This window comes from Myotis daubentonii, chromosome 8, assembly GCF_963259705.1.
Source record: "Myotis daubentonii chromosome 8, mMyoDau2.1, whole genome shotgun sequence".
Taxonomy (NCBI): Eukaryota; Metazoa; Chordata; class Mammalia; order Chiroptera; family Vespertilionidae; genus Myotis; species Myotis daubentonii.
Window position 1 is genome coordinate 25320955 of NC_081847.1, and position 70355 is coordinate 25391309.

A 70355-nucleotide genomic window follows, 5' to 3' on the forward strand; every position below is an offset into this window, starting at 1 on the left:
ACCCTCCTATCTCCGCAAGCAATCACTGCTTCAATTTTTAATTACCTAGATTAGTTTTGACTGTTCTAGAACTCAAAACAAATGGATTTATGTAGTATGCAGTCCTTTGCGTTTAGCTTCTGTCACTCAACATATTTTTGAGATCGTTCGTGTTGCTTAATATAATGTAGTTCTCAATAAATAATGATTTGCTTATTTTTGACAGTGTTGATTAACCTGAGCTTTAAGTTGACTAAAAGTATAGGCATTCTTTCTAATTTTATAATTTAAATACAATTATAACAGCTTGAACATCTCTCAAGCCGTTGGTTGGTTTAGCGCTGCGGTTTGTTGGTGACTCAATAAAGGAAGGGCAAGTTTTGTGGGAAAAGAAAAACAAGGCATTATCTTTTTAAAATTAAAGAAATTACCCATGGATGGTGGTTGGAGCACCTGAGACAGGACAGACAGTAAGAGGCTATAGCCTCTCCTCTTCTCACAGGTACAGGTGTGATGGTTAAATGTGGCATTTTTCACAGGAACAGTTTTCTGGAATCTTCACTTACGATAGGCTACAGCCAAAGGTAGGATGTGACCTGGCCAAATCTGCATGTTTGAGTTCTTTCCACAGTGGTTCCCCACTCAGCAGGGAGGGGCTGAGAACTGCTGTGGGGAAGTATAGGATGAGCTTCCACTTGTTGCAGTACACGTGACTGGCTTTTTGGGGGAGTACCAATGAGTTGGAAGAGTCCCAACTGAAAATTTTCAAAAGAATCCCCTCAAACCCACAACTGTCTTCTCTACAAGTGTGTTCCCAAGCTCAGGGAGGGTGAGGGACAGTGTACTATTAAGCAGGATAAGTTTATTGGTGCGATTTGATATTTCTATTAGGGTGGATCGGGTAGTTTCAACCCCAGGAAAATCAATGTTCTTTCTCCTGTTAGTCAAGGGGGCTAACCTCACCTGTGGCTTGGAGCCGACCCCCAAACCCCCCCCCGCCCCCCCCCTCCGTTTACATACAGCCCAGATTACTAACAGGAGGCACCTGCATCTCAGGTAGCCTTCTTGGGTTAAGCCAGGTGGCTGGATTTAAACTGTTCAAGGAAAGGCCTGGCTCCATAACTCCTTTTTGAGACCTGTGTGTGTTTGTGTGTGGGGAGGGGGGGGCGGGGGGGGGAGGCGAGGGGAAGGACAGGGGTACAGGATATAGAATTTGAACAGGTTTGGGTAATGGGAACTACAAGAAATGTGTATTTTAGTACCTCATCAGCCTTCATAAATTGTGCTTTTTCCAGCACCAGCATTTTGCTTTTGGGGAGTAGAGGTGAGGAGGGGGCAGATAGGAGGTGGGGGAGATTAGTTTATGGAAACTGGTAAGAAAAGTCTGTATAGCCCTAGCCGGTTTGGCTCAGTGCGCAGAGCGTTGGCCTGCGGACTGAAGGGTCCCAGGTTCAATTCCAGTCAAGGGCACATGCCCAGGTTGTGGGCTCGATCCCCAGTAGGGGGCGTGCAGGAGGCAGCCAATCAATGATTCCCTGTCATCATCGATACTTCTCTCTCTCTCTTCCTCTCCCTTCCTCTCTGAAATCAATAAAAATATTAAAGAAAAGAGAAAAGTCTATATAGGAACACAGTTGGCAACTGGAGGCCTTGCATTTAGGATAAATGGGGAAAATGAGGCCTGGGGAACATGAAGACAAAATGCCCAGTTTGCCACTGCCTATGCCAACGACAAGCTTGTTCTGCTCTCACAGACACCTCTTTGAAAGTATGGATTAATTCTCTCACCAATGAGCATTAGATGGGATACATTACCATTAAGACGGTGCCTTTCTTCGGTGCTCTTGAGCTGCTGAAATGCTAATATTCTAAACCATCCTTGCTGGCTTTGAATCAGCGTAAAAAGGTCAGTTACCATATTTTATTCCCCTGTGTGAATATTACTGTCCATATTGAGACACCCATTAAATAATAACCACAAATTACCCACCCTTTTATACTCTCATAACTCAGCATACTGGAAACTATTTTCCCTTGACCCACTGCAGCCCATTACGCCACAGAGCTCCGAAGGGCTGGAGCCAGGATCCGGTCCCCAAATAGTCACGCCTCTTCTGTAATACATGGGCCAAGACTTTGTCCATCCTTCAGTGGAAACCATTCTCTTCCTTAAAGAGGTCCCCTCAAACACAGCAGCGGGTCCTCTGGAAGAGGGGTGAGAGAGGCTTCCGCCAGCCCGCAGGTTTCCTTTGACCTTGGCAATGACCGGAGGCTCGCCTCGGAGTGGAAAATAGCCTGAGTGTCCACTGCCACCCCAGAGAAGCCAAGTGGTGCTGCCGGGCGACGGCGGTGAGATAGATGGTCCTTTCCAGGCTCATCTCTTGCCACCCAGAAAGCAGCTCGGAGGCCGCCTACAGGTGCAATCCCGGCACTGCGGCCAGGGCAGCGGGGCTGGGGAAAGGGTGAGCCCGAGCCCCCCAGCACCTCTGCCTGCCCTCCCCAAAGCCCGAGCAGGGCCCCAGCGCGCCCGCGGCCCTCTCCCTCCAGTTTCCCCTCGCCGCAGCCCAGGCGCGGTTTGGGAAGGAAACTGAGAGCCCTCCGAGGCTCCGCAGACTCGGATTTGGGAGGGGGTGGGGCGCGGCCGAGGCTTTCCCTCGAAACTGCGGCGAGCCTGGCTCCGGGAAAGTTTTTCAAAGTTCCCAGCAGCGCCTGCCCCGGTCGCCTCCGCTGGGCGAGCAGACGGCGGCCAGCGCGCCAGCCCCGCCGCCGCCTCTGCCGCTACCGCCGCCAGCAGCGCGCTCTGGACGGCTCGCTCCCTCGCGGGAAGCGGGCCGGGCTCCCGGCGGGCAGGCCCTCCTCCGGGGGCGAAAGCCGCAGCTGACGCAGGCGGCTTGGAAGGCGGAAGCCGCCCCGCTCCGACCGCTCGGGCAGCGCCGCGGCGCCTACACCTGGGGTCCCGGCGAGCGGGCCGAGGCGCCCAGCCCAAGGCGCCCGAGGGGGCGGTCCGCGCCAAGGGCCCCGGGCGTCCCCGAGCAACTGACACTTCCAAGTTTTTTCCTGCGCCCTCCCCCCATCCTCGCCAGACCCAGGGCTCCCCGGGGGCAGGGGTGGTCTGTGCTGGGTTCCCCAACGTCCACGCCGTCCAGCGTATCCCTGGACCCCCATCCCCCTGGCAAGTTCCTCCCCGTACTCCCCCTACCCAGCAACCCGAAGGGGAAGGGGCGTGACTCCGACGGACACGCCCCTCATGAATATTAATAGGGCGCATGCGCCTGCCGGGCGCGCTGGGTAAAGGTGGCCAGCCAGGGCTGCGGCTCCCAGACGGGCTCTCCGAGTCCCTCTCCGAGAGCCGAGAGGGCACGCGTCATTGTGTTACCTGCGGCCGGCCCGCGAGCTGGGCTTGGGTTGTTTTTTTTTTCCTCCCCTCCCTCCCTCTTTCTGTGCAGCTGATCTGAAAGGGAATAAAAGGCTGCACATAATCATAATAATAAAAGAAGGGGAGCGCGAGAGAAGGAAAGAAAGCCGGGAGGTGGAAGAGGAGGGGGAGCGCCTCAAAGAAGCGATCAGAATAATAAAAGGAGGCCGGGCTCTTTGCCTTCTGGAACCGGCCGCTCTTGAAAGGGCTTTTGAAAAGTGGTGTTGTTTTCCAGTCGTGCATGCTCCAATCGGCGGAGTATATTAGAGCCGGGGCGCGGCGGCCGCAGGGGCAGCGGCGACGGCAGCACCGGCGGCAGCACCGGCAGGAGCACCAGCGCGAACAGCGGCGGCGGCGGCGGCGGCGTCCCGAGTGCCCGCGGCGCGCGGCGCAGCGATGCGGTCCCCACGGACTCGCGGCCGGCCCGGGCGCCCCCTGAGCCTCCTGCTCGCCCTGCTCTGCGCCCTGCGAGCCAAGGTAGGAGCCCGCGGGGCCTCACTGGTACAGGCCGCCCTCTCCTTTCCCTCGCGAAGCCCAGGACGCCTGCGGTTGAGCGCCGCGAGCGGGGCCAGGAGTCCTCGGTCACCCAGCTCCCCAGCGGGGCCCCTGCGCCCGAGAGGCTGCACCTGGGCTGGGGGAGCCCCCCGTCCTTCTAAGTGTATCCTCCAGGCTGGGCAGGGGGGCATGTTCGCTCCTCTCTTGCTACTCCAGGGCAGTCGTCGGATTTCTCCCGCACTCGTGCATTTTTTTATTTTTTTTATTTTTTGCCCGGGAATCACGTTGAGTCTTGGCGCTCAGTTTTGCAAAATTATTTTCACTTGGCGCCGAGGGCTCATCGGGGCGGGAGGGAGGGAGCCGCCACTTCCACCCTCGAAGAAAACAACTTTTCCCCGTGCTGACCTCCCTTCCTCGCCGGCAGGTGTGCGGGGCCTCCGGCCAGTTCGAGTTGGAGATCCTGTCCATGCAGAACGTGAACGGGGAGCTGCAGAACGGGAACTGCTGTGGCGGTGCCCGGAGCCCGGGGGACCGCAAGTGCGCCCGCGACGAGTGTGACACGTACTTCAAAGTGTGCCTCAAGGAGTACCAGTCCCGCGTCACGGCCGAGGGGCCCTGCAGCTTCGGCTCGGGGTCCACTCCTGTCATCGGGGGCAACACCTTCAACCTCAAGACCAGCCGCGGCAATGAACGTAACCGTATCGTTCTGCCTTTCAGTTTCGCCTGGCCGGTGAGTGACGGGCGCGGGCTGGGAGGCCGCGCCGAGCTTCGCACCCGCGTCTGCCGAGCCCTGCTTTCTCCTGCGAGAGGGATATGAGAGTCTTGGCTTCTCGCAGCGCTCGCTCATAGGGGAAGATTTTTGGGGGTTGGGGGGTTAGGGAGCAAGACTCGGCAGGCCCATCCCCGCTGCTTTTTGCTAAGAGCACAGGAAAATGGGTACCCCAGAGATTTGGGAGCAAAGCTCCCAGGAAAGCGGGTTTAACTTGCAACTTGAAGGCCCCAGAGTAAACCCCCCCGCCCCCCTCCCAAACCAGGAGGTCATTATCGATGACCCTTGCTTAACCAATTAAACGCGGTGGAAGGCGACTCGGCTCCGTTTTGGCCTTCGAACGACGTCCAAATTGGCACCCTCCCCTTTCCCGTGGACGGCCGGGAGGGCGGGTGTGTCCTTCCTGGAGGGTGTGGAGGGAACCCGTTTCCCGCTGCTCCCCAGGAGATTTTGGTGCGTGCGGGGACGCTCTCCCGGCTGGGTGCAAGGGCTCGGGGGCGGCCGCCGGAGGGGGGAGGGTCTCCGGGCCTTCGCCCGAGCTGCCTCCGCCCCCTGCCGGTCCCTTCCTGCCCTCGCCCCCGTGCGGTGTCGCCTTGTGGCCTCGCTTCCAGTGGTTCCCGGGCCCTGGAACAGCTGTGTTTGCAAACTTCCCCGGGAAGGGCGGGGGTATGCCCTTGTCCGGAGAGCGCATGGTCCCCGCAAGTCTTCAGGGGCGTGCCAGAGCCTGGAAGTGGCAGGGCACTAGAGGCAGTTGCCGCGGGTGCAAGCCCATGGACCCCCGTCTGAGAGCCTTTGGAGGCTCCGGGCGCCGCTGGCAGACCCCCACAGCGAGGCCCTTGCAAAATCCCGAAATGGGTGGAAGGAAGATGAATGCGATTGCAGAAGAGGAGGAAAGGGGAAAATGTTGGTGCCCTCTGCCCCTTTCCTGCTGTCCAGGAGGCGTGACTCATTGCCAGGACTGTGGCTTGGCCCAGCCTGTGCTGGGAGGGTGGGTGGTGAGAGGGGGAGCTCTGTGCCCAGGGGAATACTCTCCACCACGTGCTCTGATGGGGTGCACTCTGCTGCCTCCTATCCGTGGGCTGGGGCTGTGATTCCCAGCTGGGGGTGGGGAGGACAGGGCAGAATTAGAATGTCTGCTTTGGTATATGTGAAGCTGGGGGCGGCTCTCACGTTTGCAGGACCTGGCTTTTTAAAGTGCCCTCTCTGCCTCGGAGGAGATAAGACAGTTATCAAAAACATGCCATTAAGAGGGGTTTAGAAAAACCTGTGCTATGTGGCGCTCTCAGAAAGAAGGGCTGCTTCTGTTACGGGATTTCATTTTTGTAAAGCACGTTTATCTTGTTAATCCCCTATTAGGGAGAACTTTAAGCTAAAGAGGTTAGCCACATTTTAAATCCGGCTGGGCCTACATTGACTGTGAATACTGACTGCCCTTCAACGTGTGTTTGGAGTTTCAGGAAGGGGCCTGCAGGTGGTTCCACCCTCCCAGGCTCAGTCCCTAGCCCCTCGCTTTTCACAAGACCATAAAAGGAATCTTATTAGTGATGTGGGAAAGCTGCCGGCCTGGCTGAGGTTCATTTTGGAGAGTAGGGTCAGAGGATGGGTGGAAACAGGGAGGGAGCCTTGCTCCCCAGGCTGGGTGCAGAAAGTGACCTGGAAGGTGTGTCTGTCCCTTTTGACACTTGGCAGAGAGTCCTGGATGGGGAAGGAGCGGAAGTGGCATGTGAGGGCAGAGAGATGATTGATTTGCTGGTGCTCCTCTGTGGTTTCAGGCCCACGGGTCACCAACCATGAAATAGACTTTCTAGAATGGGGGGACCGCTTGGTCTACACTGAGTGTGTGGTTCCTTTGAAGTTAGGCCAAATGCATGTATCACTCATAAACAAGTCCCCACCCTACTGCCCCAAAAAGGCCTGCTGTGAAATATAAGCTTTACTTCCCAAGAGAAACCAGAGTTCAGGTGTATTGTTTTAGTTTATTTTTCTGAGTGCGGTTGGAGAAACAACCACAGCCTGTAACTTTCAAGAATGATTCCAGGGTGAGTGTTAACTGAAATGAAAGCACTCAGGTAGCCGAGTAAACATGGAAATAAATAAGCACAGCTTCATTTACTTTGGCAATTAAATATTAATAAGCCTGTCTATTTAAAACAGATTTTCTTGAATAGGGAGTGACTGAACTTGGTACAGAATTCAAGCTTTACAGCATATGTGGCTTAAAAACAAATCAAACCTTGAACTGCCTGCCACCTGATTTCCCAGCCCCCCAAGGCAGCCTCAATTTCTGTTACCGTGGGTCCTCCCAAATTTGCTGACAATGGAAGAGCTGTGGTTCAGGGGCACAGTCAAAGGTCATTTTAGAAGGTCGTGTGATTCACATCTTTTGTCGAGAATTATGACCCCTATCAAACAACTGTTCGTGTTCTGGGGAGGAAGAGGAGGAAGTGATTTGGTCAGATACAGAATATAATCCACATCCCAGTGTCCACGTGGGAAGCTCTGTAGAGGTGGGACTGTCTGCCAGACAGTATCAAGTTATGTCCCACTTGGATCTGCTGCCCCATCCCCAGCTTTGTGGTAGTTTTCATTGATGGTTTATAATAGCAATACTGATGCTGCTCCTAGGGGCTTGTCTTGAAGCAACCAGCCTGATTTATGATCCTCCAATCGGGGTCTTGGTGATAACACACATAGTGAGAGGTAATTGGGCTTAATGAGAAATAATTTGGGAGTAACCATTTATAAATCACTGAAATGGGTAAGTTGCTCCTCCCACTAAATCTCAGTAGTGCCTGTTTATTAAAAATACATTACCAGTGTAATTACCACTACTCAGCCCCTAAAGCTTTTCAGGAACTCAAAACCCCCGTTAGTTTTATGATGTCCCGCTGGCCCTAGGGTGAAATGAATCTAGAGATACTTTGGGGGAAGCAACTGAGATATAGTATATGGTCTCTCAGCCTCATATTTAAATGCCATTGGCACTGATAACAGGCTTGCTGAGATCAGCTTAATTTTTAAAGAAAATACAATGAAATATGATTCTTGTGTACCAGAGGGTGCCAGCGTTGGCACCTTTCACTCTTAAAGGTCTGAATGAGCAACTGCTAGGGGTTTGGGTAATTTGGATGCCACAGGTTAGTCAGAATATGATTCGCAGTCCTTGGTTTTATGCCTTCCGTGTTTCTAGTCCCTAAGCCTTCACAGATGTGGTGTGGACATGTGGAGGGCAGAGGGAAGGGGTCTTCATTTGAGCCAGCTCATTTCTGCAGCCAGTATGTGCAACCCATGGGGTTCGCATGCATACAAACAGTGCACATGTGTGTACATGCTCAGAGCAAGGGACTTTGTGCACTTGGAGAAACACCCTTTGCCCTAAGACACTTACCTGAGGAGAGTGACGAAATGACTGCATTGCAAAACTGGGCTTAGGAATGTAGGAGAGTTGTGCTCACTTTGTACCAAGTGTCTGCAGCATGGCTGCTCCCAAATGGAATCCTTATATTCAAGGCACTTGGCCTCTAACATCTCTTCTCTTCCAGGTGTAACCTCCTCTGTGTTTGCTTCCTCCTTGTTGTCTTGTTTCTTAGCAACTTATTCAAACCTCCAGTACTTACATGAGTTTACAACCCACCAACTCCCCACCCATAATTCTACAGGGACTTCAAACATTTTTAGAGATCGATGAAGCTTTTGGCAAAAGGACTTTGGGGGAGTAGTATGGGTAAGGAGGAGAAGCAGCAACTACTTAAGAGGTGGTGTGTAGCCTCCTAGAAAACCAGCGAACTGAATACTGCCTAGAATCTTTGCAGCTAAGAGTGGTAAAGGAGACCCTTTGGATAGAAGGCACGTGGAAGGTGTAACGTGGAGGAAAGGTGTTATGCACACAGGAAATGAAGCCAAGGCAACAAAGAGCCTTCAGAGCCCTGATCTGGGAATGGGAATGCAAACAGAGGCCTTGATTGGATTCACAGCAGCCACAGGCCCATTGTAGAAGGGCGGAACTTGGTTCCAATGTCAGGCTTTCCAGATTGGCTGCAGAGTAAGAATGCATGCTCTTTGGATGTGCCTACAATTAGCATGGTAATCCACAACGGCAAATATTTCTGAGAATTCCCCCTTGGTGAATTTCAGAGGCATGTTCCTACCCCTGCTCCCCTCCACCCCCAACCCCTAGGTTAGGTTCTGAGCTGCTGAGAAAAGGGACAGCTTTTAACTACATTTTAAACTTAAGCTTTTTTCAACTTTAGGGAGATGTATTAGGATGCATGGGAAGTGATGGTTCTTGTGTTTCCTAGAATGGTAGTGGAGGTGGGGTAGGGTTCTGGGTTCGGAAATGTACCGCGTTTATCTTGGCTTTTGGGGCCAAGTGGCCCTGTTGTGACTTCCTTGCTGGTTTCTGACCACTGCGTGGACTGCCCTGAGGCCCTTGTTTTTATGGTGTCAGTGACATTTGTCACCAGTGCCGTGCATGTGCCGGGAAGAAATTCTGCAACATGGTTCCCAGTGGTTAAAAGTGATATGTAAATAGTCAGACATTCAGAGCCCTCTACCAGCTCAGCCCAGTTTTTATGCACTTTTGGTAAATAAGTAGAAAGGCTTCTTGTTCAGGCTTGCTCGGTGTGAACCAGCGGCTGTGCTTGGCTGGCTTCTCGGCATTCTATCTATTAACCTCGCCACCCTTTTGTAACTGGTGCATTTAATTATCAGTGGGATGCTTTTCAAACAGGTAAGGGTAATGATGGGAAGGGGGTGGGGGCATCTCATTGAGTCTCAAGTCTGGATTGAGCTCTGGGGCCGCTTGGTGGGTCTTTGAGGTGGGCTTTCATGAGAAAATCACCCTTTGTAACCAGATCGGACTCTATTGAAATGTCAAGCCCTGCAGGCTGAATGGCTCTCTATGACTACAGTCTTCTTAGATTGGATGCTCTGGGGTAGTTGTCCTTTCTCCATGCCTCACCTGGCCCAAACCCTGCGATACGTGAATTGTTTGTGTGAGTGTGCGTGTGCCCACACATGGAATCTCTGGCACCTTTACTTGATGTTTGTGACTGGAATATTTTATACTCTGGCCACCCAGACACAGGCAGGACAATAGTGTGGCCGAAGGGACTGAAATCAGGATTATAGAGAATAATGTGGCGTCTCCAAAAATAATGCTAATACAGGGCCGGCAACAGGAAGCGACAGTTGAGTCAGCAGAGAGTACACGGCCCCAGACAATCCCGGGGCGAGTGCCTCTGTGCAATGGCCCCGTGGGCACTTGGGGCATTCCCAGGGTGTGAGTTCCTCGGGCCGCCTGTCGCGGTGGCCTGGGGTTTTGGACGCTGCACGCGTGCCGTTTGGATGGCGGTTTGTTTGTGTCCGTCAGCTTGGCAGGAGTGGAGGCAGCCGCTTCTCAGGGCTTGGTTTGGCTGCCACTGTTGCCAGGAAAAGGAAGCTCCCAGCTGCCAACACAATTACCTTTGTTTCTTACATCCCCCTTCTTAATGTGGCAATTAAGTGCTTACCACTCTGCCTGGTGCCAAGGTAACCACCGAGGAGTGTGATGGGCACAGCACACAGCCCTCCCACAGCCTCAGTGCCGAGGGCAGGGAGGTGCTTGGAGGGCACTGGGTGGCCCTGGAATGCCTTGGGGCTTGGCTGTCAGGAACCTCCTAGGTAAAATTCCATAGAAGTCCTCCCCAGAGGTCACTCTGAAAGCCGACCATGCCTCCTTCCTGCTGCCTGAGAATGAGAACCTGAGAACCAGCTGCTGTGTTGCCAGTTTCCATGGGCCTGGAGTTGGGAAGGGGCGGAAGTGATTCACTCTGCCAACCCAGACTGAAGGTCTGTTAGCAACCCATCCTTCCTGAGGCTTTGCCCTCAGGCCATTTTTTTCTGGTCAAACTTAATGGGTGGGGAGAGGGGGGAGATGAAAGCCAGGTGACTCTCCATAATAAGAGTCTTAGTTTTATAGCATGAAACCAACTAAAATTCAGGTATTTGCTGTTTCTTTTTTCTTGTGTGGGTTTTGTGGTATGAACTTGGTTATCTTGCTTGGGACTCCGTTGCAAGCCCTTGGGAAGGCCTGGCGCCTCTGCTTGGGGTCAGATTCGCAGTGGCTAATTGGGTGTGACAGGATCCCAATGGATTGTTGATTTCAGCCTGGTACCCTACCTTGATGGCACGAGGTGCCTGTGGTCTGGATCTCGGAGTCCACATATATTCTGGGATATACAGAGGTCAAGCGTGGGCCTGGGAAAAATTAAAGTTCCCTCGCAACTAATAATCATTGTCAAATTATCTTGATTGTCGATCTACAGTGTGGGGATGGAGTGGGTGGTAAGAGTGCCTCCTAATAGGGGCCTGGAAAGGGAGCCCTTTTCTCTGAAGGCTGGGCAGGAGGGATCCTCCTGGCTCAGGAGGTGAATTCTAGAACCACAATCCCTTCTCCGAAACAAGGGAAGAGAAGGTCCAAGGCTTTTTAGTTTGTTTTTCTGGCAAGGCTTTGTGGCCAGCACCACAGTCTCCAGCCCTCGCCCCATATCCACCTCCGAGCCAGAGGCAGTGATGGAAAATCATGACACGCAGCGTCTAGAGCTCTGCCACGCTCTTCCCTCCCAGTGGGACAGTGCTGGTCAGCAGCTTCTGAAGTCTTTCCAGTTCTGGCAAGGATGAGCCGGGTAGACAGCTTGGTCTTCCAAGTTCTTGTGCAAGACCAAAGGATGCCTTCTCCCTTGAGCATGAAGCCGAGTTAATGCAGTCACACCAGCTCAGTCCCGGGACGCCCTCCCTTTCCATGGGGTTTGCGGGTATTATGTGTTTAGTGCTCTGCAAGTCTGTCAGAACTCTGGGTATCGATGCATCTAATCAGGGGATTAATTACAACAATATGTGGAAGCGAAGAACGTGGGTCTCAACGTGACCAGCAAATGAAGGGCTTAATTATACGGAATCGGGCCCACGTCTGGCCTCCTTCTGACTTGGCTCGCCTCGAATCAGTAGAGAAATAAAATTTCTTGCTGTGCTCAGGGGAGAGTCCTGTAATTTGTAGGAAGTGCTAGGGAACTGAGAGGCTGTAGATAAGGTGTAACTTTCACTAATAAAATATTAACAAGGACAATGAGTTTGGACCTATGGCCACTCACAGGAGAGGGCTGGGCATGTGCCCTGGCTTGCCCAGTTTTGCTTGCTCTTCTGAGCATTTTCCCACAGTTATCAGTGAACGAAATGGAATCCTACTCTGCTTTGAGTATGAAACATATTTCGGCTGAATTCCAAGGCAGGATCTATCACAAGATGTTTTTATTCTCGGAGGCGGCCTGCTGGGTTGCTATGTGAGCAGGAAGCTTTGCTTGAGTTATGAATGAAGCTCCCTTTTCCACACCGTGTTTGCCTTCGCCTCGTAGGTGTCATTTCTTGGTGCGTGTGTTTCTGGCGGCATGGCATTGTTTGATTAATATGCTCTACTGTTCCTGATGTGGCGGTATCCAACCACCAGTGACGGTGCAGGGGGCACATAAAAGGGTTCCTGCGCCTTTTGTCCCTACCCCCTGTGGCTATATTTCTCCAGCGCCAAGATAGCTGAAAGTTTGTTTAAACCCTGGTGTTTCGTGAGACTGACCTCATCCAAAATTACAAACGAAGATTGGAGTAAAAGTGAAGATTGGAATAAACGGGGGAGAATTTACTGATGGCTTGGATCTGGGGGCAGGTGGGATTCTGAGATAAGCCTGGAAGAGAAAAGGTGCCTTCCGTATAATAGCTGGCACCACGCCAAGGGCCAGGGAACTCATTTGGCTAGGGAACTCGGATTATTCCTGGAATGTTAGATCTTATTGGCAGATAAGTTTATCAATAAATATAACCCTCAAATGAGTGCTTATTTCTCCCTTTTGTACTTTCTTCCCCAGGGCCTGCCCCGCCCCCCTGCCCCCACCAGGCACCCCAAGTTAGGTTGCCGCCTTTGTCTTGGGAGTCTCTGCACCTACCCCCTCCTGCTTCCTAGAGTCACCTGATACTTGTGGGAGCCGAGATGGTCTCACACAGACAGGGCTTTCAAAGGGGTTCTGAAAAGGAAAAGGGGGCCTCCCTGGGGACCGCCCCACCAGGGCCCAAAATGTAACCTTAGCAATACCCGGCCCTCCTGGATGGGCCCCCTCCCCCGGCACAAAGACCCGGTTAGGTTTGCTGAGAATAAATTCTTTGTGTGTGTTTCTCATGCACTAGAATTAGGGTCTGGAAAGTTGTGGAAAACTGTATGCTAAGTGCTCACCAATAGGTAGGTGGCATCTTCTGATGAAGGCTTGGAGCTGCCTGCAGGATGACCACTGTGGGTCCCCCCTCCGACCCCCACATCCCCCGCCAGATGAAAGGAGTCAGGCTGGGGTGGGTGCTGGAGTGGGGGGGGGGGGGAGTTGGGTAACCTCAGTTCAATAGCAAAAGAATTTTCATTTCAGCTTTATGGTTTTGTTTGGTGGGGTATGTGGGGAGGCCAGGATAGTAGGTCACTGAGAGCTGACCCCTCTTTCTGAATACTAAGTGTCATTTATCTCTTTGCAGAGGTCCTACACTTTACTCGTGGAGGCATGGGATTCCAGTAACGACACTCTCCGTAAGTATCACAGCGGAGAACTTGTCCAAGTGCACGTTTCTGGAAGAGCGGTGCTTGCCGTGCAGTCCCTGTCTGAGCTGGGCCTGTCTCCTGGGTGTCAGGGAACTTCAACCACCCCCCACATTTGCCCCCACTCCTAGGTCGAGCCTCACAGTGGCGTCTTTTCCATGACTTCCCCTGGGCGTCTTGCTTAGACTCTTAAGTGGCCAGGCCTGATTCCCAGTTAACTAGGTCCCTGAATATGGGACCTCGATTATCTTTGGGATAGAGATCTTAATGGTTTTACAACTTTAAAACCTTGTAGACGGCTAAAGGATCAAAGTAGTGACTTTTTAAAAGTCCATTTAAACTTTAAGTGAGCGTCTAATCTCTCATCGGAAAGATAAAGCCGGCAAAGGTGGCGCTGGTCTCTAAAGACCGACCTTGAATTTCACTCGGTGGGCAGGTGAGCTTCCAGCCGGTCCGGGTTTCCCACACTGCGCACCACAAACCTTTCATTGAAGCGGAATTCCAGAGCCTCCCAGCCATTGCACTTGCCTTGTCCCCTTGAGAAAGATGACTCTTGAGTGCAGGCTGCTTTTCAGAGGAGCGAGGGGTGGGTTTCGGTGGGGAAGCTGTGGAGGGCACCTATGGAAATCACAGCAGCCTGGCTTCTAAGGTAGTCTTTGCTCTTTAGGGGAACTTACAAATGGTTTCCCTCCCTCGCCGAAACTGCGAGTTCCCTTTTTGTCAGCAGGATCAGGGTGGCTGTCATCGGAAAACCTGATTCACGCAGAAATCTCAGTCTGCGCAGGAGGAGAGGTTGAGCCAACATTTGTCTTTGCCGTCGGTTCTCTGAATGCCTCATCCCTTTTGTTGCTCTGCCTCACTGACCCTTTCTTTGTGTTGTTGCTTCTAATGACATTTCCCCCACCCCCCTTTTCTCACCTGGCCTTTTTTTTTTTTTTTTTTTTTTACTGATTCTGAGAATGGTGGATGCCCAGAGAGGGCCTGGTGAGGGCTTGGTATAGGTCAGATGGGCTGCTTCTGGGCTATCTGGCTCTTTGGTTCGCCTGAGGCCACCCAGTCCTTGCTGAGCCTAAGAGTGCCAGAGGCTCCAGGCTGTTTGGCTCACTCCTCGCCTTGGCCCTGTGGACTTCCTCCCTGAGGGACACCCCTGGCCCACTGCGGGGTCGGGGTGTGTGACCAGCCTTGGTTGTGGCTGATGCCAGTCAGGATGCTGGACACCTGTTTGTTCTCTCCTCCCTCCCTTGCCACTGACGTTGGGATTGTGTGAACGTTATGTCACTGTGACCTGCTTACACTGGTAACTAAGCATTGGGGAGAAGAGGGTGGGGAAGGGAGAAATGGCTTCTTCAGAAACTGGTGGGCCGGCTAGGGACTTCCTGGGCCTTCCCTGGCCCCGCAGGTCAGGTAGCTATTTCCTGGGAAGCCGGTGCACATACAGAGCTGTCCATGGTTATGTGCATTTTGGGGTCGCCCCATTTTGGAGCTCGGGGGCATGTCATGTTTCATCTGTTGCTGGGGGTAGAGCCAAATCTCTGGAAGGGCACCAGGAGGACCTGGGGTAGGGATCGAGGGCTTGTGACCTGTACCCTTGAAGAGGGGAAGCCACAAAGCCCCCCTGACTGCAGGTCATTGAGGCTCACTTTGTGAACCCCGATGAGGAAGGTGGGGTTTGCTGGGAGTGCGTTGTCTGCTTACTTCTTCAGCCCTCTTGATGTTTTCAAGTTAATTCACATTCAGAGCCAAATTTGATATCTTCCCTCTCCAAAAGCAGATCCTGCCTCGAGCCCTTTATGGGTGACTGGTCAGCATTTGAACACCCAGTACTGTGAGCCAGAAGTCTGGAGGGGCGAACTGTATATATCCCTCTCTCAGCATCTATATCTAGTCCACCTCCACGTTCTGGAAATCTTGTGTCCAAGACCTCCCCAGAATCTTGCCGCCTCCCACCATCTCCCCTGCTACTGCCCTGGTCCAAGTCGCCATCTGCTCACACCTGAACTCTTAACAGTAGCGGCTGAATTAGTCCACCCACATCTACTCTGGTCGGCCTCCCATGCTTTTTCCGTTCTGCTATCTTGGTATTTTCAGAGCTTTGTCACCTTTACTGAGAGCTTCTTACTGTTCTTAAGACAGATCTCTGTGGGCCCACAGGCCTTACAGCCCAGCCTTGTCTCCCTGCCACGTGGTCATCCATTGCATTCTTATTCCAGTCATACCCCACCAGTCACCTTTGTCTTCACATTCTCGTGCCCGGTGCCTTTGCATATGCTTGTTGCTCTGCCTGGAATGTTTTGCTTTTCATTCTCTTCATCCTCTGTCCCTCCCAAGGGACTGTCCTCCATGAGGGAAGATGCTGAGCGTGTGTAGCAACCTAAACAGAGGTGGCTCCTTTGCGGGGGGGGGGGGGGGGGGGGGCAATCAAGATGCAGACCTCCAGGCTACAGATTAGAGACAGAACCCTGAGTGGGGGAACAAAATCCCTTCGCACAGCAGCTCTGCGATGAGCCCTCACGAGCAGGGCATGGCCCAAACGAAGCCCAGGTGTGCTCATGTGTTGGAATGCGTTGTCTAAGGCTGGCTCTCCTGCCATCAGTCCTCCAGGGTCATTTCTGTTGCCTTTCGGGACTGCAATGTACAAGGGTAACATTTACCTTTCTGTCCCAGAGCAAATGGCTTCAGCTTATTGTGCTGTTCACTAGATATGTAACTACAAGCAGGCATACTCAAGACCAGGGCTTGCTGCCCCGTCTGGGTTGGTAGGTTGGCGAGGTCTTAGGGTTATGCTCAGACTCGCCTCCCATTACCTCCTCCTTGGCCTGCAAGGCTGTTGTGGGTGCTTCGCGCTCCCCCTCCACGCAGTTGAAGATTGCAGGAAGGCTTGTTAATACCCTTTACAGTCACGAAGCTGGACTACCCCGTGATCTACCCCAGATACATGTTTAATGTGCCAAGCTGATAGGAAGTGTGATTCAGGCAGCTTAGAAGAAGCCGGCAGCAAACTTGCTCTCTGTAACCCAGATACCAGAAAGCATGTCACACACTCTCTGCCTCTTCGCTGTTAGGAAAAATGTGTCACGCAGGTGTGTAGTTATGCAGATCTGGTAGACCCACTGAGGATTCGGAAATAACACCTTCACCGTATTTCTTCCTGGAAATCTGTGGAAAGCACGCTAAGCTGTTGAGAATGACATGTCAGCCTGTGCCTTTAGGATTGGCTTGGACTCTTGTCGGGATTGTTTGTTGTTGATACCTGCCTGAGAGAACCTGGAGGCCTCTGAGCCATGGCGAGCGTGTTTAAATAATTCATTTAGTAAGAGCTCATAATCACATGGTAATAGCTCACTACACTTTTTAATTGAACCAGCAGAACAAACACACAGTTAATGGAGGACATTTTTGTCATTCTTCGGCCTGTGTTTATTTGCAAAACTGAAGTTAGTAAAGTGTTTTCTGCAAGTGGTTCCGTGCACGCTGGGGTGGAAGTCTGCAGGTATGTGGGCTTGTTCAAGGCTTGTCTTGCCCACACAACAGTTAAAGAAACCCAGAGGGTGCATAGGGCGATGTTGGAAGTGGAGTGTGGATGGAGCCACTCAGGCGTTCCTTCACTCCTGGTCACCTGCAGGGCTTGCATAGCCTCCTCAGTGCGCACAGGCCCTGGGCCTAGGAAAACAGGGGTGTGGGTGGGTAAGAATCACAAAGACATTGCAAGTAGGTCCTAACACAGTCTCTCCAAGGTGGCCTTGAATTTGACAAGGTGGTGAAGGGTTGGTGCTGGCAGGTTTAAGAAAACAAACACAAGACCAGGCTGCGGTGCTGACTTAGCGCCTTGCTTCCTCCTCACATCCCTCCCCTGAACTCCTGGCACCTGGTGCATACGGAGCTGCTTCAGTACCTGTCTCTCTCAAACTAGATTATCAGTGGCCTTGAGGCAAGAGCCACTTCTGTTCCTCCTGAGAGCTGCTTCAGCTCCAGTGTTTTTCCTCAATGGGCACAGCATTTTTCCTCAATGGGCACTCTTCAGCGAGCATGACTTGGCTCCAAAACCCTGTCAATCTGCCTCTTAACCGGGGTGAATTCCTTTTTCATCTGTCTTCTGGGCAATGGTGCAAGGTGCAGTACATCAAGTTCGTAGTCTTGCTGTTTAAATGCCAGCTGAAAAGGTGGTAATGGTCATCATTTTTAAAAAACATAACTCTACTCGTTGACTTCCAATGAAGAGTTTGGAAGTAGATTCTCTCTAAAGCAAGACACAAACCTCTAAAACCAGAAGAGAGATCGCTAACCTTGACCTGGAATAATGAAATTTCTTTAAGAGCAGCATTCCATAGTGGGCTACTTCCTATAATGTGTAAAGAGCTTGTGCAAATCAGTGTGACTAGCCATGCCCTAGAAGACTTGGTAAAGAAGAGAAACAGGTGACAGCTCACAGGAAGAGATGCAAATGGTTTTGTAAACCTGTGAAAGGGCGCTCACCTTCACTTAATTAAATGCTAATTACAACAAGATGCTTCTTTACCTATCAGGCAGCGATCAGAAAGTTTGATAATAATGTTGGGAAACAGTTTCCTGTGCGGGTGGGAGGACAGACTGACAGGACTTCATTGGCGGGAGTTTGTGGTTGTCTGGGATTGTGCACGTCCTCTGAGTCAGCACTTCCGTTTCTAGGTTCTTTTCTTACTGATTGAACCACACACGTGGCAGATATGTTCGAGAGTGTTCAATGTGGCTTTGATTAATAGCCAAAGGCCAAAACAACCTTATTGCATATATGTTAGAACTAAATAATTTATTTGTATTTCCAGACAGTGAAATACTATACACTCATTAAAAAGGTCAATAAATGGCATCAGCAGCTGCCACTGGGGATGGGGGTTTTCATTTTCTGCCCTCTTTGTACTGCTTGGATTTTGCACCCTGTGCACTTATTGTTACAAATGGCCAAAATGGTCAGGGAAGAAGGCTGATGTGAACGTTAACGCAATTGACCTTTTCCTTTGCCCGTAGAACCGGACAGCATCATTGAAAAGGCTTCTCACTCGGGCATGATCAACCCCAGCCGGCAGTGGCAGACCCTAAAGCAGAACACGGGGGTGGCCCACTTTGAGTATCAGATCCGCGTCACCTGCGATGACTATTACTATGGCTTCGGCTGCAATAAGTTCTGCCGACCCCGAGATGACTTCTTTGGGCATTATGCTTGTGACCAGAATGGCAACAAAACTTGCATGGAAGGCTGGATGGGCCCCGAATGTAACAGAGGTAGGTGGGGTATGCCAGCTGGGTTAACCAGCTCTGGGTGGCTGTCGCTTTTGGTGGCAAGTTCTCGCCCCACCTGTGGTCAGGTGGCTATCTTAGGTGGGGTGAGATTTTGGTTTTTTTTCTGTGCCCTACCCACCAGCTGCTTTTAGGATTGGCTGCTCACAGCTTTTCCTCCTCTGAGCATTGTCGTGGCCAAGCAGGGGCCACTCCATGTCCCATCCCTGCAGCTCCGTCTAAATCAGTGACATGTCCCCTCTGTCTAAATCTGCTACAATTCATGCTCCAGAGCGTCTCCTGGGATCAGGCTGAAGCCAGACTCCAGCTGAGACCATGTCCTTGCTCAGCTCCTACCACTGCCCCATCTGTTGCCCTCCCCGCTCTCCCCTGTACCCAAGACCCCTTCTCAGGCTCTGCTTTCAAGGAACCTGACCCGAAACAGATACCAAGGTGGGACTGGGTTAACCCAGTCAATGTCTGAGCAGATGATCCTGTAGGAAATGACAGCCCCTGAGCTCGGGGTGGCCTTATAGCAAACTTTCACTGGGCATCTCTTAGGGCTGTGGCATTGAGGGAGGAGCGAGTAGTGAGCCGGAGTTTTCATACTTGGGTATAACTGAAGCCATCCTCGATAGCACAGGCACATCTCGGAGATACCACGGTTCGGTCCTGGAACACCACAATAAAATGAGTGTTGCAATAATCCCGGTCTTAATCTTTTTGCTGGTGGAGGATCTTGCCTTCAATTTTGTAAAAAAATAAAATAAAAAAGAAACCCCACATCTGTGAAGCACAGTAAAGAGAAGCACGTAAAACGAGGTCTGCCTGCATAAGCTTTGCAGCTGTGCTACCTACTGTCCCAGCCCCTCCTAGAACCAGTGAGTTATCACATGCACAGACATCCACAGAATTCTGTGGTCCTTATACCATTAAAAATCCTAAGGCATAGCAAACTGGTGGGTAATTCCAGTTAACCACAATAGGCCCTCACGGACATTAATGTGCTCGCTCATTCCGTATAAATTTGATAAATCTTTTTAAGATATACTCAAATTAAAAACAAATATTTGAGCTGTGGTTGAGGGGCAGGGCAGAGAGAGGCATTTGCAGGTCTCTGTGGCCATATTGTTTTCTTCAATAACAGGACAAGAGTTTTAAAAGGATGGCATTTCTGGGACTCAAATGAAAGAGAGAATTGATAAATATGTTTTAAGTAGTTGGTGTTCTAAAAAACCAATAACAGGTTTATCTGTTTGGTATTTTTTATGTCAATTTTTTTTTTTTTTTTAAATAAAGGCAGCAGAATTGCTTTGTTGAGGATACTTTACAAAAGTACCAACCGATCTGGTGCTGAATGGGCCAAATGAAGGCAGCCTGGTTCGCTTTGTTAATCCCACAGGATTTTTGAGACACCGGGCATTTGCGGGGAGCATTAAGGAGGCTGGGTCTCATCTGAACTCTGCCCTGATGGGACAGAGTGGGTGAGACGAGGAAGGATTACACCTCCCTTTTTTCTTTTGTCAAGGGTGGGAATTGACAAGGGAGCAGGATAGCTATTGTTCAGAGAGACTGGATAAAGGTCCCCTTCCCCCATCAGCTTGCCTGCATTTTTGTCCCCAAACAGTATCATGTTTTGAGGATCTGCTAGCGTGGCCTTGAAGTTTAAAGCTGGATTTGTTATTTGGGCACCTCCCATCTTCCTCTCTTTACAATGGACTTGATATGAGTTCTCTTAAAGTCGTGGATTTTGTAGGCTTAAAGGCCATTCTCATGGCTGTGGCGGTCCAGAAGCGGGCAGGGTACTGATGCAGCCTTCTGTGTTTCTTACAGCGATTTGCCGACAGGGCTGTAGTCCCAAGCACGGGTCTTGCAAACTCCCAGGTGACTGCAGGTAAACAACTACACTGTTTTTCTGTTGTTGATTTTTTTGTTACTCTAATAATTATTTTTGTGATGCAAGCAGGGGGACTGACTTGACTGTGAATATGTTTCTTTGGAGAACAGGAAAGCTTACAATTCAAATAGGCACATCCGAAGCTTATTAAATTATACCAGCTGTCCGGTGGAATGCACACACTCCTCATAGGAAAAAAAAAAAAAAAAGGAAACACTTAGGAGCATACTCAGTGACTTCATGGACTAACTCTTCTGTAAATTGATAACATGTTTTTTGTAATCTTCCCTCAACGTGCTAATGGACTAGATGGAGGGATGTGGGTACGTTCCTTTGCCTGTGTATCCGTCCCCCCCGCACCCCCCCCGCCCGGTTTTCCATCTCCCAACCCTCCCCCACTTTTCCCATCAATAGGGAACGTGGAGCATTCTTTAGAATGGGATTAGTACAATCTCCTGGCCCCTCTGCAGGCGGGAGACAGGCCGGTGCTGAGAGGTTAATGGCTGTGCTGGAATCTTGTCAGTTGAGCCTGATGAATGTAGACTTTGCTGCTGGCCTTTGAAGTCTGTTCTTTTATGGTCCCAGACAATGCAGAAGCCAAAGCGAGACCTACCCCGACTGCCTCACTGCTTCGTGATTACAGTTTTGGGAACTTTTTGAAATGCACATTATGCCAATTTGGGAAAGGCTTCCTTCAGGAAATATTGTTGCTGCTGTGGCATTTTGACACAATCTCACAATTTACTCTGCCTCTTCCCAAGGATTAGCAGATTTAATGTGACACTACCTGGGTCCTTTGGGCCTGTCCCTTTTGCCCCCAGAGCTACCCTGGTTTGAGCCAAGGGAAGCTTACAACACGTGTAAGCCAATGTTACGTGGGGCCCTGTCCCAAGGCAGACCCTGAGTCCATAGGTTGGGGGTGGGCCCAAGTCTCTGCATGTTTGACAAGCTCCTGCACGCTGCTGTGGCTGGTGGGACCCTACTTTGGGAATCACTATCCCCAAACTCCAGGACTCCTGAGTGGAATCCCCTAGATTAATCAGGGAACCGTCAAAATGCAGATTCCTGGGCACCGCCCCACAGACACGAATCTCAGCCTCTGAGTTCGGCCCAGGAATCTGCATTTTGAGAAGCCGGCCCCATGATTTTGCTGCTCAGATTTTGAGAACTGCTGCTTGATAGTTATCTGTGGCCTTTGGGAACCCCACCCCTGCATCTGTTACCCATACAGGCAGCAGGGAGCACTGGGCTCTGAGGCTGGCAGCTGAGGTGGGAATGAAGGCAGCTGGAAGTAAAAGAAAAACAAACCTGAACAGTGTCTCTCCCTGCACTTCAGAAGGATACGATTATTTTCTGGAAAGCTGAGGGGTTTGCAGACTAACCCCCAGAGGTGGCGGCTGACTGTAGGTCTGACAGCAATGCTGTCAAATGTTGAGCTGGCGTCCACCTCCTTCAGCTCTCTAATTAAGGGTGTTCTGGAGAAAGTCAGCTCAGCAGTGCCATTAGCCACTCTGGGCCTGCTCTGCGCTCAGATGGGTATCAGGGAGGCCAGCCGCGATTTCTGCTACTGTCATCAGAATGAACGCGCGGCGCAGGGGAGGGCCCTCCCAGCCAGAACAACAGGCTTTGTCTCCAGAATTTAGCCCTTTCTCTTTCGGAGTCTCACCTCCCACTCCCTGCCCAGACACGCACCAGTGCCCTTATTTACTTAAGGTGCGACTTTCCCACACGTCATTTGCATAGTCTCTCAACCCATCTCCTTCTCCCTGCCTTGAAGGAAAATCAAAACAGAACCTTCTAGCTGAGGAAGTTCAGGTTGTGCCCTGCACCAGAAATAGTGGAATGGCAAGTTACCTGTAAGTTGTCTTTTGGATTATGTATTACAGAGGTGGTTGTGTTTTGTTTTTTTTTCTCTTCCACATGAGAAAACTTGATGGGTCCTGTAGTTCCCAGGTCGACTTAGAGTCCTTTTCCTGGGCGCATATGCGTGCTTTATTGCAAGCCTGCCAATAATATCAAACTTAATTATGAATCATCATGTGAGGGAAGTCACTTCAATTTCTCATGAGAACCTTAATCATATACTATTAAACTGGGATAACTTTGTGATGCCTCTTTTAGGGTCAGTATTTTTATTTGTTTTCTTTTGAAGTCATCCGTGGCCTCTTGTGGTCCCTTTTTTTTTTTTTTTTTTTTTTTTTAATGCTTGGGGATCCAGCTCTCATTAATTAGGAGGTGAGGTTGGGTCCTCAGCTGCCTCTTCTTGCTTTTATTAGACAAACTGAAGAGGTATAACCTTAATTTGAAAGGGAAGACGAGAAGGTGATTAGAATATTGCTACTTTCATGTCAGTTTCCTCTTAATATCTTTCAAGCTAAGAATATCACTTTTTAATCAAATGGGTCCCCTCCACCTCCCACTGACTTGGATGTTCAGTTTTTAAAAATGTCTATCGGATGATTTATCTCGCTTCTTTAATGGTCACTTGTTACCTAGACTGATGTTTAATGTTACATAAACCAGAATCCTGTGTCAGATTAATATTGAACCACGAATTCCAGTGGCTCTCTGGATGGGGTGTGGCCCACTTGTTGGTGGAGGTTGGGAAGCAGGCAGTCTTCTCGGCCGTGGTGATTAGCTGTTAGCCGGGTCCCTAGAATTTTCCCATGACAAGCATTTGCTAGCCTGCCTCCCGCTTTCTGGAAACCAAAGCCTTTCCTCTGGGGGTGCCTGTTCTCCACAGTTACAGCTGAGCAGCTCAGCACGGGGGTGGGGGGGTGGGGGGGGGGGTGGGGGGGGTGGGGGGGGTGGTTCCGACCATGCCGTTTCCCAGGTCCTGGTATGGAAACACTTGCCTCACCCTACCTTCCTTCCACCCTCAGGCCTGCCCAGCCCCCCTCCTGCTTGAAAGCTTGATTTTTGAGAAGGCAGTTAAAGTTTCAGAAGGCTTGAAACTTGAGGGGGGAGTGGTTGAGACCCTGCCCTTTCTCCCATCCCAGGTGAAGGTTTATGTTTGTGTTTTTGTTTGGGGATCAAAGGCACCATTTGGCCTCGAAAGAGTCCGATTAATGAGGCGCTTAGAAAGGTAACTCAACTCCCTTCCCCAATAGTAGATAAACTGAATTGACCTTTTTTTTTCTTTTTTTTTTTTTTTGGCAAAGTGAGAAATAACTATAACATAAATTAGCATAAGCAGCCATAGTCGTGGGTCATAAATTATCTATGGAATTGGTTCGGAGAGCTGTTGCTTCCCTCATCCTCCCTGCAGGAGCGGGTTTGGGGATCCTACCCTCCTCTTTGCCAAAAGAGGCGCCCCTTTCCCTCCTTGTTTGATTCCATAAAGCCTCATCGTGAGGCTGTTTCCTGCCGCACTTGGTGTCCTGTTGCATTTTTGTGTGCTGGGGTCGTGACTCACTGTTTAGACAAAGGGCTGAGCCAAGCTGCTGTGTAAAATTGCCCAAAGTGCTGTGTTTGCGGAGACTTTCACATGGCTATTGTTGTCACCAGAGAGTCCTTCCTTTCCCTCTATAGTCAGCCCTGGGCTTGATTTATTCCACCCTCGGCTCATTCCTGGGAGCCTGAGAAGAGTGGCTTTGTGCATGCAGGGCAGCCCCACACTGGCCTCTCTCCCCGAACAGCCCTCCCTTTGTCATGCGTCGCCTGGGAGGGGACCTTGGCCCAACTATGAAAATGTTTGTTTAGAGGGAGCCCCAGACAAACCTTGAGAGTCTAAAATCCTGTCCCCAAAAACAAAACAGAAAAAACCCTGCGCTCTGCAGCCTGGTCTGGTAATGGCACCGATCTCCCTGAATGTTGTAGAGGCTAAAGGAGGGTGTGCTGTCTGTCCCCAGGTGCCAGTATGGCTGGCAGGGCCTGTACTGTGACAAATGCATCCCGCACCCGGGGTGCGTCCACGGCACCTGCAACGAGCCCTGGCAGTGCCTCTGTGAGACCAACTGGGGAGGACAGCTCTGCGACAAAGGTATGCCTCGGGGAGGGGCCCCTGAGGATGGGATGTTGGGGAAGGAGCATGAGGTCTTAGGGGTGGGATGGCAGTCATTTGGCTTTATTATTTCCTTATGTTTATTTGTAGGGTGTCTTTTAAATTATGAATCAGGAATCTGCTTAAATTTGCCTTTAGGCTCCAGTTTTGGTGTTTTTTTTTTTCCTTTTTTTATTAAGGGATAATTGACATGCAATAGTAGGTGTACAGCACAGTGATTTGCAGCCATTGTGAAATGGTCCCCACAATAAGTCTGGTGACCATCTGCCCCCTTACAACGTTAATACAATGTTATCGACTCTTCGGCGTTACATCCCCGTGACTTATTCATGACTTCCGGCATTTAAAAGAAGGGGACTGGAAGCGCAGCGGGTTGGCAGTCTTTACATCGCTGAGCCACTGACTTCTTTGGGATCTTCTTGGCAGATCTCAATTACTGCGGGACTCACCAGCCGTGTCTCAATCGGGGAACGTGTAGCAACACGGGTCCTGACAAGTACCAGTGTTCCTGCCCTGAGGGCTATTCAGGACCCAACTGTGAGATTGGTAAGTGGTCCAGGCGGAATGAGATCCCTTTTCTTAATGATTTTGTAACTCGGCTTTAAAAAATACACTTAAGGACTCATAAAAAGATGAGCATATCCTCCAAAGTGAAGACTTGCCATCTCAGCAGTCCTGTGGGTCTTTGAAACTTCCTTCAGGTCGCACTAGTGTTTTGGGTGATGCACATGGGCCGTGGGAGGCAGTTTGTTTGTGATGCCACGACCCCGACTCTAAGATGCCTAGGGATGTGGCTGGAAATAGCGAGAGAGATGACTTCCTTTCTTCCCCAGACACAGCAGGCTTATATCACACACTTGCTTTTAGTTTTTGAAACGACCTTGAGTTGTTGGCCCGGGTGTGGGGTCTGCGTGTGGGGAGAGGGTGTAGGTAACGTCCCTTGCTGATTGCCATCCTGGTCTTTGCAGCGGAGCACGCCTGCCTCTCTGATCCCTGCCACAACAGGGGCAGCTGCAAGGAGACCTCCCTGGGGTTTGAGTGTGAGTGTTCTCCGGGCTGGACCGGCCCCACGTGCTCCACAAGTAAGTCGAGTTTCGGCCTGTGTCCTTTCTAGAGGGTCATTGTGTGGAGGTTCGGGGTTGGGTAGATACCTGGGCTCGTGGTCCAGTGTGAGGTCTTGGTGAAGGGGTGTCCTGGTGGGAGGGGATGCATGCAGCCTGCAGTCTGGTGGGGAGTATGGCTTGAGCTCCCGGCCTTTGTCCTTGGAAGTCCCCCCATCCTCCCTGCTAAGTGAGCACACGTGTCTGCTACTGAAAGAAATGGGCTCCCGGCATAGCTCCTAACTTTGCATGTGCTCCCTGAAGCTCTGCTTCTCCAGATAGAATCAGGGAGCATCTCTCTGCAGGAGAGGTCATCACTCCTGAATTTTGTCATGAGAGCAGGTGGCCCTGAAAGAGGGACTCGGGCTATAGAGCCAGCATGGCTGCCATATTGGGCTGCCCATCAGAGCCACTGGGTGCTTGACAGTACAGTGCTCCGTGTCCCCCAGTTTCCCTTCAGAATTAGGGAGTCATATCCTTTAACAAGCCACGGATTTCTGAGATGCAGCCAGGCCAGAGAAAACCACTGTCATCAGCACCCCGAGGGCAGCAGGCAGCACGGTTGAGGATGTGGGTTCTGGGGTCGGATGGCCTCGCTGACACCGTGGCCTCCACCCATCACTTGTGGGACTCTGACCACAGAACTTCCCCGTGCCCTGTTTAAACGGGCTAGCGGCAGTGCCCATCTCCTGGGGCTATGAAGACACGGTGAGCGAATTCACGGAGAGAGCCTCATAAGTGGGCAGTGGATGAGTGGTTAAGAGGCCTCCACAGTGCAGTGCAGAAGTGGGGCGTGGGGGCCCCAGGCATGTTGTTTTGGGACAACTCTGAGCAAATACGAAGACTAAGCTTTTCCACCATGAAAGAAGAGTTCTTTTTCCTTAGTTGTTCTTAGCTTCCTCTGAGCCATGATGAAACTTTTCTTTAAAAATAGCCCAGGGGTTGATGCTCTGGGGATCCCTGCCTGCTTAGGTTGGGGATTAAATGATCTGGGGCAGTGGGGGATTTAAAGCTAAAATCAGTCCCTTACAGCAGGTGTCTGGCTGTTCAGTGAAGGCCCCTCGTGTGGTATTAAATTGTCTTAATTGTCAAACGGATTGAGATTAAATTGCCAACCCTCTTCCATTTTTCTCAGACATTGATGACTGTTCTCCAAATAACTGTTCCCATGGGGGCACCTGCCTGGACTTGGTTAATGGATTTAAGTGTGTGTGCCCACCCCAGTGGACTGGCAAAACGTGCCAGTTAGGTAAGCAAGTGCCTGCCCCAAGGTTGGCTTTGATCATCAGAGCCGTTGAGGCAGATGAGCATGTGGCCCACGGTGTGTGTCTGCACACATCATACTTGAAAAGTAATTTATTATCGAGAGTCCAGCCGGCCGGCCGGCCTGGGAGAAGGCGTTCGAATGCAAATGGCCGAGCTCTTTCAGGCCCTGTGGGAAAGTGGTGGGACTCCTTGAACCATGTCAATCGTCTGTCCGAGGAGTGTTCAGCTGGGCTCCAAACGGGGATGATCTCATGAGGAATGAGCTGTCTGCATTCTTTTTGCCACATTTAAATCCCAGCAACTAGGCGGTGCCAGGTTTTGCACAGAAATGCCTGGTGGCTTTCTGCTGTTCTGCTGGGGCCCCTTGTTCACCAGCAGCCAGAGTTACCCATTAGCATTCCTTATTGGATAATGACTAGGGAGAGGGATCTGAGGCTCAAAAGAGAGGGCACCTAGGATCTGTTACTTAGCTTATTAAACTGTCTCCTATTTTAGACAAATGATTGGGGCAGTGTTTGGGGGAGGGAAGGGACCTGGGGGAGTAAAACTCCCTTCCTCGCTGCTCATCCTCATTTTCTTTCAGATGCAAATGAGTGCGAGGCCAAACCCTGTGTCAATGCCAAATCCTGTAAGAATCTGATTGCCAGCTACTACTGTGACTGCCTCCCAGGGTGGATGGGCCAGAACTGTGAGATCAGTGAGTGACTTTGTTTTGATTGTGACTTTCATGAAACATGGGTGTTGAAGGCGTTTGCCAGTCCATGGAAGACTAGAGTGGTAAAAGGAACACCTGGTGGAGGAAATGTTTTAGAAGAGGGAGTGATCAGTGCAGAAATGGAAACATGGCGTTTATCAGGGCCATTAGCCGGGGGAAGGGCCCCATGCTGATAAGATGGCTAAAACAAGGTGAAGTTTCACCAGCTCAGTCTTGGGAGAATGAGGGAGGGTTCCCACCCAGGGCAGTAACCTTATCTCGCTGGAAGCTCACAGGAAATCTGATTTGAAGGGTTTATCTGTTTGGAAGGAGAAGGCTTTTCAATTAAGCCCAATTTCAATGTAAATTGCCTCTTTAATATGATGGCTTGTTGTTGTTTTTTAGATATTAATGACTGCCTTGGCCAGTGTCAGAATGACGCCACCTGTCGGGTATGTAAATCTTCACTTAAATCGAAACCTTAATGATCAAAAGCCAACTTAAGATTGATGTGACCCTGGGAGAGCTCGGGAGGTTTAAAAATGCAGGTGAAAGTGAGTCTCCGGAAGTTTCCCCTGGGCCCGAGTTACCCCAGCCTTCGGGAGTCATCTCCAAGGCACGTTTTGGGAGGCTCGGCCCTTGGCTAGTCTAGTGAATCAGCTGAGCCTCAATAGTTGTGCTAAACCGCAACAGCCCTGTGTTGTGGATACATAGAAAGAAAGCCTGTGTTTCTCCCCCTCCTTCTCCTCTTCCAGGATTTGGTTAATGGTTATCGCTGTATCTGTCCACCTGGCTATGCAGGCGACCACTGTGAGAGAGACATCGATGAATGTGCCAGCAACCCCTGTTTGAATGGGGGTCACTGTCAGAATGAAATCAACAGATTCCAGTGTCTGTGTCCCACTGGTTTCTCTGGAAACCTCTGTCAGGTGAGCCGGTGCTGGAGCCTCTGGCAGAGTTTTTACAGGGAGTCTCCTCCCGCTCCCCCCTCCCTGCTTCCCCCTCTCCTTCCCTTCACTTTCTCCCCCCTCCCCTCACTCCACTCTTCACTCTGTGAAATCTGTTAACCTCCCATTGGCTAGGGATCTCCGCTAGACAAACGCTGGTGGAGAGAGACGGAGTGGTTTTCTTGGTAGTGTCAGTAGCCTGTCCATTTCATCCCTGCCACTCAGCCCTCTGATTCTGCTCTGCTCTTTCCAGTGTCCACCTGGACAGTCTCTAGGACCTAGCTGTGTGTTATGCAGGCTGTTCTCACAGAAGCAGATGAAGGGGTCAGATTCCAGTGTCCGCTGCCCCCGAGACGGTATAATCACACCTTTGTCTTCCTGTTTCCTCTCCCGCTGCCCTGCTCCTGCTCCTTGCAGCTGGACATAGATTATTGTGAACCCAACCCCTGCCAGAACGGTGCCCAGTGCTACAACCGTGCCAGCGACTATTTCTGCAAGTGTACCGAGGACTACGAAGGCAAGAACTGCTCCCACCTTAAAGACCACTGCCGCACGACCCCCTGTGAAGGTACCTCCCTCCCCCGGCTCCTGGCCTGTGTCCGAGGCTCGCTCCTCTGTCACTGCCCCTTCATACTCTGGGAACTGGTGTAAGTGAGGTGATCAAACCCCTAATCTGACTGCTCGGGGAAGTCAGAACACATGGAAGCAATCGAGTCGGGCCTGCCTGTGGGAGAACCATGCCTGCAAGTAGCCCAGGGGAGAGAATGAAGCTCACTTAGCATTCCTCGTCTGGGGTGGGCTGATCTGCAACGCTGAGACAAATTCCTCAGAGCAGCACTCTCAGGAAGACTCCTGTGGCAGTGGAATGTCCCGTGTCTGTGCTGTCAGGCACAGTAGCCATAGGCCACGGGGTGTGTGGCCAGTGGAGCATTTAGAGTGTAACTCGTGCAGCTAGAAACTTTTTATTTAGTTTCACATGGTTTAAATTTAAGTAGCCACGTGTGGCTCGTGGCTGCTGAATGGGGCATAGCCTTGCAGGTTCTCGAAGTGTGTCCTTCAGAGCCCACTTTGAGCACGATGCAGTGGGGAGCGAAGCTGGCAGTGGTTCTCAACCTTCCTAATGCCGCCACCCTTTAATACAGTTCCTCATGTTGTGGTGACCCCCAACCATAAAATTTTTTTTGTTGCTACTTCATAACTGTAATTTTGCTACTGTTATGAATCGTAATGTAAATATCTGATATGCAGGCTGTATTTTCATTGTTTGCGACCCACAGGTTGAGAACCACTGCAAGAGACGTCCCGGGTGGGAGGAGAAGGGCCCTCAGGCATATAGGCTTTGCTAGCCACATGGGGGAAACGTGCCCTTAACAAACTCAAATTTAAACGTTCCCGTCAGCCTGGCATCTGATGCTGTCACAGTGTGACCTGGCATGCTGCCAGAGGTCTGGCCCAGGTGCCTCTCGATTCCTTACCCTCATTACCAAAGGTGCCTGTCACTTGGAGCGCAGGCTTGGCGTACGTCCTTGGCGTGAGAACGCCGTGTCCTGTGGGTCAGTGGCCATAGTCTGATCCCGAGTGTGTCTTCTAGTGATTGACAGCTGCACGGTGGCCATGGCCTCCAACGACACGCCTGAAGGGGTGCGGTATATTTCCTCCAACGTCTGTGGTCCCCATGGGAAGTGCAAGAGTCAGTCGGGAGGAAAATTCACGTGTGACTGTAACAAAGGTTTCACCGGGACGTACTGCCACGAAAGTAAGACCCTCTCCCTGCCTCTGCCCAGCTTGGGGGGGGGGTGCCATTTGTGTCTAAGTTGTTTCCATGGAGACGAGTGAAGGTTTGCAGTTCTATCCAGGATCTACAAGACTGAGTGTGTTTAACTTTTGATCATGGATGCCGCCTCGCCTTCAGCACATTCATCTTAGAATGTTCTGGAATTCTTGTAGTTTGGGTGGTCTCGCTTTCTGCGGGAATTTCTTCCCCACACCCACGGAGCAGCTTAGCCTGTGAGGGCATTAGATAACAGGGACAGTGCTCAGGAGAGTCCTGCCTGGTGCATTTGAGAAGCAGTCCTGATGGAATTGAGGATTTTTTGAGCCGCCAAGTGCATCTGTCTCCTCAGGTGGTGGCCTATAGCACAGTGCCTGGCTTTCCTGGTCCTTTATTGACCTGCTTTTTTTTCTTTCTTTTCTTTCTCAGATATTAACGACTGTGAGAGCAACCCCTGCAAAAACGGAGGCACCTGCATCGACGGTGTCAACTCCTACAAGTGCATCTGCAGTGATGGCTGGGAGGGGGCCTACTGTGAAGCCAGTGAGTCTGCCCTTGGGACAGACAGCGCTGGGTCATGGAGGGCGGGGGTCTATAGAGGAAGCCTTTCTTTTAATGAAATCTCTGTGTGGGAGACCCCAGCTTCCCCTGCAGTGGGACAGCGTCTCCCCAGTCCCGCTCGCGTTTGTTAATGTGGGGGACGGCCAGTGGGAAGGCACTTCTGCTGAGACGCTCTCAAGTCAGACTGTGTAATTGGGATGATTAATGTCCCTGCTTGCAATTAAGGAGCCCCCTTCTGTTTGGATTATAATTTCTGCCCGTCTTTTGATTTTAATTTTGTGGGAGGGTCAGGCCTGCCCCTGACTTGCCTAACTTGGGGCGTTAGAAGTGAGCTAGTCGGGGGCTTCTTTAATCCTGGGAAGAGGGTGATGGCGTTCAGGTCCTGGGCTTGCTCAGCTGGTCTTGGGACTCGGAGCAGAAAGCAGGGGTGGAGGTGGCCGTGGGAACAGCGTGGCTCTCATGGGTTGTGAGGTCCCGGATGGACGTGCTTTCAGCTGGGTGTCTCCTCTTTGGTTCTAGACATTAACGACTGCAGCCAGAACCCCTGCCACAACGGGGGCTCCTGTCGTGACCTGGTCAACGACTTTTACTGTGACTGTAAAAACGGGTGGAAAGGAAAGACCTGCCACTCCCGTAAGTGGTCGCCGGCTGGGATGCTGTCTCCCTCTTCGGGGAGGGCGCCGGTCAGGGGCTCACACTGACATCTTCCTCCTCCAGGTGACAGCCAGTGTGACGAGGCCACGTGCAACAATGGTGGCACCTGCTATGATGAAGGGGATGCTTTCAAGTGCATGTGTCCCGGAGGCTGGGAAGGAACGACCTGTAACATAGGTAACTTCCTGCCCCACGTGAGCCCCTGCGAGTGGTTTCCCGGGGTCTGGCTCTTGCCCCCTCAGACTCTTTGGATCCTTAGGTCTTGTCTGTTTTTTGTTTTATAGCCCGAAATAGTAGCTGCCTGCCGAGCCCCTGCCACAACGGGGGCACCTGTGTGGTCAACGGCGAGTCCTTCACGTGTGTCTGCAAAGAAGGCTGGGAGGGGCCCATCTGCACTCAGAGTGAGTGTCCGCCCCCCTCTCCCCATGCACCCCCTTCCCCCAAGGCTGAGGGAGCTCAGCCTAACACCCCCGGGGACTCGGGGAAAGGGGGGTGAGAACCAGAGGCAGCAGAGCAGTGTGATGTTGGCCTCTGCATCACCTGGCTCTGTCCTAATGACTTGATGGGATGCAGCCCTGACCTGGGCATGAGAAAGTCGGGAGGAGATAAGTGGAGACAGATGGTGTCTCGTCCTCAGCTCCGTCTGAGAAGCGCCTGTCTCTTTCCATTCTCACACGCCTTCCCAGCCCTGCCAGGGCCTCTTCCTGTGGACATGGGTCCCACGGTGAAGGGAACAGTGTGGCGCAGGCCTGGTTCCAATTGAGCAGGGTCTTAAGTGCATTCTGCTGGTGTTACCGGCGACATTATCATTTGGGCATTAGGGAACTCGGGGTTTTTGCTGAGGGCTAAGATTGCTTCCCTGTTAAGTTGTCTTTTTATTTTGCAGATACCAATGACTGCAGCCCTCATCCTTGGTGAGTGTGACCACCTTTTAAGCCGTATGTACATTGGCTGTAATGTGCATGGGCATTTGTCTAAAATAAAGGTTCTGATTCGGGAGATCAGGTGGGCTGCAGACCCTGCCTTTCTAACAAATGCCCTGCTGGGCTGTGGACCACGCTGTAATTCACCAGGTTGTCTTGATTTAGAGCACTGATTCTCAGCCTTGACTGCCCATGAGAATCACCTGGGAGCTTTTTATAAGTCCCAGTGCCCGGGATGCAACTGACACCTGTCTGAGACTCTCTGGGGGTGGGTGGGACCATCAGCGTTTTTAAAGCCCCCCGGGCAGCAGTGAGTGTGGCCAGGGTGAGAGCTGATGGCAACAGGCATGGCTTCCTGTTGACAGGCAGCCGGAACCGTGGATCGGGAGGTTGGTAACTTAGGTGGTCTTTGCTCTCTTCTTAGTTACAACAGTGGCACGTGCGTGGACGGAGACAACTGGTACCGGTGCGAGTGTGCCCCTGGTTTTGCCGGGCCTGACTGCAGAATAAGTAAGGACTGCCCTCAGCCGGGTTTCCAGTGGCTTTATTCCCCCCTTGACACCCCTCAGCCTGAGACTGTTTGTTCATCTTCAAAGCAATTAGGCTGTGATTTGGGATTCCCTTTATTGCCTGGCAGGGCTCTCTAATCGTCCACTTCCCACTGGCTAGACCAGGGGTGGGCAAACTTTTTGACTCGAGGGCCACAATGGGTTCTTAAACTGGACCGGAGGGCCGGAACAAAAGCATGGATGGAGTGTTTGTGTGAACTAATATAAATTCAAAGTAAACATCATTACATAAAAGGGTACGGTCTTTTTTTTTTTTTTTTTAGTTTTATTCATTTCAAACGGGCCAGATCCGGCCCGCGGGCCGTAGTTTGCCCACGGCTGGGCTAGACCCTTAGGTACCCATTGGCCCTCCCATGGGTGGCACAGCCCTCCTTGTTTTAGGGGCGAGAGCACCAGCCACAGAACTTGACGATTAAGCTACTCTGAGTCCCTAAGGAAAGGGTGTGCTTTTCCCCGTGACTAACATGCAGTTATGGGCAAGTGGACACTAACCACAGCTACGCTGGTGGAGCACAGAGCTAACACCAGTGGTTTTCCCAAGACTTGGTGGAAGGATTAAAACCGTGGGGGCAGGCAGTGCCGTTTTTCAGGAACCTTAGAGTTCATCCTTTATTTTGAGCCTTTCCCCTACCTTTTTATATGCCTTTTCTTTTACAAAAGTGACAGAATAGTTGTGTGTGTGTTCCAGTCCCCAAGTTATTTAAAGCATTGCTGGTGTTTGGGATCCCCTGGTCTGGGACTGACTGAGGGTGCATTGTTTCTATCTCATGTCTCTAAATCGGGTTGACATACGGCCTGGGAGTCAAATCTGGCCCGCTGCCTGTTTTTGTAAATAAAGTTTTATTGGCATACAGCCATGCTCATTCATTAACACTGTCTAGCTGCTTTCAGCTGTGATAAGAGTTGGGTAGTTGTGAGAGGAACCACATGGCCTACAAAGCCTAAAATATTTGCTGTCTGACCCTTTTAATGAACATTGCCAGCCCTTCCTGGAAATTGTACTCAGAAGAAGGAACTCATTTGGGGAGGCAGCAAATTTAAATTAAAGGATTCTCAGGTGTTAAAAGTCAAGCCGGTGGTGGTTGGGGGAGCTGGGACTGGCGCCTTCAGAGCACTGATGGCCTGTTTGGGTGCTGATTACATGATGAGAGTCCATCCACCTCATATTTACACATCCTATGCCTTTCTATTTGTTTATTATGCCAGTGAAAACATAGTCAAACAGTGCTGCCTCCCCTTGGAGCCTAAACTTTAACTCCATTTCTCCTAGACATTAATGAATGTCAGTCTTCACCCTGTGCCTTCGGGGCAACCTGTGTGGATGAAATCAACGGCTACCGGTGTGTCTGCCCTCCAGGGCACAGCGGCACCAAGTGCCAGGAAGGTATGTGGGCCGGACCCCGGCTGCCCATGTGTCCTGGGGTATGTGGGTGCTCCAGACACTACAGTCACCATTTTTGGCCATGAGTAGGCATTGTGCTCAGGGGGTGGGCACCGAGGGACATGTGGGGACCAGAGGGAAGGGGACGCTTTGAGAGGTCCCCGGAGCTGTGATTATGCTGTGTAATAAGCCATCTCAGAACTCTGTGGCTACGACAAGCGTTTATTTGTGTTCATGGGTCTGTAGGGCGGGCAGAGTGATAGGTGCTGTAGACTGGGCTCAGGTCTATCCTTTGTCCCTCCTCACCCTCCTGGCACCATCAGCTGTGTCTGGGACCCGTTCTTTTCCTGGCGAATGGCAGGCTTGCAAGAGGCAGTGTGCTCTTCCAGCCACCTGGGAGACTGCTGACCACACCCCTGGTGCTGCCGTGGCCACGTGGCCATGCAAAAAGCCAGTAGGGGAGGGAAGTATACTTGCTCTCCTGGAAGGAACTATTGTCACGTGACAGAGGGCAGGGGTGTAATCACTTCCTCACTGAGGGAGTAGAGAAACGAGAGATCCGTCCACAGGTAAGGAAAGTCCTTTCACTCAAGCGTCTCCACCTCTCAGTTTCAGGGAGACCTTGCATCACCATGGGGGGCGTGATACCCGATGGGGCCAAGTGGGATGATGACTGCAATACCTGCCAGTGCCTGAACGGAAGGATCGCCTGCTCTAAGGTAGGGCGGGGGGGCTGCCCAGGTCACCTGAGTCCTGGATCAGCGGGTGGGCATTTCTCCTGAGCTGCCCACTCCCATCTCTCCCCAGGTCTGGTGTGGCCCTCGACCTTGCCTTCTCCACAAAGGGCACAGCGAGTGCCCCAGCGGGCAGAGCTGCCTCCCCATCCTGGATGACCAGTGTTTCGTCCGCCCCTGCACGGGTGTGGGCGAGTGTCACTCCTCCAGCCTCCAGCCTGTGAAGACCAAATGTGCGTCTGACCCCTATTACCAGGAGAACTGCGCAAACATCACCTTCACCTTCAACAAAGAGATGATGTCCCCGGTACGGAGCTTCTTTTCACGTTGGGGTGGTGTGTGGCTGCTTGTCCTGAGGCGGGATGGTCACATGCTGGGGTTTAGTTCTCTAGCCTCGGGTCCTGTCTTACGCACCTTACAGCAACGTGTGGCTTACCTATCACCTACCTTCCAAGCAAACGTCAGCCCTTCTCCTCCCAGTATCTTACTCGTGTGGACTTTTCCATATTGTTCTAGGGTCTTACCACGGAGCACATTTGCAGTGAGTTGAGGAATTTGAATATTTTGAAGAATGTGTCCGCTGAATATTCAATCTACATAGCTTGTGAGCCTTCCCCTTCGGCAAATAATGAAATACACGTGGCCATTGTAAGTATAAGATCCATTCACACTTCATGCTTTGATTGCAAGGTAGTTAGCAAACTTCATTTAGCCAGGAGCAAATAAATACTTTGGAAGAGAGTTTGGCATACGTGTGTTTTCAAGTAATTTTGAATAAAAGTACAAAATCATATTGAATGGAAGCTGTAATTGGAAAAAAAAAAAGGTTTTTAATTTTTTAAAAATAAAATAAGTAAAATGTTACATTAAATGGAAAGAAAAGTTACTGTGGAGTGTTCCCTAGCCCTGCAGACTGACCTTTTTTTGTTTTTTCCAGTCTGCTGAAGACATACGGGATGATGGGAACCCTATCAAGGAAATCACTGACAAGATTATAGACCTCGTTAGTAAACGTGACGGGAACAGCTCCCTCATTGCAGCCGTTGCGGAAGTGCGAGTTCAGAGGCGGCCCCTGAAGAACAGAACGGGTGAGTGCCGGTGGGAACAGTCCCTTTCTGGGATGGGTGCCAAATGGATCTAGCGTGCTGTCCAATAAAACCACCAGGCGCGCAGTTACCTGACCTCCCCGAGAAGCTCCCTCCACCCCACTTAACTGGTGAGGAAACAGACCCGGGGACATGACTGAAGTCACAGGGCGATGGGCAGAGGCCGACCTCACTTTTCCCCGGACCAACAGGCTGTGCTCTCACAGGCGGGCACCCCCGTCGCACATGCACTGTTCCCAGATCCCGTAGAGCCCTGTGCACAGAGCATCGCTGTGCCTCGGGCTCTTGGCGTCCTGGTGTCATGGGGCAGCCCATCCCAAGCCCCTGAGATACTGGCTTGATCGACAGCTCGATGGCCTGCAGTGAGTCCAGACGCCCCTTCCCCCGATCCTGAGCATCATTGTTCTAGGAACCGGGCTCATGACCACTTGGGGCATTGGAGCTGTCTGCGCTCAGATGGGTTTCTGATAATTCTGAAAACCATATCCTGTAATGAGCTACCTACGTAGCCAGAGTCCCCTTGCCTGAACCCTGTGCTGCTCTCCCCACACAAAGTTGGGGAATCTGGGGGGGGTGCTGCTTAGCTTAGTCCTGCTGGAGACAAGTGTCAGGGCCTCCAGGGCCCAGGGCCCAGCACTGCTGCTCAAGCTGTGCGTTGCCAGTATGCAGTTGGGAAAAGGGACCTGACCCCACGGTGCCCCTCGTAGGGACTAAGGTCAGGGGAACCAGGGCTGGTGTTCTTTTGTTCCGAGAGGTAACTGGCTGGGGCCTGCCTTGCAGATTTCCTGGTCCCTCTGCTGAGCTCAGTCCTGACCGTGGCTTGGATCTGTTGCCTGGTGACGGCCTTCTACTGGTGTGTGCGGAAGCGGCGGAAGCCCAGCAGTCACGCCCGCTCGGCCTCCGAGGACAACACCACCAACAACGTCCGGGAGCAGCTGAACCAGATCAAAAACCCCATCGAGAAGCTCGGGGCCAACACGGTCCCCATCAAGGACTACGAGAACAAGAACTCCAAAATGTCCAAAATAAGGACACACAACTCGGAGGTGGAGGAGGACGACATGGACAAGCACCAGCAGAAGGCCCGGTTTGCCAAGCAGCCGGCGTACACGCTGGTAGACAGAGAGGAGAAGGCCCCCAACGGCACGCCCGCCAAACACCCGAACTGGACAAACAAACAGGACAACAGAGACCTGGAGAGCGCCCAGAGCCTAAACCGCATGGAGTACATCGTATAGCAGGCGGCGGGCGCCGCTCCACCGCTAGGCAGAGTCCGAGGGCACGCGGGGCTGTAGTTCTTTAACTGTCTAGCCAGGCTGAGGCTGTTGATGACTTAGAATCCCTGTGTTAATTTAAGTTTTGACAAGCTGGCTTACACTGGCAATGGTAGTTTCTGTGGTTGCCTGGGAGATCGAGGGCTGCATCTCACAGCTATGCAAAATCCAGGCCCAAGTGCCCTGGGGCATGGTCCCTGCAGCCGACAGGTCTGGGACCAGTGCCCAGGAGAAGGCCTGGCCCCTAGGCCTCGAGCTGCCACTTCTGCCAGATGTCCCGATGGTGATGCAGTCTTAGGAGCATAGTTTTATTTATATTTATTGACTCTTGAGTTGTTTTTGTATATTGGTTTTATTATGACGTACAAGTAGTTCTGTATTTGAAAAGTGCCTTTGCAGCTCAGAACCACAGCAACTATCACAAATGAGTTTATTATTTATTTTTTTTATTGTATTTTGTTGTTGTTGGGGGCGGGGGGGAGGGACTTTGATGTCAGCAGTTGCTGGGTAAAATGAAGAATTTAAAGAGGAAAAATGTGTCAAAAGTAGAATTTTTTTTGTATAGTTATGTAAATAATTCTTTTTTTATTAATCACTGTGTATATTTGATTTATTAACTTAATAATCAAGAGCCTTAAAACATCATTCCTTTTTATTTATATGTATGTGTTTAGAACTGAAGGTTTTTGATAGCATTGTAAGTGTATGGCTTTATTTTTTTTGAACTTATTTTCTTACTACGTGTTGCCTATAAGCCAAAAGTAAGGTGTTTGAAAATGGTTTATTTTTAAGACAGTAGATGGGCTTCTGTGCCTGGGATACTGGTGGAATTTTTTTATTATTTTTTTGGACGTCAAGATGTTTAAAACACCTTCCTCTAGAGAACCTAGAGCATCACTTTAAAACACGTTTTCAGGACTGACAGGCAGTTTCAGAATTAGTCTAGAACAGTCTTTTTGTTTTGATATTTTTTTTTTTCTGCTTTAGACTTGAAAAGAGACAGGCAGGTGATCTGCTGCACAGCCGTTTAAGGGAACAAGTTGAGTTATGATGTAAACGTAGCCAAAATGTGAGTGGTTGAATATCATTAAAATGATCAAATTAATTGTGTGAAGTTGGAAGCACACCAATCTTATTTTGTAAATTCTGATTTCCTTTCACCATTTGTATGTAATACTGAACCACCGTAGGTTTGATTTTTGTTATCTACTGCATTTAGGGAGTATTCTAATAAGCTAGTTGAGTACTTGAACCGTCAGATGCCCAGTAAGATCACTGTTTAGGCTGCCGTAGAGTACACTGCCTGCCTTACGCGAGGAAATCAAAGCGCTCTTCCGAAGTTTAAGATCCAGAAGGCTTATAAAACAGTCATTTTGTTGGTTCACCATGGAGACCGTGAAGATACTTTGTATTGTCATATTAGTGTTACGAACATAAAAATGCATCTTTGATGTGTTGTTCCTGGCAATAAATTTTGAAAAGTAATATTTATTAAATTTTTTGTATAAAAACATGGAAAGTGTGGCCTCTTCTGAGCTTACGTGGGTTGGCTCTGCTGTGCCTGTGGTGGTGATAACTAGGGGCTCGGACCAGGAGCTCCAAGCCTTTTCAGCCTCCAGATTCCCCTGCAGTGAGCCCCACCTGGGGGCCTTGTCGTTCAACAAGTGTGAATACTTTCTGAATTAACCACTGGGTCAGTGGCCTGCAGCATGGAGGGAAGTGTGAGGGCTCCCGTGCACTAAAAGGGTTTTAAAAAACTTGGAATTGGTGTTGGGGGCTGAAGAGGGAGATTTAATGCTTTTCCTCTGGGTGTTTGGGCTCCTTGGGCTACTATAGTGACATCCTTCCATCATGAGAGACCTTGTGGGTTTTGTGCACACTTATGCCTCCAGGATAGTTTGCTCCTGGAGTCATGACCCATCTATTCACTCATCACTCAACCCAGGAAGTTGGCCTCGCCACACTGCTTTGGGTGCCAGGTGCCAGGCCTTCCAGAGGTGGGCTGTTCCCAACCTGGTAAGGGCAGGAGAGCTGTGATTCGCTCGTGGCTACTGGGCCAGAGGACACCATGGCCCTGCCCCCACCTCATGGGTGGGGTGGGGAAGCTCTGCCTCTGGCACTTGCAGCAAGGGAAGGGATGAGCTGAGGTGATGTACATGGACAACTTCCAGCAGGCGCTCTGAGTTGCCAGGAGTTCCCTGCTTCCGGTGAATAAGCCACAGCTTCTCTCCTGGGGGGAGCTGTCCCCAGTGCTGCCTGGTTCAGGCCGCCCATCCTCCAGGTTCCATAGCATAGCCCCGACTGGAGCAACCCACTTTGAATGGAGAAGCTGACGGGCATGCCTTCTTTCATTCTTGGGAAGCTGTTGTTTCCTTGAGGCCAGGAATTGTCTTCTCTGATGGGCATTAGGAATGGGTGGTGGGCTTTACATACCCCGCACTCCTGGTGCCTGAACAGAGCCCTCAAGGTCAGAGTCCATCTGTGGAGGCAGCCCCGAAGGAGTGTGGATTCCTGTGACATCTCCCTGACCCAGTATAGCAATACTTCTGCCACTAATCTCTGCTGGTGAACAGCCGGTTTCTGCGAGGTGGGGGCAAGGAGGGACGTGCTCACTTGGTACGGGCCGAGTCTGGTCTCGCTGCGCTGAACTCAAACCATCCTGAAGCAATACCGTGCTCTGGTGGTTTGTAAACTTGGAGTATGCAGGACCCCAGCATTCCTTGGATAGTTACCAAATGCTTTTGTGCCAAGAAGGAAAAAAAAAGAAAGAAAACCATTTAATGAGCCTCTGCAATTCTTTATCCCAGGAGGGAGGTGATCTTGAGCTGCACATGTGCCTTTAGGAGCCTTCTGTCCAGGACACTCTACGTGGGAAGGCAGAGATCAGGCTCCTCAAATCCAGGGTCTTAACGGTCAGGATGTTTCTCCCCTTTCTCCAGGTAGAAGGAATCGGGCAAGGGGGCCTTGGTTATCCTGGATACAGGGAAGGGAAAGGACGGGACTCAACACCTTTCCTATTCCCCACAGATGTGCTGGGCCCTCTGAGCAGGCCCTGCAGGAAAACAGCTCACTGGAACTCCGCATGAGAATGATACACCACGAAACTCCAGGAAAGAATGACCTGGAAGACAACGGTTTTTAGATAGGAAACTGTCCTGAGGCTCTAGACTTCCACATGTAGAATCAGAATAGAAAAGGGGGGCATATCTTAATTGACAAAGCCCAGTGAGACGGGGTGATGATCACCAGCATAACGTGAAAGCAGCAATGCATTTATCCTAGAATGCAGATTCCCAGACCTGGCCCATGATGCACCAGGAGTGGGGCCAGACAATCCACTTTGAAGAGCTCCCCCTCGTCTGTCCTCCCACATGAGGTACAGTAAAATTTGAGTACAACTCTACTAAAGTACTAAAGTACAAGCTCTTCATTAATTATAATGTTTTTCCTCCTTGTTAAACTGAATTAAGTAGCCTGGAAGCCAGTTTGTTGCTAAATTGCCACCTGACATCATTTTTAAGTAAAATAATTACACCGCCCCCTGAGCAAGTTGTGCTCTAAGTGCTTCATGTTTATTGACTGATCTGAGGGGTCAGAGAGTCAGAGTTAACTTATTTGGGAATATTTCTTAGGCAGCAAAGAGCCGAAGGAACCAGAGTGTGGCTCTCCCCGCTTTTCTAAATGGTGGACACCTGTCTATCCAAAAATGCGCCAGCGTGCAGCTAAAGGCCGGTTGCCTTTAAAGAAAAAAGGTTTGCAACTTGGGCTGAGCAGTGTTCCAGCATTTCCGTTTGGACTGCGGGTCTCTCTCTTGCCTCTACTGGGAATGAGAAAGGAGTTCAGAGGTTCCTGGGCTGGGAAGACACAGCCCATGGGTTATGGGAAGCCTCCTCCTGCTAATGTGTATTTATACTTTGTGAGCTCTGATTCATCCGAGCACTGGAACAGAATCTGCTTCCTGAGGTTCTGTTTTTAAATAGATAGTTTGCAAAAACAACAATTATTTTTCTTAACATTTTTTTTCCACCCCACAAGCAGCTAAACATCCCAGCGCAGGCTATGTCAGTCTCCAACAATGCCAACGGACAGCCTGGTATTTGAGGAGGCAGAAAGGTGCCCCGAGGCAGTTCTGTGGGGTTCTGGCTCTACAAGTCTTCAAAGTTTAGAAACCATTAGGGCAATCTTGTTGCGTCACTTCAAAACTGCGAGGTATTTCTGGGAGATATTCGTTAGAAATAACGAATGTACCTTTGCGAACAACTGCCTCCCGTGGTTGTTACAAGTAGCAGCGAGCGGGGTGATGCTCCTGGGGCGGCCAGCAGCGGAGGGCCCGCTGACCTGCGTGCACCCTCTGAGATCCTGTGGAGAGGCGCGGTGCCCGCCCTTGGGACAGCTTCTACCTGAATGACTTGCTCTTGCATGCCTGGCACCACGTCCCGGCTGGGAGTGTTTCTTTCAAGTCCCAGGCAGCTTTTACAAGCCTTAAATTATGTGTCATTATCACTGGTCCGGTATTAACCTGTGATATGCAAGTCAGGAAAATTAATTTGGGGAGTAAAGGCTCTTAAATCCAATAAGAACCTCGAATTGAGGCCTGCCCACGGCCACCCCCACCCCAACTCGGCCCCTCCCCCTGCAACTGTCCATACCAGGGCACCCAAGGTTTGAAGCATCCAGAGCGCAAAAGCAGATGCCAGCAACATGAAAGCAACAGCTTTGTTGTACAGAGCAGCCTGGCAGGCTGGGGGGCAGGGCGGCGGGGGCTCCTCCGATCGAGGGGAGCTCGGGCTTGCAGCTGGCTTCCTAATGAGTGGGCAGGCGGCCACAAAGTGTCCTTGATCCAAGCCCTGCCTCCTCCAGGTTCTGAGTAGAAAGTGACATCTTTACAAATCGGAAAGCAATAGGTGTTTTCTGAACCAGAGGCAGATTAAGCCTGTTCCTTTGTAGGTGGTTCCTTTGTTCTTGGTCAGCTTCACATTTTCTTTTTTAGTTTCTGCTTCACAGAATGATAAAAACGAAGCGCAGGAAAAGGGGTTCAGAGAGGAACTCGACAGCCCCAACTACGTCCTACACCGCCCTGCGCAGGTGCACGCACACACCACCCAGGCATGCTCTACAGGAGTTTTCAGGACAACGCACTGGCTCCTGGGGATCGCAATTATAGTCAGGCCTCATTCCCACATCCCCGCCCACTCCTGCTTCCCCTGGCAGGCTACTCCAGGTTATCACAGAAAAATCACCCGACCATTCCAAATACTAAAATCCAAGCGGCTTGAATGTGAAGCACATCAGGTCCCTTGTGCAGGGGGGCCAGACAGATCTGGGAGTTCCGGAAACTGCTTGTGGGCAGCTCTGCTTCCTCCACCCAACACCCCCAAAGCCAGCTCTCCCGCGCAAGGATAGGGAGCGTGTCCCACGAGTCATCTTTAACCTGTTGTCACGTCAGGGTGGGCCTGAGTTCCATGTTATGCAAAAGTTTCCAATGCGCTGAGGCACCCACGCTGCACAGCTTGGAAAAAAGAAAAAAGAAGAAAAAAAAAACCATCCTGGAAACAGAAACAAACCCTGCAAGTTCAGGACATTAACAATCAGATACTCTCAGGGGGCTCTCTCTGGCTTTGCAGGGCTGGTTTTTGGAAGTGCTTTTGAAAGAATCCACAGCTCCACACAGAAAGGAAGAGCAGCAATGGAAACAGCTACAGGTCTGCACAAAACTAAAGCAAACGTGTCTACGAAGTAAAGGAAGGGAGTGATGGGGCCGGGCGGGGGCCAGGCCTCACCACAACCTCCGGTTTTCCCCTCCGCCAGAATCCTGTTATTCCTGCGCTTCCTGTGAGCCCTCCGTCCAGCACTCTTCAGAAGAGGCCCCGCGCGTTTCCTCAGGGCGCCTGCCTCCACGTGGGCCCGCCAGCGTGTGCCCAGCGGCCAAGGGCACGCACCCTGGAGCCAGACTTCCTGGAGTCCACTCGCAGCTCTTCCTTCCCGGTTCCCACTGTTGGTAGTTTCTGCCTGCGCTGCGCTGGGCTCACCCACGCGTGGCCCGGCAGGAGTTTCTGGGCCTTGGAGTCGGACAGACCTGGATTCTAGGCTCTGCCACTTACTCACTTGGGAAGGTTTCCCAAACTCTTCGCGTCTCAGTTTGCTCATCCGTGAAATCGCTATGGTAGGTGAGTGCCCCAGTTAGTGACCGTGAAAAGGCCTGGAGGGGGAAGACAGGGCCGCCCGCCCTCAGCATTTCTCCAAGCAGCCTGTGATAGGACACAGAGGCCACTGAAGGATGACGGAACCCAGCTAGATCCCAAGCGCGGGGGGGGCCCCGTCAGAAAAGGGCTAAGGGCTGTTGGATATTTTAAGGCCACTCCCCATATTTTAAAGCCACCTGGATTCCTGCCTGGCCTCCGGCTCTTTGACCAAGTATGAATCCAGGTGGCCTTAAAACATGGGGAGTATCCAAGTGGAGTGGACCTCATCACAGGAGCGCTTTAAAAGCAGAGCATTTTAGCCTTGGCGGGTTTGGCTCAGTGGATAGAGTGTCAGCCCGTGGACTGAGGGGTCCAGGTTCCATTCCTGTCAAGGGCAGTACCTCCGCCGCAGGTCCATCTGCTGGGTCAGAGTGAGTTGGGGAGGCAACCAATCCATGTGTCTCTCTCACATTGATGTTTCTCCTTGTCTCTCCCTCTCCCTTTCACTTTCTCTAAAATCAATGGAAAAATATCCTCGGGTGAGGATTAACTACAAAAAAGCAGAGCTATTTCTCTGGCTGGTCATAGAAGTCAGAGAAATTCAGGATGGTGGTGGTGGGCGGGCGGTGTGTGTGTGTGTGTGTGGGGGGGGAGTTCCTCCATTATCGAAATGCAGGAGCCAGTGGCGGCCTGAGAACAGCCTCTGTGGGCTGAGCAAACTCCCCGTCACCAGCCAGCAGGCCATGGGGCCCCGCAAGGAACTGAATTCCGCCAACAACCTGTGGGAGCCTGGATATTCAGCTGTTAAACCTCCAGATGAGGACACAGGTGGCTGATACCTCGGTTCCAGCCTTGTGAGACCCAGGCAGAGGACCCAGCTAAAGGGCGTCAGAAACTGTTTGATAATCAACTTGTATTGATGGTAACAGTAACAGCAGACAAGCACAGGCCTCTTCCAAAGAGAGGCGTACCAGGCTATGTCATGTGTACCGTAGGTGCTACATTTGGTTTTGACTCTACAGATGGTTGGCTTTTTCCCAGATCAATTCAGTGCCTCCTCCCAGCCAGCAGGAGCTCATTCAAGACAACCCTGAACAACAGGACTGCAAGGAGACCTGGTGCCCAAGTAAATTCTGCCACAGTGCAGATGGCTCTGTGAGTGTAGCTGGCTCTCTAAATGATAATAGAACATAGTCCTTTCTTCTATAGCCATGCCCCCCAATAGCTTTATAAAATTAGGCAAAATAAGGTAAGTTCTGGTGACTGGCCTTGAAGGCCTCCAGGACACAGTCTCGGGCCAGGTTTTCCTCCTTAAGAAACATACTGAGGACTCCTGATTTTTTAATGAGGTTTTCAGTGGATTGGAGACTTTGTAATCTCCCCTCCCCACCCCCAGTAGCCTTTCCTACATTGAAGTTCCCTCCTTGGTGGTCCCCTCTGCACAGTGGCCGCTTCCTCGGGGCCACGAAGGAGCTAAATGCCAAACCCACTCTCCTCCACCATCTCCTCTCTCCTAAGCTTGCCTCGTATGATGGGCAGCTGGCCTTGATGGACATGCATAGCCAGTGTCAAAACAGAAGGCTTCTCTCAAGGTCAGTGAGCTGGAGTTAGACCTTGGGAATGTGGAACAATAGCCAAAATCATTTCCACCACCAGGACGCAGAACATGCGTTTTGATAAAGCGGCACTGAGAAACTCTCTCTTCAAGAGAAAGCAAGGCCAGTCTGATACAGAGAGTTCACAGATGGATATGTGGTTTGTCATAGAAGGTTTAAGTGAGATCCAGAAGGTTCTCCCAGCTGGAGATTCTTATTAGCATCAAAATAAGAGCCCCAGCAGCAGACCCCCTGAATGTCTGACCCAGAGAGCTCCTCCTCCCAGAGGTGCCATCACACCCTCTGGGCACTCTTTCCTGGAGAGCCACCGAGGGTGCTTTCCCAGACCCCCAGGTGCTGCCCAGGCAGTCCCCGCTCTGCTCTGGCTGGTCACCGCACTGAGCAGGAGGCACTGGGAATGGGCTCGCCAGGGAAGCATTTTCAGAGGAATGTCTCCTGCCGGGGCCCCGACTCACTACATCATTACCGGAAGGTCCTCCAGGCTCCTCTGACTGGGACACATCCCAGACGCCCTGCCCAATCTGCCCCATCAAGGCGGGAGGTCGCTCTGATGTGCCATTCCACCTTCTCCCTCTGACAACAGCAATGGATGGCTGGTGTTAATCCTCCCAGACACCCACGGTGGGTTTGGGAAAGAGCCCTGTGCATTCTTCTCACCAGCTGAGCATGTTAAGGAGGAACAGGAAAGGCCTCAAGAGCCAGTGGGCCTAGCAAAGTTCCCGGTCAATCCATCACCTGCCTCCTCCGCGGAGGGCCTGCCAGCCCAGGCACAGGCCAGGCAGGTGGGAGAGGGCTGCGCAGCAGTGAGGAGGTCAGAGCCCTGTCTGTGCGAGTCTCCTGAAGTGTGTGTGTGTGTGTGTGTGTGTGTGTGCGTGCGTGTGTGCTGGTGTGGATGTGTGTGTGTGTGCGCGCGCGCCCGTCTAAGAACAGAGACAGGACTACTAACAGAAGAGCCGGTGAGAGGGCGTGGGAGACTGAGAACTTATTTATAAAAGCTCCTCTGCCCTAAAGCAAGTCAAACTCCCCGCTGCGGAGCTGCTTTTTCTTCCTCCCTTTGAGTCCTGTGTGCTGAGCTGACCTCCCCGGCAGAGGTCAGCGCTCTGCTCACCCCGTGTGCACTCGGCCTTCTGGGGCTTGGTAGCCTTAGGAGCCTGAGGAGGAGAGAATTCTTCAGCTCTAATTTTTTTTGGAGAAAAGCTGTAGTAAATCTGGAGAAGAAGCTGGTCTTTTTTTTTCTTTTTTCTTTTTTTTTTAAAGAAATATATATGTTATGATCTTTTGGGAACTGGCGAACACAAAAAGCAAACATGAGACTACATCACCAGAGTCCCCTCCCACAGCCAACTTCACCCCCTAAAATAAATCAGGCTGCGGAATGAATGAGGTTTTAAGAAATGTAACTGAACTTAAACTACAAGGTCAGCATCTCATCCTAGGTAATCCTTCGAAGGATGAGAAATTCTCCTGGTTTTCCCACAGGGTTATTTCAGATGTGCTTTCTGAGCCAAACTATTTTAAAAGCATTCATTCTTTCCCTGCCCTGCCAAATGGGAACTTGAGATTCACATGCACTTTTTGAGAGCTTATTAACGATATTAATGATCATGGATCAAAGGCAAACCCCAGACAATTATTTAGGTGCTTTCAAAACTCATCTTCTGGGGGAGGGAAAAATTTCAGTGCTGTGTGCGGATGAGGAAGCTGTGGGCTGGTGCGCTGGGCCCAAAGCAGCATAACTAGGACAAAACAGCACACATCTCTCTGCATGGTTAACCCGTACAGCCATTGCCACCGTGTCACCAAAGCCTTTCCTATTCGTGAAGCAGGTACACTTCAGATTTAGAACGTACAGTATCCTTCTAAAGGATACTCAGCTCTTAGCAGACACTGCCTCTTCGAACGTCCAGTGTTTGCACACACACACACACACACACACACACACACATACACACACACACACCCCACTACATTTTTATGCAATAGTTCAACAATGGCTTTTGGTTAGAATCATTATTTGAGGACCTCTTAAAACTTCCAATGCCCAGACCATTATCTCAAGGATTCTGATTTAAGTAGAAGCTACACAGGTAATTCCAATGAACCTGTTTTTAAACAGATGGAGAAATTATCACATGGGAGTTGTATGTTTACCTCAGAAATCCTCAGAGGCAAGTGTGGCACTTAAAATAGTAGAGATCATTTTATTTGACAAATGAAGAAACTGAGGCCCAGGACTTGTTAAATGACTTGTCCCCAAACACACAAGCCAATCAGTGGCAGAGGCAGCTGGACCCAGGGTCTGAGCCCATCTTTCGGGCTCCGATCCCCAGCCCAGGTTGGGGCCCTGGGCAGGGCATCTTCTCTGTGGGCTAGGCCACATGGCATGCCGCCACGCCCAAGACACGAGGAAATGGGCTTTGCGTCATCCATTGCCGTGGTTCTCAGCATTCTATGCAGTTATTCAAATGTATTATTCCAACCTGATATTGAAATGCGTCTGAAAAATTATGTACAGGCCCCGAGGGAAAATATATTTACAAGCAACCAGAGCGGCCTGGGATCCTGTCATAAAAGGCAGTGGGAGTTGGCCAGGACTTCACTCAGTGCTGAATAAGGACGAGACCCACGTAGAAAATGGAAATGAATCCCCTTGGGAAATGTCAAGATTCTCTGGAAAGGAATCAAGGTCGAATTCTTTAACCCCTCACACGAGGGTCTATCTTAGCTCACAATTGAGAGCAGAAGTGGGAAATATCTGAGTTGGAAAGACCACCCCCAAATCTTAGAGGCCAATTTAATCACATCCCACACAGGGTTTTTAAAATCTAAATCTTTAGGACCAATGGTTCAAACTCAGAGCTCCTTTGATTATTTTAACCCAGTATTCAAAATCTCAGACTTGCTTCATGGAGAAAAAAAATGTCTCCAACACATAGAATGTAATTTTAAATAGCGTGTTCAGAAGAGGGTATTTTAGATGTACAGTCCTCGTGGTTAATTAACTTATTTTGAAGAAAAGTGATACATACAAATTTAATTTTTTAAAACAATTTTCCTTTTTATTCATAAAAGAGGTTGATTTCCACTACATACTGCTTTCATCCCCTAGGCATGTACAACTATTGAAATCGCTTAAACAAGTGAGAGGACAAGGCCAATGCTAAAGAAGAGCTCCCCTGGGCTTACTGCAGTGTCTGGCTGTCTAATGACTGAAGAAAGTTACTTTGGGGATCTGGCAAATCATTACCTACAGCCTCCTGATATGATGCTTGGGGGTCAAGTGTATCAACATTTTTGATAAGTGACTGTAATGGCAATTATAAGGTAGCACATGGTAATATCATGCTGATTAATGAAACTTATTTAAATGTAATTGAATTCAAGCCCAGTACTGAGTAGTTCTCCACAAGTAGAGGCAATAATTTCACCCACTCAAGTCCCCTCTGTCAAGTTACACATAGACATATATTTGTTCCCTGTCTTGTTAAATAAATACAAAACCCCAATGAGAGGAGGTTCAGCAGATTTCTGAGAATTTTAATTATATCATTAAATTGTAATTCCAATAATATATATGGTTAGACTTCTGTTCTGAGTAATTAACTGAGTTAACTTCATGTGACAATGCTTAATTTATTTTGTACCAAGGAAGGCTTTAAACCATTTAACAGAAATCAGCTTAATTTTGATTTTTTTTCTTGTGCCAACGTGTTTCAATTCATTAGCGTTTCAGTAACAAGGAATGAATTCTCTCCTCTTAACAGACCAAGCATGGACATTTCCCCATAGGAGAAAAAGAGAAATTGAAGTGACTTCCATATTCAAGTCATAGCATGCTGAGCAGAGAGTTACTGGCTCTTAGGAAAGCCATTTGTTACCTCAAAAGGAGGGCGTGTCACTAGAATTTTGTGGAAATCGTACAGTGGGGCCTGCCAAGAAGGAACGCGAGGAAACTGAGAGCAACGACACTGTGGTCCCAGGCCATTCTCCTGGGCAGAGTTTCCTTCCCTTCCTGCTCTGCCCTCAGCAAGCTCTTTCTGAATCAACGGCCACCAAATGCACAGCAATTCACGCTAAAATCCACACATGGCAAAAAAGAAAAAAATTAACTTGTCCCCAAAATATATCTTGAGATACCTCGTGCAGAGACGCTATATTCTCCATAAATCAAAACATAGAGGGGTTCTGTGACTCTTGCTTTTTACAAAATGAGAAACATCTTCCAAAAGCTGCAGCACTCACTCCTCTCTCCCCCAACATTTGCTCATTGGCATTTAACAATTTATATGCATCTCTGGTGGACAGTTAACCTCCACTGGCAAAGGAAAGAAAAATGTGTAAGAAAAATCACAGACTATTTTCAGATATTTCTTGTTTATGGACATAAAAAGACAACCGCCACAACAAAACAAAACAAAGCAATACCTAACACCAATCTACTAAAGTCATTTGAAAGCACATGGAGGTGACCTAGAAGTCACAACGCTGAGAAAGTTAAGGAGTTCAAAGTCATAACATTAATCAAATTGGATCCACATTTCTTCTAAGCATCAGAGTTATGGGGACTTGAATATACATTTAATCTGGGTTATTAAGTAAGTGGTTGAATGACTTGTCCCTTTTTGACTAAGTATACTGACAGGGTCTCAGATTTTCAGTGACTGAATTACTAAGATTATTAAAAATAACAAAACACACACCACTCCCAGCAATAGAGGACTCTTCATTTCCCACCTAATATGCAACAAGAATACCTGGCAGCCATTTTCCCTTTTGTACTTCCATCCAAAGAATCACATGACCATTCTAGTAATAGGAGCCCCGGGGTGGTCTCAGACATGGAGAAGGAAAACGTTCAGAGGCAGAACTCCCCAAACACATGCTGAGGTAAGGAAGTGGAGACGGCCGGGCCCGTTAATCCTGTTAAAACCCTATGTGCACAAGGGCAGTGAGAAAGACCATGTCCATCTGCCACCAACGATGCTATTTTCCCTTTTGCATCACAATAACTGTTATTTGCATAAATACACCAAACTCTAAAGCCAACACTTTACTTGAAAGAAAGTCATTAAAAGTATAAGAATGGACTTTAACCATCAGGCCCAGGTTAACTAATGAAATAAAAACTTCTCAATACAGACTTTTTCTGGTGCTCTGGGTTCAAACATCATCTAGTTCTAAAGCTCCTGTTCTGGAATGGCTATCTTTATTCTAGACTGTTCCAGGGAGCTTACTGTGACCCCTCCGATGAAACCATCCCAATACTTTTTTCTGTTTAAAAACCCTCAGTGACACCCTGTGGTTCTGTCTTCAGTGAAGAGCAGGCCTAGCTTCCTGGCCACTCTGAGAGAGGCCCACAGTGGGCCACAGAAATCCATGCTCTACCACGTGCTCAGGTGTGCATTCTGTGCAGTGAAGCCCTGTTGATGAGCAGAATCTGCTCACTGTGGTCCACATTCTGTTGGGCTCCCTCTTCTCCTACAGAAACATTTCGTGGGAATTAACTGGGGGAGGACATAAACTAGGAGGGAAGAGGAAAAGATACCAGTGGACAGAGCCATGGTCCTAGTGGGGGTGGTGAGGCTGAGACCACAGGAAGGGGACAGGTTTCCAGTCAGGGTTTGGAACATCAAAGGAAGAGCATCTATATCCATAGACAGGTGTGGTGACCATGACTGAACTTCGTGACTGAAAATGCTACCATGAAAATGGTTGCTGTTTAGTGAATCTTCCCCGCTTATGCAAGTGGGGAAGGAGACGTGGGGAGGATAGAATGAACTGAGAGAAACCACTGATTAGTCTTAGGCATGGACTTACACTGTCTGCGTCCATATTCTTACATTTTGTTGGGCTTTTTCTGCGAATTCCAACACTTTTGGGAATATACTGATTCTGCTTGTTACTAGGGACGGGCTATTTCAAAGGACCACCCAATGTTGAACTGAAAAAAAGATGTAGTTGATGGGTGCTTTGAAGATGATTTCTTCCCTATTTTAGAATGAATTCAGTTATGAAAGTCTTTAGTAGGTGTCCATCTAAAATAAGTTGTTGCTATGAGTCACTACGTGACATTTCAGCCAGCCCACTGGAGAACTTAGTGGATATGACTGCAAATCGAAGACTCCTGTTTTGAAACTTAAACTGTCTGTGAAGCCTTCCAAATGGGAAACAGGAAACTCTGGCCATGGGGTTCCCTGCGGGTTCTAGTCCATCCTGAACTTAACCAAAATCTTAGAGGTAGGGGCAGGGATAGGCCTGAGCTACAAGCAAGAACAAGGCTCTGCCATGTCTTCTAGCGCTGGACCAAATTACCTGTGAAACGTCTTGTGATTCTTAGGGTAAGTAACAGCTCTCTAGGTGCTGTGGCAGCCATAACACCTAGGAACAGTGACTCACACACTGAGTTCAGGTGCTTTACAAGTGTGGACGTGTCCACATGTGGTCCAGTGGATGAGCAGGAGGCCACGCTCACCAGGCTGGTGAAAATAAATGCTAGGGAGTCTCCAATTAGTATGGTGGGTCCGGACTGAGCATGTTTCAGAATCACTCAGTAGGTCTGAGGTGGGGCCCAAGCTCTGCGTTTCTAACACATTTTCCGACGATGCTGGGGCAGGACTAGCTGCTGAGAACCACCAGCCTGCTCTTTCACGGCCCCCCTACTCAACCAAGGAGCAGGAGGATACACTGCACCCAGTACCAACATACCCTTCTTTTTTTCTTTAAATATTTTTATTGATTTCAGAGAGGAAGGTAGAGGGAGAGAGGAATAGAAACATCCATGATGAGAATCATTGATTAGCTGCCTTCTGCAAGCCCCCTAGTGAGCATTGAGCCGGCAACCCAGGCATGTGCCCTGACTGGGAATCGAACTGTGATAGGTCGGTGCTCAACCACTGAGCAACACCGGCTGGGCTTTGCGCTGTTCTTCAGGAGGGGGGTCGTCTCTGACAAAGCGAAAGGATGTTTATCATTAAAAGAATTTTCTGAAGGCAGTTACACAATTTGAGGAGAAGGTAGCCATGTTGTTAGAACAAGCAGATAGGCTCCTGGAGGTGACTTCTTTGAAAGCTAACCCCAACAGAGATACATTTTTCTTTTTAAAAAAGTCATTCTAATTCCTTTGAAATCACAGCATCTACACATACTTCTCATTTTTCGCAGGTTTGGCCACTATATCCCTCAACCGCAACTTTGCAATTCTCTTTAGTAAGTCAGTGGCCTCTTTCAGACTTCTTCCTTTTTTTGGTTGGGCTGCCCTGGATTGTAGCTAATCTTTCAGTGTTGGTGGCTGAGCCGGTTTGGTCGGCCTTCCCTGGTTCAATTTTCATAAGATGTCTGGAGGAGAGATTTTCCAAAACATGCAACTCTTCATTAGACATGGCTTTTGCCAAATCCTCTTTCAAAAGTAACCCCGGATCTGACAGCTCTGATGTTGGCAAAACCCTGACAGCTTTGCTTGTTCCCGCTCTCATTTCTCGCGGGAGGAATAGATCACTTCCAAGAGAGACTCTCTTGCAGTGGTCGGAGCCCTGCGCAGAGCCGCGGGGCCTGCGTTTCTGCTGTGCTCGGGCTCCTCGTGGACTTTGTTTTGGACCCAGTGCTGCTGACTCACAGCTCCAGACAGCGCTCCCGCTCTGAAGCCCCGTCTGTAACCACGCCCCAGGATGAGGTTTGTGCTGGCTGCCGGTGTCCTCTGGCTGGGTCTGATGAACATGTTCCAGCTTTTGAACAGAGAGCCCCCAGTGGCTCTCAGCTGCCTGTGTGCAATCCTCTGCTTGCCCTGAGGACTCCGGAGGGGCACTGGAGGAAGCCTGGCTGTCACCTCTTCTCACTGCCATCTCTGCAACCACTGAGTCACTCGATGTTCCCACAATGTCCCTGCTGCCCTGTGATTTGCTCATGCTGCTGCTTTTTGTTTCAGCTCTTTTCATGCTAAAAAAAAAAAAAAGACTTTGTTTTGTAATGCTGTAATGGCATGGTTTCCTCCAAATTCCCCTACCACATTTCCTACGCCTGAAAAAGGAAGGCATGCACTACCCCCTTCTCCCTATCTCCCGGCAAATCTAGAAGAATCCCCAAGTGTATGTTTGACTGCAGACTGGACCAAGCAATAGCCTTTCCTTTTCCAATACACTGGGATACACCAGGAAACACTTTATTTACTGATCACTGGGTTACTGACAGAGTTCATATTTTAATGAAGGCAGACAGGTATTCATTTCAGATATTAAGGGTCAATTTGATACATTGACCTCCCTCCCCCAAAATAAATGCTCAAATACATCCAAAGCAGAGGTTGTGTTTATGTGTGTCTAAATGTGTATGTGTACAAGAACATGCTTATACACATACACACACACACACGATTTCTCTTTGTAAGTAAAATAATCTTCTGGAATTTCTCTCAGGCCATTTCAAGATATTACTCAAATATAAGCACCATTTAGCTGGTGTCCAGGCTTGTTCATTAACCATTGGAAACAGGATTCAGTTAATAAACCTTGAAATGTCCTGGAAGAAATTCCAGAGAGTATGTAAGGAGAGAGAATGGAAACATGGCAGACAAAAGAGTGTGTACACACACACACACATGCACCTTTTCTACAGCATACACAGCAGACAATGCAAACCTCACAGGTTGAAAATTACTTTGAGGGACAGGATAAAAGCTTCATGGGAAGAATTTATAAACTAGAGACTGACTTCGACATATATTTGCAGGCTTGTGAATGGCAAGAAATTGCTAAACCACTGAACTCAAAACCTTGAAGCTGAAATATTTATTTTGGCTAAGCTTTAGTCTGGAGAGAAATATATAGATTCATGTTTGTACTGTTGCTTTCCGGGGCAGGAGGATTATGATAATTATGTTAGGGTCGGAACAAGCACCTTAGAAAAGGAATGCATTTTTTTAGATCTGTCTGTAGTCACTCTGAAAGTTGTATGAAACACACCACCAACAGGTGCTTTTCATCTTCAAAGCGTTTGTAATTAATTAGTCCTTGCAACACACCTGTGAAGCAAGGCTTTGGTTCCTGTTGTCCAGAAAGCAAGAGAAAGAGAGGCAGGAAGGTGGAAGAGCAAGTATGTGACTTAAGGTAGGCTTGGTGCCAAGGGCTGTGGTTAAGTTCCCTGTACTCTTGTTGGATTTGCCATTTCATGTTATGTATCCACACACACAGACAGTCAAACACGAGGAAAAGGAAACACATTGGACCTACATTGCTTTCAGAACGCTTCTCTTGCGCTTTGCACTGGGAGGAAGTGGACCCTCTGCACACTCAGCAAAATAACCAGACGCTCCGTGGAGAGCTCTTCCCGTCTATTCCAAAAGATAACAAAGGTTCAAACAGAAATCTATTAGCTGAACAGGAGAAAAGGCCGTTATGCTCTGACCCTCCCAGTGAACACACTGATTTTTGTGAGGACTATATGAAACTGCTTAGTGTTAGGCTATTTGAATTTTTTAACATCTACAACTTTTTGGTAAGTTGTCACTTCTTTTGGGCTCTCAGCACACACACTTCATACATTAATATGCACCACAAACATACAAGACTGTGATGGAAAGAATGTTGATTCCAAACCATCTGAAGATTCTTGGCCAATACACGGTATCTCTGAGCCCAAATCATGCTGATGCCCAGAGCCACGATGCCAGGCAGCAGTGTGTTTGCCAGCTCTGATCTTCCAGAGAGGCCTGGTAGTGCAGTGGTCTGAACCTGATTATACTGAGAATTCCCCACATTTCCTCTTGTGATGAAAATACAGAATATGGCCTTTGCAACACTCAAGAATGCATCACAAGGTAAACCTTCTAACACCGGTACTTTAAAAACTAGAGTTTGAGAATCTCAGCTACTAAAAAACTGGGAGTGTTGTTTTTATTTTTTTCTTAAATGAACAGCATCACTATGGCTTTATATAATTCACAGAGTATCTGTCTACCTATCCTTATATATTCCCCTAGAAGCATCATTAGGAAGCAATTATAAAGTGTGAAAACCTCCCAACCTTCACCAATATTGACTCATTTCCTACTTTGGAATTGTTCCCTTTTTGCTAGCAAATAGATAATTCAGACAAAGCATTAACCTCTCTCATTTTCTGGGACACCAAGTACCCGTCTCCATCAAATTCCACAGTAAAATGTTGCTGCCACAGGATAGTTTTGGTAAATTATCGTGAGTTCCTTGCATTGGACTTACATTGGAATGAACGATGGCAGCCCCAGGGAGCCTGGGAGTCATTGGTGGAATGCCTGGGTGTCCCACATCCCAGCACAGCCCTGCCTATGGTCTCAGGCCTGGACCAGCGTCACCCAAAGTCATATCCAGTACAACTTACGTCAGTTTTAAGGGTTAGTGAACAAATTATTACAGGTCTTTTTGGATTATACTGCATTTTGATACTTCTCCCTTTCCCCCCTTCTAGGACTTACTAGTTGACCAAAAAGAACTACAGTTTGAAAGTTAAATGAGAGAGATTGAGAGAGATTGAGATTTATGTGTGAAACACTTCTAAACATGCCCTGTAAGTACAGTAGATTTTCCCCTTACAACCACACCCTGTAAGTGCTGTATTTTCAGAGCTGAACAATTAACATAAGGAGCATGAGTCAGGCTTTGAACAACTCTGTGGGAACCAGAAAGCCTTTTGCTATTAGGAATGATGTAAATTCCCCAAGGCTGGAAGAAGTCCACAATGGAAGGCAGACAGGGTCATAAATAACAACAATGGATACTGCGGGGAGCATAGAAAGTGGGATGCGTGATCGTGACACTTTGAGCCTCATACTGGCTTCAATCACACTCTTATGTATTTACTGTAAAACTTAGTTTGAAAAGCACTATGTATTTCCTATGGGAACTTCAAAAACTTCTTAAAGAAACAGGACGATCCCCTCTCATCCCAAATTCCTCAGATGACGAACAATGGGGGAAACGTCCTTGAAAGAAAAAGGACAACAGAAAAAGTGAGGGAGTGACAAACGGAAATGTCCAGTTCAAAAAGTTCAAAACCTGTGTCTTCGTTTAAAAAAAAAAAAAAAAAAAGAGGAAAGAGAAAGAAGAAAGAAAAGAGGCAAGGCGGACTCACACAAATTAAAACCACATTTGACAATTTGTTGAAGGAGGCATATTTACATTTGTATGAAGACTGGGTGGGCAGGGAGAAAAAGATTAGGCTCCTTCGGCCCTTGAACTGTCAGGTCTCATTAGAAAGCTCTCACTCTTGCATGTCTAGGGTCAATTCATTCCCTTTGTCACTAACTCGCAGCCCTGGTGCCCCCCAGACAAGTCCTCCAGAGGAAGCACTACCACCTGGGAACCGGACTTCCCAGGCCAGTCATCCTGATTACTAACAGCCTCTCACATCTGGCATCAAAATGCAATCCATGGCTTATCCAGAGGCAAAACTCTCAGGTGCAGACAGTGTGCTGGGGTTTCAAGTGCCTCTCAGGCATCCCCGGATGACACTCCTCCTTTCTGGATTCTGCCCTGATAACTTCTACCAAGAATACAGAAAAATGCCAACATAATTCAAAAGGATACCAGTTGGCCATCCAAAGCACCCCATGGGTATTTAAGAGACAGGTTAACCAAGATGACCTCTGTGGCCCTGCATGAATGAGTCCTCAGAACCTGGAAGCTAGCTTTGAGTCTGCCAAGGAATAAACTTCTGCAAATGTCATTTCCTAGGGCAAGGCCACCAGCCCCAGAAGGAGTCTAATCTAGGCATACCCTCCTTGGCAGCTTGAGCAGACCAGGCAGACTTCCAGACAAGTGGTCAGGCCTTGTGCCCCTGCTTGGGGATGCTCTGGCGACCAGGGAGGCACCCTGAGGTAGAGGACAGCCAAAGCATATGTGTCCCAATACAGGTCCAAGGGGGAGGTGCAGTAGGTTAGAATCTGAGTCTGATCATGGCTGACATTATCCCAGTGCTGTCTGGTCTGACCTGGGAAACACATTCTCAATTTCTGGACAGCAAGGACTGCAAAGACATCCCCACCAGGGTGAGCTGGGCAACTAAGACTCACTTCCTGCCTCTAGTCCGAGCATGAGCAAGGTTGAAATGTAGTTATAAACACTGGTTGATACTCAAGTTACAAAGGCAAGTTGAAACTGTGAATAAATCCAGGCATTCACTCCACAGTGACTTACCGAATACTATTTTCACTCCACAGTATACTTACAGAATACTTTTGAATTAACCTGGGATGGGGGGAGAAGCTGGCCCAAAAAGGCATAAAGCACCTGCTCTTGAGTTTATTACCTCCTCGAGGAGTCCATAAAACACAGCTGGGCTCCCAAAGGCTAGTGAGAAGACTGGCTAGCAGACTCAGTATCAGAAGCACTGAGAAGTTTTTTGTTTTTTTTAAAAAAATAGATTCCCAGGACACATCCCTGGAAGTTCTGATTCACAAAATCTGGGGTGGGGCTAAGAGATCTATATGTAGGTTCCTAGGTAATTCAAGAACTGCTGATTCACTGGAAACAACATTCAACCAAGCAGAGAAATGTAACAAATGTAAACTGGTTCAATGAGGCACCATTTGCCAAGTGTGGTCCAGTTACCTCAGACATCAAAATCAACTGGGGAGCTAGATAAAAAATGTCCTGGGTTCTCCCGCAGAATCCACTGTGTTCGCCTCTCTGGGGGTGAGATCAGGGCAAGTGCATTTTAGTAAAGCGCCCCAGTGATTCTGATGCCCAGCAGAATTAAACTTCTGTCCTAAAGGGACCAGGAATGGATAACTGAGCAGAGTTCAGCAGAACCACTGAACTCTGCACCAGGCACTGTGAGGACCTTGTGGAAAAGGGCAAGACCCACAGAAACCGGCCCTGCTCTCATGAAGACACCCTCCCAGTGGGGAAGACAAGAAACAAACAAGCCTATGTTAGGTGATGGTGACATCAGGAAGAAAATAACCCTCTAAAGGGTCATGGGGTGCTGTTTTAGATGTGGTCAGGGAGGGTGGTGGGAGCTAACAAGGTGAGCTTTACCCAGAGACTCGAGTGGAGAGAACAAGCCAGGTAAACATACAGGACAGGGCATTTCAGGCAGGGAGAAGCATGAACACTCAGGCTGTGAAGATAAAGAGTGCCTGGAAGCAGGGAAAACAGGAAAGCAAATCAGAGGAAGGGGTCAGTGAGCAGGTAAGAGGGGTACGTGTGTGTGCGCGCGCACTCGCACATCAGTGGTAGTAGGGGTGGCAAATCGTGCATAGCTTTTTTAAGGACAGCATATTTTATTGTGAGGAAGTTTCCAAGAAGAAAATGGACTTGATATTTTGAAAGGATTATCTTGGCTAAGAAAACAATCTCATTTACAATTGCCTCAGAAAAAAACCCCAAAACACCTAGGAATAAATTTAATCAAGGATATAAAAGACCTATACTTGGAAAATTATAGGATACTGAAAAAAAGAAACTGAGGAAGATACAAATAAGTGGAAGCATATGCCATATTCATTGATGGAAGAATTAACATCGTTAAATATTCATACTACCCAAAGCAATTTGTAGATTCAGTGTGAAGATACCAATGGAACATTTCACAGAACTAGAACAAATATTCCAAAAATGTATATGGAACCATAAAAGACCCCAAACAGCAACAGTGATCTTGAGAAAGAAGAACAAAGTTGGAGGAACCACACTACCTAACATCAAATTATACTACAAGGCCATTGTAATCAAAACAGCATAGTACTGGCATAAAAATGGGCATATAGATAAATGGAACAGAATAGAGAGCACAGAAATAAACCCACACCTTTATAGTCAATTAATATTTGACAAAGGAGACAAAAACATACAATGGGATTAAGATAGTTTATTCAATTAATGGTGTTGGGCAAATTTGACAGATATATGCAAAGAAAAAGTTGACGACCTTCCTAAACCATACACAAGAATGGTTTAAAGACTAAAAATGGATTGAAGACTTAAATGTTAGACTTGAAACCCTAAAAATCCTAGAAGAAAACATAGGCAATAAGATCTTGAACACTTCTCATAGCAATATTTTCTTCTGATATATCACCTTGGGCAAGTGAAATAAAAGAAAAAAAAATAAACAAAATGGGATTACATCAAACTAAAAAGTTTTTGCACAGCAAAGGAAACCATTAACAAAATGAAAAGACACATCACTGAATGAGAGCACATATTTGCCAATGATATATCTGATAAGGGGTTAATATCTAAAATATATAAAGAACTTATACAACTCAATACCAGGAAGACAAACAACCTAATTAAAAAATTGGCAAGGACCTGAATAGACACCCCTCCAAAGAGGACATACAGATGGCCAACAGACATATGAAAAGATACTCAACATCACTAATCATCAAGAAATGCAAATTACAACCACAAAGAGATATCACAGCACATCTGTCAGATGACTATCATCAATAAATCAAGAAATGACAAGTCTTGGCGAGGATGTGGACAAAAGGGAACCCTTGTGCACTGTCGATGGGAATGCAGACTAGTGCAGACACTGTGTAAAGCAATATGGAGTTTCCTCAAAAAACCAAAAATGGACCTCCCATTTGACCCAGCAATTCCACTTCTGGGGATATATCCAAAGAAACCTGAAACATTAATTCGAAAGAGTATATTCGCCCCTATGTCACTGCAGCATTACTTACTATAGCCAAGATCTGGAAGCAGCCCAAGTGTCCATCAGTAGACAAGTGGATAAAAAGATGTGGTACATTTACACAATGAAATACTACTCAGCTATAAAAAAGAAAGAAATCTTATCCTTTGCAACAGCATGGATGGACCTGGAGATTATTATGCTAGGTGAAATAAGCCAGCCAGAGAAAAACAAGTAGCATATTATTTCACTCATATGTGGAATCTAATGAACAAAATAAACTAACAAACAAAATAGAAACAGAATCATGCATAGAAAACAAATTGACAGCTGTCAGAGGGGAGGGGGAATTCAGGGTTGGGTGGAAAAGGTGAAGGGATTAAGCAAAAAACAAACAAACAAAAAACCCTCACAGACACAGACAAGAATATGGTCAATATCACAGGGAAAGGTGGTGGTGGGACATAGATGAGAGTAAAGTGGGGATAAAGGGTGATGGAAGGAGCCTTAACTTGGGGTGGTGAACACACAATATAATACAGATGATGTATTATAGAACTGTACACCTGAAACCTATGTAATTTTATTAACCAATGATATCTCAAAAAAATCAATAAAAAACGATTACCTTGGGTTCAGTAGAAAGACAAGGTGGAAGCAGGGAGACCAGTGATGAGACCACTGCAATAGTTCACTCAGAGATGATGGGTCTTAGGGGAGGTTGGATGTGGTGAGAAGTGGTTAGATTGGAAATAAAATTTGAAGGGAGACCCAATAGAATGTGCTGACCAATCCTATATAATAAAAGGCCAGCGACCATAACAGCGTAACGACCAGAACAACCGATCGACTAGTCGCTATGAGGTGCACTGACCACCTCTCGGTCCCTCCCCACAGCCCGCAGGCTTTGATCGCTGGATGGCCAATGGGGAATCATGGAGAACTGAGGTGGGTGGCGGTGGGACGGGACTGGGGACTGGCGAGCAGGAGGAACGGCCAACCTCTTGGTCCCTCCCGCCGGCCCACAGGCTCCGATTGATCGCCAGATGGAAAACGAGGAACCAGGGTGGGTGTCGGTGGTGGGACAGGACTGGGGACTGGTAAATGGGGGGAAGATGGCCTGATTGCAGGCTAGGCCTAGGGACCCTACCCACGCACAATTTCGTGCCCTGGGCCTCTAGTTGAATATAAGAGGTGAGAGAAGAAAAAAGGTAAGATTGACTCCAAGATCTATGGTTTAAACAACTGGATGATGAAAGTTACCCTTCACCAATACAGGAAGAACAGGCTCAGGGAAGTGGAACCAAGAAATCAACTTTAGGTATGTAAACAAAAGTTATGAGTCCTCCTGGACATCTGAATGGAGAGGCTGAGCAGGCAGTTAACATACAGGTTGCAGGCAGAGAGAGGTCTGGGTTGCAGACACAAAGCTGGGAAATCAGCAGAGATGGTATTTAAAGGCATCAGTCAAAATGAACTCCACTAGGGAGTGAGTCTGGATGAGAGAGGAGAAAAAAAGTTGAGAATGAGGACTATTCGGGAAAGGAGACTAAGAAACTGACAGCAGGAAAGAGAAACATCAAGATAACAGCATGTCCCCAGAGGCAAGAGAAGAAAGTGCTTCATTGAAAGTGACAACTTGTGTCAAATGCTGCTGAATGGTTAGATGTGAAAACTGATCCTAGAAGTTGACTCAACAAAAGGTGTTTTTGGTCAGCTGCTGGAACCCGAGCCTACCCGAATGGTTTCAAGAGTGAAGTAGAGGCAAGTGGAAACCAGAACTCTCTAGTACAAATGTATCATGCGTGGTACATGTAACTTCAAGTTTTATACAGACCCATTGCAAAAGTAAAAGGAAATTGGTAAAATTAAATTTCAATAGTGCATATTATTTAACTCAATATATTAAACATCATTATTATAACGTGTGATCAATTTAAAAAATCAAGATATTTTGACTTTTATACTAAAACTTTGAAATCTGGTGTGTATTTTACACTTAGAGTACATCATCTCTGACTTATGAAGTGGCTGGAGTGTTGGCCAGCACAGGTCTAGACAACACCTTTGAAGGGTTTGCAGTAAAAAGGAGCAGAGAAATGGTCTGGGAGCTGCATTAGAGGTGGAGGCTAATGGAGAGTGAGTCAGTGATGACTGAAACAGGCATTTGGAGAGATGTGATCAGCTACCGTGTGCCAACCTCTGACTGTGTGTCAGGCACTGTTTCATGGACTTACCAATGTCGCCTTCAAACAACTTGGGTGAAGCAAGTGATTTATTATTGCCACCCTCCAGGGACCTGATTCAACATAAACAAACAGCACGGGTGACAATGCCACGTTCATCTGACCAATGAGGCTTCTGCTGGGATAATCTTGGGGCCCACGCTGAAGCACCTGGCTGCTTCATGGGACATCCACGTTAATCTAGGTTGGAATAGAGGGGGGCACATGCTAGGGACCATGATATCAGGCTGCTGGTCACTGCAAGTGCCCTCTGTATGCCCCCTTACAGCTCTCCCCAACCACCCTGCCTGCCTCCTAGAGCCTCCACAGCACAGCTAGAAGCTAACCCACCAAACTCTTATTTTCAGGATTGCAGAACATCCTGCCTAATGTGAAGGCAATGCAGGGAGGAGGGGAAGAAAGCTCTTCACTGCTAGTGAAGGATTTCTCACGGCAGTACTTAACGCAGTGATGCTGTGGTACTCTCAGCCCTTGTCTTTGGGGAGTTGAGTCTACTCATGGTAATGTACATGAGTTTCTTCTAATTCTGTTTTATTCAAATAAAAATAATTAATAAGCCAACCAGAAAAATTTAAAAGTAGGTAATTCACAGAATATTAGAACACATAGTTTGAGGTCACATTCTAATCATTACTGTTTCTGAATTCCTTATGATCACATCTGCTGAGAATGTTATACCCAGAGTTGATCAAATCAGGTTAACACCTGGGAGGTGAGAGGTGAAGCCCAGAGGCAAGGGGGTGGAGGAAAAGGTATGGCACTCCTTGATTGCTTGTCCCAGAGCCAGTTTCTCAACCCACTGATGGCTGGTTTCTCATCTACCTTTCAGGGTTCTTTGGGAAGTTTAAATGTGGTGAGGTATACGAAGTACACTTTGGAAACTGGAAAGCACTAAACACATTTGGAAAAGAAAACCCCAAACCTACACAAACCGTTTGGGGTTTGTAAGAAGGCAAAAGATGCCTTGCATTTGTAGGGAACTTACATGAGTAAAGTCCTTTACCCCACATCTCATCGGCGTCTTACTGAGTATTCGGCAGACAGGTATTGTCTCTGGATCACAGACTGAGAAGAATGAGACCCAGAGACTAGGTGTCCAAGGCAGCACAGGCAGCTAGGGGCAGCACTGAGCTGAGGCCTGGCCCTGCGCAGTGTTCTCCACTGTGCCTGGTGGGTCACTGCCGTGGTGGTTAGAGGTGGAGCTGTAGAGAGAGCACAGGTCTGAGTCGTCCATGGGTCCAGCTCCCGCTCGGTCACTATCTCACTGTGAGATCTGGATAAGCCACTTATCTTCTCTGAGCATCAGTTTCCTCATCTATAAAAATGGGGTAGTAATATCTTGGTAGTGGATACTCCTTCACTTCCTGAAATTAATACTCAGATTATCTTCTGGGAAATCATGTCCCCAATGTCCATCCAATATCCACGCATTTCAGGAGGCCTTTGTTTCTATGCCTGACTCCAGAACTGGGCCTGTGACCCAGTCCAGGCCAATCAGAGTGCAGAATTCATGAGCTGCAAAGACATGCATGACCTACAGGTGGCCTGGGAAGAGGCCCACTCTCTTTTCCAATGGACCTGGAGCTGCCAGGAACGACTACCACATACAGGCTGAGAATGAAGCCAACAAAGTAAAAGGCAGACCCAAAAAGTGGTGAGAAACAGTCTTGGTGATATTATTTGTGCCTCTGATCAAGCTATACCTGAATCCTGGACTTTTGAGGCACATGAGCCAAAAACCTTCCTTTTTTGCTAAGCCATTTTAAGTTGGCCTTCCTGTCCCTTGAAAACTACAGGGTTCAAGACTGATACAATCTCTTCTCAGGTTTGTTGCACTGAATAAGTTATTGTATGCAACAGCCCTCTGCAAACAATAAAGCTCTTTTGCAAACAATAAAAGCAGAGTAAAAGTAATACATTATCAGCTCACTTGGGGGCCAAAAATAATAATAAAATATAAAGCTGGAACTATTTTCCATGCTTTTTGACTTTATATTATGGCAAAAAGAAAGTTATTTTTGAATGTTAGTGGGATGCTTAATGATTTTCAGGAGCAACAATGTTCTGAAATGTGGCGAATGGCTGAGTTATATAGAAAAGCAGCCCAAGTACAGCAAGAAATATGACGACCACAATGTTAGACGACCACAATGATGCCAGGTGACCATGCAAAAGCCACACATCTTAAAATGAGGAAGAGGTCTCTTTCCCAAATTTCACTTCTGGTATTTTCTTAAATTATTTAATAATTAATAAGTTATGGGATTGGAAAGGGCAAAACAGGTGGGATAGGATAATAATGAACAATGAAAAGAAGTAGAGAAATACATAAGTGTATCGACTCAAAAGAATTGAAGCAAAAAGAGGAAATGAAAAGGTAAGTGGTATCTCGTGAATTCCACTGTGGACTGAAGTTGTTTTCTCTAACGCTGATAACGATAGAGGACATTTGTACTGAGGTAACAAACAAACAAAAAAAGGCACTGGGTACAGGGACTAAGCCCCTGGTAAATGAGTCCTCATTAGATTCCCATGAGGCAGACGTGACCTTCCCCATTTCAGCGACGAGGAAACTGGTGCCCTATAAGGCTGGGTTGTCTGCCCAGTTCCCACAGTGAGGGGCAAGGCTTTCGCTGCACTTGGTTTCTCTGGCCCAGTCCCTCTCCAGAGCCCTCCATTCTCTGCCTCCCTCTGGGAGGAAGTGGAGCTCAGCCTGCTGAGGCTGCTGCCGTGTGGGTTACTAGGTACTCTACTGTTTTTTTTCTTTAATATATTTTTTAAAGTTTTGTTTTCTTCTGAATTGATGACTACAAAACTGTCTTGTAGGTCTAGGGAAGTGCAAATAAGTAGTTGCAAAAATGTTAACCTGAAAATAATATCAGTGAAAAAAATCAAGGAAGTTATTTTGTAGGAAGTACACATTTCACAGGGATTTTCCAGTTTATATTCACCTACCCTCACAACCCTAAAAATAAATCCTGAACAACCTTAGGCCCCACAGTTGGGTCTCTGGTGCCATATAAGTGTGACAAAATTTGGATTTTTAGAAAAATCGTAGGTTTGGGGCCAGCACTTCTTAAAGATGTGAAAATTTACTGGCGACTCAAGAACTGAATGAAAGCTATTTAGCTTTGACTAGAAAAACATAAAAATACATGTAACTTTTTTTTTCATTTTCAGGGAATTCATGAATCATAGGTTAATAATGCACAGTTTAAAAGTAGAAGGGAAATATCTGTGAGAAATAGAGAAAAACTTAATGGGAACTTGCCCCGGGCAGAGCTAGCCCACCTTTGGGGGGAGGGGTCAACTTATTAAAAAATACCGCCCTCACAGAAGCCAGGGGTTGAAAATGCCAACACCTGCAGGAAGGTTGCCACCTTCATTTAGGTGATAATCTTTCCCCTAACACTTGCTGTTGGCGGAGCATGTGGGCCTGCACAGGATAGGAGAGGAGAGCTGGGTGAACATGGAGCCAGCTACACAGGTAGCAGGGCTGGCCAAAAGAGGGCCCACTGTGGCCCTGCTCACCAGGGAAGTGCTGTCATAGCCAGAGAGAAGACGTCACGCATAACTGTCTTATTTCAAAATTCTGTCCAGAGCTGGCCCGCTGCCCAGGGATGGAGGCAATAGCTCTTCCCACTTCCCTTGAACACAGACAGCAAGACCCCCCTTTTTCTAAAACTCCAATCTCACTAGTCTGGGAACCTCACTGCATTTATGAGACTGTTTCCTTGGGAAAATGAGTACCGAATTCTAAATCATCTGTTCACTAATGAACTTTCCAAACATAATCCAGTCGCATGCTGAACTCTGTGTTGTCACTGTGGGTGTTCCGATGATCACGTAGGCTTTTAGGAATTCGGGCCTGAGAAGCCTGCTGTCTCCAAATTCCTATGTACCTTAGAAAAGTTCGTGGGTCCTTCCTCCATAACCATACCTCAGTGTGAGTCCACTGGCAGCCACTGGAAATAAAAGGCATTGTAGCTGGGCGGTCTCTATTCTGCCCCCTCCTCTGGGTGTTAGTTAACGGAGTTCTCACTGAAAGTCACGTGATATATCCCTCTTACTATATCCCCCTGGATGAATGCATTCCATCACTTACTTGCTGGCTAAATAGAGTTTTATCATTTAACTTTTTGGTACTTCCGTTTTTATAGCTGCAAAATGAATCTGAGCTGGCAAGTGGAGATAAAAAATGAAGGTGCTGAGCCTCTTGGTAAAATATGTACAAATGAATATTATTAGGTGTTTTTCTCATTTCTAGCAGGGAGAAATAGCAATCTGCTAATCTGGTATTAATGGCATTTAAGTTAACTCCTCTTAGGAGATAATGGAAATGGTGATGATGATAATTAATACTGCATAAGTGCTTTCGAGTTTATAAGACATTTTTATATTCATTATCTCACTTGATCCTTAGAAAAAGCTGAGAAGGCATCACTTTTACCTTTGCTTAACAAGTCAGGGGATTGGTGCTACCAGAAGCCAAACGATTTGTCATCCCGTGGGGGAGGGCAGAGGCAGTGGTCAAAGCAGGTCTTTTACTTTGAAGTCTGATCCCATTTCCACTTGTTCTATTCCCCACAGTGGTTTTCCTAATTCGATCTATCAACTAAGTGGTCACCAAAGGGAGGTTAGAGGTCTCTGCATAAGTAAAGGTACATTATGGGGAGAAAAGCACCAAGGATTAAAGGGCTCGGATACATTCTATCCTATTCCAACTCAGCAAAGGGCAGGTTTCTGTGGAGCCCTAGAGGAGACGACATGAACCATCTCATTTAGAAATACTATTGGCTTAGCATTTAGGAGAATTTTATTATTTAAAAAGAACAAAACCTTAGGTGACTGTAACGATATAAGCAAAGGATAGTTCATCTTTAAAAAAGTGACTTCATCTGAGAAAACCTTTTTCTTATCTTCTCTGTCATAGCCTAGAAAAAATGTTCTAGATAGACCAAGCCAACCAAGAACAATTTCGTCTCCACCACCAGCATTTCATTAAGATCATCCACCTGTGCGTCCACACAAGGGCCGGTGGGTGACAGTGGATGCTACAGTTCCAGCCCTATTCAAGGAAAACTGCCCATCTACAGGCCCTTCTGGGGTGTGGCCCTAATCCGTTCCATAACTACTTGTTAACAGTGTGTTCTGACCCTGAGCACGGGCCTCAGCTGACTGAAAAAGGGAACGTTAGATAGTACAGGGAAGCAACGGGCAAGATGGAGAGCCTCAGTTTAGTCCTGTTGCTACGGGGGCAAAAGGAGCCTTGTGTCTAGAGAAGCCCCTTGTCATGTGTGTCCCAACACTGAGGCCCCATGTGCACAGGCAGACAGAGCACGCCTATTCCCCTGAACCTAAAAACCATAATTAGTACAATCCTGATCAATATGCAGAATAAAAAGGAGTTCTCATCACAAACTAAATTTCATAAAATTACCAGAAGAAAATATTAGTAAATATTTATCCAATTAAAACAAAACAAAACACAAGACACCAAGATCATCTAAGGCAGTCATCATTGTGGAAAACATAAAATTGAGGACACAGACACCTACCACACAGCAATGTCATGAAAGGTAAATTTTAAACTCACTAAAAGTTACTTTCCTTGCAATGTAAGAAGTTTTTATACAATAAGGAGTTTGTAAAATACAAAAATACTAATAGAAAAATGGACACAAACAGAATTCACAATGCAGAGGTCCTATTTGAATTAAATACACACTGACCTCAGTTATCAAGTATGAAGTATGGAGGGGTTCAGAACAGATCATTAACAGAGGCTATCTTTGGATTGGGAGTTGTGGACAACTTTTACTGTCTTTGTATATATTGGGAGTCTAAACACTTTTGCACAGTTAACATGTACCATTTTGGTAAGCAGTTATTAAGTAAAAAACTAAGTTCAAAACACTGTGGGGATGTGAGATATGGGAACTGCCTCTTCCCACTCAAGGAACATTTCTTAGTGCTACAGGCAGCTCCTGTTTATGGCTCCCATGTAATTTACCACCAGCATTGTTTAGGAAATACAATAAGATGAGAAGAATGGAACCTTACAAAGACGATATATATATAAAAACCTGGAAAAAATACACTACTTATTTAATTTTTTATACAAAAAAGTTCTTACCTTGAATGATCTGATTTATACTTATGCAAAATTTGTCGTATGAAAGTTAAGCAATTCTCTCATTGGGGTGCATAAGTTAGTGCATAGTCAAATTGGTAAGTATTTTATTTCTTGTATTCTAAAAACTTAAAGACTAAAATTTCTACTTATTTGTAATTTCTATTTATCTTTCCTAAGATAAAATATAACCCTACTCCAATTTTCTTTTCATCATGGTTTTTTAATCTACAAGGAACGTTCTCTTTTGTGCAAAATAATTTTATGGGTTTTATTTAGCAACATGTTCATTGCTTCCTCTGATAGAAATTCAGTGTGAGAAAGGATTTTTGAGGTAATCTGACATCCTCCCCTTGACTGAGAAGAGGGCTAAGGCCCACAGAGGCTCAATTACGCACAGCTGAAAAACACGAAAGCCAAGCTAAAAATAACCCAGGCCAGGGTAGTTTATTGCTGCTTTAGTCTCATTTTCATTTCAATTATATACTCATAAACTAGAAGGAGAGTTCTTTAGTGTTAAAAAGTTGTGTGACTTAGGAGAAGTGTTCAATTTAGTGCCTGTCAGGACGTGCCGGTAATCTCACCGACGTGATGCTACAGCGAGGACACAGGGCTGTGTGGCTGCGGTACGTCTGCACAATCTTGACCGTTATTCTCACAGATTGGGCACAACACACATGAACCTAAATATCTTATGTACAGACTCACTTTTAGATAGCACTAGTACTAAATGTCACTTTTTAAATTTCCAGAAGAATCAGGCTTTTACAGCTTAGGTTTAAAAGTAAGAAAGTAACTTAGAATTTTGGACTTTGCTTCCAAAAGGCAGACAGGATCCAACTGAACCAGGAAGGTTCAGAATGGATATCCTTCCTGGTTCAGTTGGATCCTGAGGCTCTGTTTGAATTACATTTTTAGGTCACGAGGATAACCTTCAGTGCCCTTGACCTGCCAAACTGTAAGCTCCTTGAGGGTAAGAGCACTTTCTTATTTTTCTTAGTTGGCCCAGGGCCCACCAGAGCTCCTAGTGTAGAGCCAGTTTTCAGCAAATTATATAAAAGGTGATGGTAAGAGCAGATGGGAAGGGTCTCAGGAGATTAGGAGTGGCTGTACGCAATGCTCTGTGAGACAGTAGCTTTATGCTGAACCTGAAATGTTCCAGATATATACATATAGAAATAACTTGTGGTTATTTGACAATAAATTTATTACATTATAAAGTTATTGCCTTGGTTATTATTGGTTATTTACTTTAATAGAAAAGGAATGAAAATAATAAATAATTTTGAATTTCCCAAAGGCTCCTGGGCTTTACATCTGAGAAAGAAGTTTCTACACAGGGACCTGGGTTTGTCAATATGAAAGAGAATACCGTTGGAATGAAATAAAGTGAAGCGCAATACAAAATTCTATTTCATGCTCTTCATACTTCTAAGGGAAAGAAGGCGAGGGGGGAAAAATAAAAACTAAGGTACAAACTCACGAAATGACTCCCCAGCTCCATTTCTAGCGATAGGTCAAAAATTGAACCTACAAGAGCTTCAAGATTTCTTATGAGAAACTGTAGTAAGAAAAATACAATGACTCATCTCATAATAATGCCCTTTCTTCCCAAAGTACACATCACAATTCCCACATCCCTGGCACAAGAGTACACGGTGCGGAGCTATTGCAACATGAGGTAGCTCCCTGCACCAATGTCCCTCAGTGGACAGTGGGGAACAGACCTCCCTGGAGCTGCGGGGGTCAGGGGGCAGCATGGCTGTGCTCATTCTGCACCCGTCCCTCCAAAGAGAGGGATCACTCCCTTTGTACTGCTTCGTCTGCAACAGCGGTTCTTTTGTGCAGCCGCCTTTTTAAGAATGAGGAGCTATGTGCAGCTGGCTTCCTTGTGCACAGCAGTTCTGAATAGGCTCCCCCGGATTTCCTCACCAACTGTCACTTAGACACCGAGGACCAAAAAGGATAGAAGAAAAGACGAAGGAAAGGGAATCTGCGACTCAAGGCTACGGCATGAGTGAGGCAAGGCGCGCAGGCTGCTGCTCGGTACTGGCTCACGCCTTCTGTGGCTGGGAAGAGAGAGTTCAGTAAGCAGTTACAGGAAAGTAACTGAAGCTTATTGCCAAAGAAGTATCTCCAATTAGGCTCCTTAGGAAGCCAATCCCCCAGGCC

The 70355-nt window shown here is 48.3% G+C and overlaps 2 protein-coding genes across 8 annotated transcripts in view; one reads left to right on the forward strand and one right to left on the reverse strand.

Moving 5' to 3' along the window:
* Window positions 1–3459: 3459 nt before the first annotated feature.
* JAG1 (jagged canonical Notch ligand 1) lies at window positions 3460–38909 on the forward strand. Of its 5 annotated transcripts, XM_059705545.1 has the most exons (26): window positions 3462–3871; window positions 4314–4619; window positions 13203–13254; window positions 18268–18522; window positions 20350–20410; window positions 24265–24395; window positions 24843–24962; window positions 25385–25498; window positions 26652–26765; window positions 27366–27479; window positions 27882–27928; window positions 28232–28405; window positions 28841–28991; window positions 30015–30179; window positions 30624–30737; window positions 31275–31388; window positions 31473–31586; window positions 31694–31810; window positions 32296–32323; window positions 32757–32842; window positions 34172–34285; window positions 34892–35001; window positions 35090–35323; window positions 35533–35664; window positions 35954–36104; window positions 36903–38909. In XM_059705545.1, exons 1-26 carry the CDS (start codon window positions 3791–3793, stop codon window positions 37358–37360), a joined length of 3657 nt encoding a protein of 1218 aa, XP_059561528.1. In that variant the 5' UTR covers window positions 3462–3790; the 3' UTR covers window positions 37361–38909. The 5 variants fall into 5 exon arrangements, with proteins under 5 accessions (XP_059561529.1, XP_059561531.1, XP_059561528.1 ...); XM_059705546.1 differs by lacking the exon at window positions 25385–25498 and having other exon boundaries at window positions 3460–3871; XM_059705547.1 differs by lacking the exon at window positions 30015–30179.
* Window positions 38910–49551: 10642 nt separating this feature from the next.
* SLX4IP (SLX4 interacting protein) overlaps window positions 49552–70355 on the reverse strand; it is a 199334-nt gene continuing 178530 nt past the window's right edge. For all 3 annotated transcript variants that reach the window (XM_059705554.1, XM_059705553.1, XM_059705552.1), the window contains 2 exons: window positions 54416–54516; window positions 49552–53126 (listed from right to left, as the gene is read on the reverse strand). In XM_059705554.1, the coding sequence (XP_059561537.1) occupies window positions 52406–53126; window positions 54416–54516 (822 nt within the window). In that variant the 3' untranslated portion in view covers window positions 49552–52405. The remainder of the gene's footprint in view (window positions 53127–54415; window positions 54517–70355) is intronic.

Bases quoted from the DNA above. Each gene is read 5' to 3' on its own strand.
- JAG1 (XM_059705545.1), top strand. From the start codon at position 3,791: ATGCGGTCCCCACGGACTCGCGGCCGGCCCGGGCGCCCCCTGAGCCTC. The intron at 20,411-24,264 runs GTAAACAACTAC...GTCTGTCCCCAG, and splicing joins AAACTCCCAGGTGACTGCAG to GTGCCAGTATGGCTGGCAGG. The intron at 35,002-35,089 runs GTAGGGCGGGGG...ATCTCTCCCCAG, and splicing joins GAAGGATCGCCTGCTCTAAG to GTCTGGTGTGGCCCTCGACC.